Below are 72,089 nucleotides of genomic sequence, written 5' to 3' on the forward strand. Positions count from 1 at the left end.
TTAATCTAGGAGGATTGTATGTTTCTAGGAATTTATCCATTTCCTCTAGGTTTCCTAGTTTGTATGTATAAAGATGTTCACAGTCGCCTCAAATGATTGTTTATATTTCTGTGGTGTTTGTGGTACTGTCTCCAGTTTTATTTCTAACAGAGCTTATTTGGATCTTCTGTCTTTTCTTGGATAATCTAGCTAGTGGTCCATTAATTTTGTTTTATCTTTTCAAACAACCAACTTTATCTTTTGTATTTTTTTGTTGAATTTCATTTAGTTATATTCTTATCTTTATTATTTAGTTTCTTCTGCTAGCTTTGGGTTTAGTTTGTTTTTGTTTCTCTAGTTCCTGAGGTGTGACATTGGGTTGTCAATTTTTCCTCTTTCAGACTGTTTGATGTAGGCATTTAGCAATATAAATTTTCCTCTTAGCACTGCTTTTGGTATGTCCCAGAGGTTTTGATAACTCATATCATTATTATTATTCAATTCAAATAATTTTAAAATTTCCATTTTGATTTTATTGTTAAGCCAGAAATCATTCAGGAGCAGATAATTAATTTGTATGTATTTGTATAGTTTGGAGGGTTCCTTTGGAGTTGATTTCTTGTTTTATTCTGCTGTGGTCTGAGAAGATATTTGATATGATTTTGATTTTATAAAATTTATTAAGACATGTTTTGTGGCATATAATATGTTCTACCTTGGAGAATGTTCCATGTGCTGAAGAAGAATGTATATTCTGTAGTTCTTGGGTAGAATATTCTGTAAATATCAGTTATGTCCATTTTTCTCTAGCATGTCATTTAAGTCCATTGTTTTTTGTTGACTTTGTCTCCATGATCTATCAGACTTTTGGGTTAGAGCTGCAGACTGTCCTAGAGCCCAGCACTGCAACTGTGCCTCTGCTGAAAGAAACTTCCCACCAGTGGAAACATCTGGTGTTCAAGGCCCTTTGTCTGGATTATTTTGTCCCATGGGGTGTTCCCTTGATGTTGTGCACTCTTCTTTCTCCTAGGAGCCAGAATACTGTGAGTGTTGTTGCTCTTCTGGGTCTAGCCACTCAGTGAATTTGCCATACTCCAGGCTGGCACTGGGAAATGTCTGCAGGGAATCTAGTGATGTGACCTGTGTTCAAATCTCCCAGCAATGAGTAGTAGCACTAAATGGCTAAACATACAAATTTTTACAAGTACATGGAGACCCCCCTCCATAGAAAAAGCTCTAATGGGGGTGACTGGGGGATGACATAGACTCTGTGAAATTCCTTTGTTATAGATAGTCTTAGTGTGTTCGGGAATGCCAGTTATAGTACTAATGAACCGGTCACTTGGATAGACTCAGGACATCCTGGTTACCCAGAGTGATGCAGGCAGTGGTGATAGCTGAGGTTTTCCCTTTGTAGGTGCAGTGTTATTCTACCAGGAGATGCTATAATGGATTGTGTTGATTGCCCTCCAGCCGGACGTGGGTGCTTGCAAAAGAACACTATCTATGGTAGTAGCAGTGGGATTTTTACTTGCTTTACCTTGCCCTGGGTGGAGGTACTCTGGTTCCTTAGACAATGGGTGGGGCCATATATCTCCTCATAGTTTCTGTCCTTTGTGTTAACCCATTTATGCCTAGATTTCCATTATTGGAACACTAAGCTTGTGGGAATTATTTATATCCTACTGCTCAAGGTCATCGCCAAGGTCTGATTTTTCACAAAAAATATTTGCAACCTCCTGCATAAATAGGTTAAACTTCTAGGGCAGGTGATGGGGCAAAGCCAGGTGGGGGCTGTGTCAGGTGGGTTAGTGCCTCTGACTCTCTGCATGCAGGGCAAGCAGCAGCCTCTGTGAGTGCCAGGGGTGGTTCTCAGGCCACTGGATGGATGTTCCAGAGAAGAGTGTTTCTTCCTCTGCTGCACAAGAGAGGTTGCACAGGTAGTGGGGAGTAGCAGGCAGTGGTAAGACCCACACAGCTCCCACACACTTGGTGAGGCAGATCCACTCCCTCAGTGTTCCACTGGCAGCAGTGAGCTAAGTTCCAGGCAGCCTGCACTCAGAACTTACAATTGCCCTGGGTCATAAGCTTTTCTCTCAGAGATAGCAACTGTGGCTTTCAGGCCACACCCCTCCCCATTGACTGGCAAAGCCTATGGATGTGGCTGCAGCCTCCTTTTCATTCACCCTCCCACCATCCCTGGTGAAGAAAGTTTGTCTCCCCTGAAATTATATCATGAAACCCAGTTGGGGGCTTCTTTCAACCTGAAACCACTGCCTGAACTATTTGACCTCTGCAGGATTCCTTGTGAGGAGCAATAAGAAATTGCTTCCCTCAGTCCATGCTGGAGGTTGTGAGTGCACATAAGGGTCTTCCCGCCAGTGCCCCTACTTTTATATTCCTTGGCCCTCCCTAAGTCAGTTCCTGTGCTGGATAGGATTAAGGCCTCCCCCCATTGGCCTAGGCTTTCAGGGTCCCTAGTGGGTGTGTGTATTCTGGAGGCAATCTCTCCTCTTCTCACATTCTGAGGACTCACAGCCCCTTGCCTTACTCACAGTGTAGGCTGCAGCCTGCTGCTGCCTTCAAAGGGTCTATGGATTCCTTCAGTTTTTCTGTTCAGTTCCTGTATCACTTCTTTAAGAAAAAGTTCCCAGTGTGAATTGCTACACACTATTTGTTCTTCCAAGTAGGAGAGATATGCTAGCACTGCCTGTAATCTGCCATCTTGGAACGAAAAAGAAAAAAAACCTAAACTACATAAACCGTTTTTTATGATTAGTTATTGAGAAGTGTGTAGAGGAAGCAAAACTATCTCTATCCTCTTAGCAAAATCGGCATAAGACAGATCAATTGGAGAGAAACATACAGATTTTCACACGTACATGGGGACCACCCCTAGAAAAATAAAGACCCAAAGAAGAAGTAGGAGCTGAATGCTGGTATCCTAAGTTGGATAAAGAGTACACAATTTTGAAAACATGACAAGACAAAGGGTCTTGGGTTAGGGCAGTTAATTATTGAGAAACAGCTATGTAGATTAGGGTCAGTTTAACAAGGTTTGTTTGTACAGATTTCCCCCAGCCTTGATTCCTCATCTTTGATGATAGGAATATTTCTTCCCTCTTGGTACAGGAAGGGCACCTTTCCCCTAGGAGTTTCATCTCCTGTTTTAGGAAGAAAAAGGAAGATCAGGGTGCCTTTTGCAGCTGTTTTTTTTTTAAGTGCCTTTAACTCAAAATAATCTTGATGCCAAAGTGGCATATTTTTTTTGGGGGGGGGGGCATATTCTGCCATCCTTCAAGTCAAATAAATCACATTGACATCTACTAAACCTTAAAACAGCCCAAGTTTCATGGGTGTTTGCATAAGTCCAAACTCATCAAATTGTACACATTAAATATATGCAGTTCTTTGTATACCAATTTTACCTCAATAGAGTTGTTTTAAAAAATAGCCTAAGGTTTTTGCTGATAGAGTATCATGGACAAGGATAAAGTTTACTAACTCAAAGAGATTACTGTTGTTCTTTTCACCCCATTTGAAGAGGAAAATTCAGAATTATATTGTGGTGAATTCTTTAAATTATCTCAATTCTCATTCTTTTCTTCTTCCTTTGGGAGATGTTTAAAAGCCGATAGATGCCTCTTGTCTGGGCACAAATTAGGTTCCACTAACAAGATGCACTGTTGTGAGTTCTGGAGGGTGACAATAAGGCAGAATCCTTCTTCCTGAGATTCTTGGTTCTTTGAAACAAAGTTTGAAAGTATGCAGGTATCTAGTACCAGCATTTCTACATCCATTCTTCCACCTTCATGTTGCTAAGAAGCTATGGCTATAGCAGACATTAATCAGACTGATGAATCAATAAACTGCAGCTGCGGTTGCCTATTCTTCAGCCTCATGTTTTCGAGAAGCAGTTGTGGTGGCAACGTGGGCAGCGAAGCTTCTTGCTTCTGGAATATTTCTGGTGGTCACCTCAGAGGTGACAGCTTCCATAGTGATAAAATAGCCACAATGTATATGAAAAGCAAAATTACACATTAAATGCGTAGAGTTGGTGTGCTGCACCCATTAACTCGTCATTTAGCATTAGGTAAGCATTAGGAGATATACCTAATGCTAAATGACGAGTTAATGGGTGCAGCACACCAACATGGCACATGCATACATATGTAACAAACCTGCACGTTGTGCACATGTACCCTAAAACTTAAAGTATAATAATAATAAAATTAAATAAATAAATAAATAAATATGTAGAGTTATCTCATGTGGAGGGACAATCTATAAAATATGAAAATATGCAAGACTCCATTCCTCAGAATATAGAATTATATAATCAAACACTGATTTGTGAATTAATGTTTATATTTGGACATATAGTACACTATTTTACGTGTTTTTTCAACAGTGTCCAGAATATATAATAATGTGAAATATTATTAAATATTTATTATGTGATAGTTACATCACATTTTAGAGTATAATGTGTTTTATAATCTGTTAATTCTTTATTTACATATATTTTTATCTATTAGACTGGTTCAGCTAATATTTACACTGGGGATCTGTTTATTGTGTGTGTGTGTGTGTGTTTTTTTATCAGCCTATAGAAAATTAGTGTTGGAAGGACTGTCCAATCCAATTTTATGGGTGATTAAATTGAGGTTAAGAGTTTAAGAGATTTTGTCTGGTGAACACATTAATTTAGTGTCAAATTAGGAACTAGAACTCTGACCAGAACAATCCAGTTCAATATTTCTTATACTATCCTGCACTGCTAAAGACAGGGAGAAAATTACAGGGAATACAAAGGAAATTGAAAATGAGATTAGAGAAGTAGGTGTTAAACAGAAATGTATGCCAGGATCATGCAGGTAATTTTATATATGCTGACACACTACAGAGTGACTAAATTTGAATCTCTGGCAGTAGATAAGTCCAGGTGACACAGTTAGGCACAGCCACATAAGAATTAGTAGGCTGGAGAAGGATGCTGTTTGATAAAGGTCAGTATCTAAAAATCACTTCTGAAATGCTTGACTTGAACTCCATTCTCAGACCTAAACTTTATTACTGGGAATAGCATGTGGTATCACTAACCAGATCCCTTCTTAAAATTCTTCCCTCTCTTGGTTTCTCAGACTTTCTCCTGTTGGTCTTTCTATTTCTTTTTGAGTCTCCTGTGAAGGCTCTCATTCCTCTAGTTGCCTTTTTCATGCTGGTGTTCTCTTCTACAGTTAGAGTGGTGGTTCTCAAAAAGGAGCAATTTGGCAATGTCTGGACACATTTTTTATTGTCAGGCCTCAGGGTGTATGACTGGCATCTAGTCAGTAGACACCAGGGGCACTGCTAAATATCCTGCAATGCACAGAACAGGCTCCCACAACAAAGGATTCTCTGGTCCAAAATGTTGATAATATCAAAGTTGAGACACCTTGCATTGGAGTATAATGTCTGTGTGCTCAGGACTGTTTCACTTACACAGAGTAAGTCAGAAAGGCAAGCACTTATGTGTGAAGTAACATTCAAATCATTTTTTCTTTTAAATAGTAGAGCACTAGCTACAAATTCTTTAGCCACTGTGGAGCACATTTGAGGACAGGAACTGCTTCTCATTCATCTTTACATCCATAGTGTTTAGAATAGTAGGCTCTAGAAAAGTTTGACTTTTAAAATAGCCTGAAGACATGGAAAGTAGGGAATTTCATTTACTAAAATGACTATGGTTCCACGAAATGCATTAATCCAAAAGGCAAATAATGCAAGGAACTAATGTCAACTTCATATTTTCCAAACTTTGATTGAGGGCAGTAAATTCACTGAAAGAATCAGATTAACTATTTGTAGAATAACCTTATTGCAGAAATCAACATATCACATAATATCTCCCAGAAATATAAGCACTGATTTCTGGTTCCCTTTTTCTCACTCATAGGGAAGAGCAAGATAGAGAATGCTGTTAGTAACAAGCAGCTTTCAAACATCTACACTTCAGCTTTGGGTCTTTACTTCATCTAGGAATGAAAAGGATATATTCTTGTGAATCTGTGTTAGGTCTTTGATGCATGGTGATTAAATTATGACTGGCCTGAATTCAGCAATGCTGTTTATCAAGCTCTATACTAAAAGAACAGATCACTTTTAATTGAAATGGATTTTATTTTAATTTCATAATGCCTAACATAGAATGAGAGAAATGAGAAAAGTGAGAAGAAATTCTATTTCCCATTATCTCAGTGACTACCAGTTGCTAATTTTATATTTTACTAAATTAGGTACTTTATTAAATAGATAAGAAAAAACAACAAGAAAAAGGTAACATGATGCAAAATGTAGACTTATACACATGCTTATTATTTCTGTAAAACATGTTGAGTGCCCTCATATAAAAAAAAAAGATTTAATGCTTAGAAAGTTCTAAAACCTAAAAGGTCTTATCTCATGCTTAGCTAATTATTTTGACAGGAGTCTAACTGATGTGTGCTTTTCCGTGCAAATGAGTTTGTGGCAAACAAGATGACTGTCATCTACATAAACACTCCATAACTAATTCTAATCTCCACAGAGAGATTAAGTAGTGAAAGTTAGCAATTAGAATTCAGTGGCAATGTTTTCCTCTGCAATTGATTAGTAGACAGGCTATAAACAGTTCCACTAATTACTTTCTTTTTGGAACTCCAGACTACTCTGTCTTTTATGTACTTTGTTTTTCTCTAAAACATCTCTTTTTTAGACACATTCTCCCCTCTAGATCACCAGGTTAATTTTCCAGTTTTATCCTCTTTTTCTTATAATCTTTTTTTTTCTGTCTTATCTGGTTTTCATTTTTTCACAGACACTCTTAATTGAGAGTGAGGCCAAAAACTCAGTCGCTGGTTCTCGGTTTCTATAAACTACCTCTTAGAAGAATTAATCCATTTTCACTAAATGATGATGCTAAAGTCTCTAGCTCTTGCTCTCAATTTGTTCAACTACCATTTGAGTGTTTAACACACGTACATGTCACTACTTCCTTGACTCATTCCAAGCTCTTTGTTTTCCTTCCGTCATTTTTTAAGCTATCTGGTCTTAAAAGCTTGATGTATTGTTGAATCTTCCAACTTTCCTTTTTTACATTTTCAAACAATCATTTATTCTTAGTGTTTTTTAGTAATACCTTTGTTTGCTTTCCTTTTTATACTTCTGCGACTACCCTGTTACATGCATTCAAAACTTTGTGCCAGGAAATCTGATTCTCATTTGACATACTTTTTCCTTCTATGCTTTTATTTTTAATCCATTTCACTCATTACCTCTTCAGAAACCCGACTACTTTCATTACATCACCTTTAGCTCCAAATCATCAGTTGATTTCATTATTATCTGGATCAAATCCTGCCTATTTCAGGACTTTGATAATATCTAAAATCCTACTAATCATCTCTTTTATTTGATTATTTGATTGTCCTCAACAAGTTTGTCAAATTTGCTTACCAAATTTGTGTCTTTTCGGTTAATTCAGATAATTTTTAGGCTTGCAATAGACTTCTTAATCCATTTTAACTGATCACCACCCATTTTTCAGAGTTCAGCTCAGGTCGCACTTTATCTCCACATTCAAGTCCTATGGTGAATCCTTCATAGAGTGCAGAGGATCAGTTATTTGTCTGGCACTTTTCAGATACTGTACAGTGTCTGCTGTAAACTTTTATGTTTTTTGCTTCACTATATTGGTGACTTTTTAACTCATAGATAATTTCTGTTGATGTAGGGATTTATTCTACTGACAAAATGATTTATGGAACTTTATTTTAACAAAGTATGTAGGTATTAAGGAAGTGGATAGGAAAGAATATAATGATAGCACAAATCTAGTTTGTTTTTGTGATGGTTCATTTTATGTCTCAACTTCATTGGGCCACAGAGTGCCCAGATATTTTGTGAAACATTATTCTTGGCGTTCCTATGAGGGTGCATTCGGATGGGGTTAACATTTAAATAGATTGGATGAGTAAAGCAGATGTCCTTCCTAATGTAGATGAGCCTCATGCAGTCAGTTGAAGGCCTGAATAGAGCAAAAAGGCTGCCCTTTCTCAAGTAAGAGGGAATTTCTCCTGACTGACTGCCTTCAAACTTGAACTGAAACACTGGCTTTTCATAGGTTTCAAGCTCGCCTACGTTTGGACACAAACTAAACCATTGGCTTGCCTAGGTCTCCAGCTTGCCGACCCACCTTGAAGATCTTGGGACTCGTCAGTCTTCATAACAGTGTGAGCCAATTCCTTGAAACACAGTTTTTCATATGTAGTGGATCTCCTAATGGTTCTGTTTCTCTGGAAAACTCTAATGCAGATTTATCTTTCCATTCAGCCATGTATGACTTGTTACTATACTACAAATGCAGTAAGGGAAACATAAAAAGACAGGACACTGGACCTACCTGCTGGGGCAAGATAGGCTCCAGAGAAACCAAAGCAACAGCAAGTCTTAACCTCATTTGGTCACTTATTGGCCATGTGATCTTAAGTAAGTCAATGAAGATTTCTGAGTTTGAGTTTTTTCATGTGCAAAATGATGATAAAATCTGGCTTCCGGTTTTTGAAATTGATTTTGTGTAAAGAAGATATTTCATTTGCAAACATTTTGGTGAGTGCTAAATATTAACAGATAAAAATTGTCATTACTATTACTATTTTTAATAAGGACATTTCACCTGTCACACTACATAAAAAGGCTCCTCAAAGCTCTAGATTGGCAAACATGACAATGCCATATCAGAATTCTGACAAAAACACAGAAATACCTCATTCCTACTTGTCATGACTACCACAAGGGAAAAGTGGAAAGGTATTTTAAAGCCAGGTGTTTTAGCTTTGAGATGGATTAGCAAAGTATCTCAAATAGCATTAGGCAATATGGAAGCATACTCCAGTAGATTGTACACCAGGAGGCAGATCAGCAATACAATGTATTTCAGGTTGAAATTCTCACTGGGACCATAATTGAAACTAAAGCTTGGTACTTAGAGGAAAAGTACAGACACACACACGCACACAGACACACACAGGCGCGCGCACACACACACACAGCAGTAGTATAACTATCCTTTTCTTACAACAAAATTGAAAACTACCAATGCATGGTAGTTTCAGTGTAACAATTACATGCACCAGATATTTTCAAGTATTCACAATGCAACATATGGCTTAACTATTCAGCTGCGGTAAAAATCTGGATTTTTAAGAATAAAAATTAGTTTGAAAAGCAGCAGGCAACAGTAATGTTGAATCCCCTGTACACCCGTAAAATGGTGAAACCATCTGTACTTTGTGCACGCTGATGACCTTGAATTAATTCTAGCAGTGTCATTACCCAATTAGTTGAGAGAGGAAAGATACTTGGGAATTACAATTACAGATCCATTAAAATTGTTCAGTGCTTTTATTCTCAAATATTTATTAAATCATATCTGTCTGATTATCATTATATGATGATTTTTTAAAAGAGACTAAGTTTGCTAGGTAAAACAGTGTCAGCCTTAAATGATATAATTATGTTACTTGAGCATACTTCAAGTATGTCTGTCTTTAAAAAATAAAATAATTATCTCTCCTTTTCAATATTATGTCTTCTTAGATGGCAATGCCCCTAAAATACTTTTGTTAGAATAATCTCCTCTGTTATAATAAAGCTATTATTTAACCAATGAAAAAATATAAATATGCATTCCAAATTATATACTATTTTGTTTTTTTCTACTCTATTTATTATTTGATAGAGACTCTGCTGTGTCTCCAGGGATTATATTAAATAAACTAATAATTCTTGGACAATGAGCAGTTTTATTTTTATTTGCTGTTTTACAAATAGAAATCTAAAGGTTTTTTTAGTGGTCCTTCCATGGGAATTTTCTATGTAGCTATTTGTCCTCATTATTTAATTGGAGAAGTCTTTTTAGACAAAAATGTGATTTGTACATAAATCCTTACATGTGGAGGGAGAAGAATATTTGTGAAATTTATGAACCACAATATAGATGAATATGTTAATATTAACACTATGTACAAGCAGTCTAAATTATACCCTGATTGAAAAGTCAATACTAATTTTTTTTAATTGTTATACTTTAAGTTCTGGGGTACTTGTGCAGAATGTGCAATTCTGTTACATAGGTATACGTGTGCCATGGTGGTTTGCTGCACCCATCAACCTGTCACCTACATTAGGTATTTATCCTAATGCTATGCCTCTCCTAGTCCTCCACCCCCAGACAGGCCCTGGTGTGTGATATTTCCCTCCCTGTGTCTGTGTTCTCATTTTTCAACTCCCACTTATGAGTGAGAACATGTGGTATTTGGTTTTCTGTTCTTGTGTGAGTTTACTGAGAATGATGGTTTCCAGCTTCAACCACGTCCCTGCAAAGGATATGAACTCATCCTTTTTTATGGCTGCATGGTATTCCATGGTGTATATTCCATGGTGTATAAATGTAGCATAGTATTCCAGGCCACATTTTCTTTATCCAGCCTATCATTGACGGATATTTGGGTTGGTTCCAAGTCTTTGCTATTGTGAATAGTGCCGCAGTAAAAATACGTGTGCATGTGTCTTTATAGTAGAATGATTTATAATCCTTTAGGTATATACTTTAGGTATATATTATATATTACATATTATATATTATATATTACATATATATTAGGTATATAATATATATTAAGTATATATTAGGTATATAATATATATTAAGTATATATTATATCCAGTAATGGGATTGCTGGGTCAAATGGTATTTCTAGTTCTAGATCCTTGAGGAATCACCACACTGTCTTCCACAATGGTTGAACTAATTTACACTCCCATCAGCAGTGGAAAAGCATTCCTGTTTCTCCATATCCTCTCCAGCATCTGTTGTTTCCTGACTTTTTAATGGTCACCATTCTAACTGGTGTGAGATGGTATCTCATTGTGGTCGTGACTGGCATTTCTCTCATGACCAGTGATGATGAGCTTTTTTCATGTTTGTTGGCCTCATAAATGTCTTCTTTTGAGAAGTGTCTGTTCATATCCTTTGCCCACTTTTTGATGGGGATTGTTTGTTCTTTTCTGGTAAATTTGTTTAAGTTCTTTGTAGATTCTGGATATTAGCTGTTTGTCAGATGAGTAGATTGCAAAAATTTTCTCTCATTCTGTAGGTTACCTGGTCACTCTGATGAGAGTTTCTTTTGCTGTGCAGAAGCTTTTTACTTTAATTAGATCCCATTTGTCAATTTTGGCTTTTGTTGCCATTGCTTTTGGTGTTTTAGACATGAAGTCTTTGCCCATGCCTATGTCCAGAATGGTATTGCCTGGGTTTTCTTCTAGGATTTTTATGGTTTTAGGTCTTACATTTAAGTCTTTAATCCATCTTGAGTTAATTTTTGTATAAGGTGTAAGGAAGGGGTCCAGTTTCAGTTTTCTGCATATGGTTAGCCAGTTTTCCCAACACTATTTATTAAATAGGGAATCCTTTCCTCATTGCTTGTTTTTCTCAGGGTTGTCAAAGATCAGATGGTTGTAGATGTGTGATGTTATTTCTGAGGCTTCTTGTTCTGTTCCATTGGTTTATATATCTGTTTTGGTTCTAGTACCATGTTGTTTTGGTTACTGTAGCCTTGTAGTATAGCTTGAAGTCAGGTAGCGTGATGCTTCCAGCTTTGTTCTTTTTGCTTAGGATTGTCTTGGCTATGCGGGCTCCTTTTGGGGCTCTTTTTGGTTTCATATGAAGTTTAAAGTAGTTTTGTACAATTCTGTGGAGAAAGTCGATAGCTTGATGGGGATAGTATTGAAACTATCAATTACTTTGGGCAGTATGGCCATTTTCATGATATTGATTCTTTCTATCCATGAGCATGGAGTGTTTTTCCATTTGTTTGTGTCCTCTCATATTTCCTTGAGCAGTGGTTTGTAGCTCTCTTTGAAGAGGTCCTTCACATCCCTTGTAAGTTGTATTCCTAGGTATCTTATTCCCTTAGTAGAAATTGTGAATGGGAGTTCACTCATGATTTGGCTCTCTGTTTGTCTGTTACTGGTGTATAGGAATGCTTGTGATTTTTGCACATTGATTTTGTATCCTGAGACTTTGCTAAAGTTGCTTATCAGCTTAAGGAGATTTTGGGCTAAGACGGTGAGGTTTTCTACATATACAGTCATGTCATCTGCAGAGACAATTTGACTTCCTCTTTCCCTAGTTGAATACCATTTATTTATTTCTCTTGCCTGATTGCCTTGGCCAGAACTTCCAATACTATGTGGCATAGGAGTGGTGAGAGAGGGCATCCTTGTCTTATGCCAGTTTTCAAAGGGAATGCTTCCAGTTTTTGCCCATTCAGTATGATATTGGCTGTGGGTTTGTCATAAATAGCTGTTATTATTTTGAGGTACGTTTCATCGATACCTAGTTTATTGACAGTTTTTAGCATGAAGTGGTGTTGAGTTTTGACGAAGGCCTTTTCTACATCTATTCAAATAATTATGTAGTTTTTGTCATTGGTTCTGTTCATGTGATGGATTATGTTTATTTATTTGTATATATTTAACCAGCCTTACATCCCAGGGATGAAGCCAACTTGTTCGTGGTGGGTAAGTTTTTTGATATGCTGCTGGATTCAGTTTGCCAGTATTTTATTGAGGATTTTTGCATCAATGTTCATCAGGGATATTGGCCTGAAATTTTCTTTTTTTGTTGTGTCTCTGCCAGGTTTTGGTATCAGGATGATGCTGGCCTCATAAAATGAGTTAGGGAGGAGTCCCTCTTTTTCTATTGTTTGGAATAATTTCAGAAGGAATGGTACCAGCTCCTCTATGTACCTCTGGTGGAATTCGGCTGTGAATCTGTCTGGTCCTGGACTTTTTTTGGCTGGTAGGCTATTAATTACTGCCTCAATTTCAGGACTTGTTATTGGTCTATTCAGTGATTTGACCTCTTCCTGGTTTAGACTTGGGCGGGTGTATGTGTCCAGGAATTAATTCATTTCTTCTAGATTTTATAGTTTATTTGCATAGAGGTGTTTATAGTATTCTCTGATGGTAGTTTGTATTTCAGTGGGATCAGTGGTGATATGCCCTTCTTCATTTTTTCTTGCATCTATTTGATTCTTCTCTCTTTTCTTCTTTATTAGTTTGGCTAGTGGTCTATATATTTGGTTGGTCTTTTCAGAAAAACAGCTCCTGTATTCTTTGATTTTTTCAAGAGTTTTTTGTGTCTCTGTCTCTTCAGTTCTGCTCTGATCTTAGTTATTTCTTGTCTTCTGCTAGCTTTTGAATTCATTTGCTCTTGCTTCTCTAGTTTTTTTAATTTTGATGTTAGGGTGTCAATTTTAGATCTTTCCTGCTTTCTCTTGTGGGCATTTAGTGCTATAAATTTATCTCTACACACTGCTTTAAATGTGTCCCAGAGATTCTGATAGGTTGTGTCTTTTTTATCATTGGTTTCAAATAACATCTTTATTTCTGCCCTCATTTCGTTATTTACCCAGTAGTCATTCAGGAGCAGGTTGTTCAGTTTCCATGTAGCTGTGCCGTTTTGAGTGAGTTTCTTAATCCTGAGTTCTAATTTGACTGAACAGTGGCCCGAGAGACTGTTTGTTAAGATTTCCATTCTTTTGCATTTGCTGAAGAGTGTTTTACTTCCAATTATGTCGTTAAATTTAGAATAAGTGTGATGAGGTGCTGAGAAGTATGTATATTCTGTTGATTTGGGGTGGAGAGTTCTGTAGATGTCTATTAGGGCCGCTTGGTGCAGAGCTGAGTTCAAATCCTGAATACCCTTGTTAATTTTCTGTCTGGTTGATCTGTCTAATGTTGACAGTGGGGTGTTAAAGTCTCCCACTATTATTGTTTGGGAGTCTAAGTCTCTTTGTAGGTTTCTGAGAACTTGCTTAATGAATCTGGGTGCTCCTGTATTGGGTGCATATATATTTAGGATAGTTAGCTCTTCTTGTTGCATTGATCCCTTTACCATTATATAATGCCCTTTTTTGTCTCTTTTGATGTTTGTTGGCTTTAAGTCTGTTTTATCAGAGATTAGGATTGCAACTCCTGCTTTTTTTTTGCTTTCCATTTGCTTGGTAAATATTTCTTCATCCCTTTACTTTGAGCCTATGTGTGTCTTTGCATGTGAGATGGGTCTCCTGAATACACCACACCGACGGTTCTTGACTCTTTATCCAATTTGCCAGTCTGTGTCTTTCAATTGGGGCATTTAGCCCATTTACATTTAAGGTTAATATTGTTATGTGTGACTTTGATCCTGTCATTATGATGCTAGCTGGTTATTTTACCTCTTAGTTGATGCAGTTTCTTCATAGTGTCGATGGCCTTTACAATTCGGTATGTTTTTGCAGTGTCTAGTACCACTTGTTCCTTTCCATGTTTAGTGCTTCCTTCAGGAGCTCTTTTAAGGCAAGCCTGGTGGTGACAAAACCTCTCTGTATTTGCTTGTCTGTAAAGAACTTTATTTCTCCTTTGCTTATGAAACTTAGTTTGGCAGGATATGAAGTTCTGGGTTGAAAATTCTTTTCTTTAAGAAATGTTGAATATAGGTCCCCACTCTCTTCTGGCTTGTAGGGTTTCTGCAGAGAGATCACTGTTAGTCTGATGGGCTTCCCTTTGTGGGTAACCCAACCTTTCTCTCTGGCTGCCCTTAACATTTTTTCCTTCATTTCAACCTTGGTGAATCTGACAATTTTGTGTCTTGCGGTTTCTCTTCTCGAGGAGTATCTTTGTGGTGTTCTCTGTATTTCCTGAATTTGAATGTTGACCTGTCTTGCTAGGTTGGGGAATTTCTCCTGGATAATATCCTGAAGAGTGTTTTCCAACTTGCTTCCATGCTCCCTGTCACTTTCACGTACACCAATCAAACATAGATTTGGTCTTTTCACATAGTCCCATGTTTCTTGCAGACTTTGTTCATTCCTTTTTATTCTTTTTTCTCTAATCTTGTCTTCTTGCTTTATTACATTAAGTTGATCTTCTATCTCTGATATCCTTTCTTCTGCTTGATTGATTTGGCTATTGATACTTGTGTATGCTTTACGAAGTTCTCATGCTGTGTTTTTCATCTCCATCAGGTCATTTATTTTCTTCTCTAAACTGGTTATTCTTGTTAGTAATTCCTCTAACCTTTTTTCAAGGTCCTTAGCTTCCTTGCATTATGTCAGAACATGCTCCTTTAGCTTGGAGGAGTTTGTTATTACCCACCTTCTGAAGTCTACTTCTGTCAGTTTGTCAAACTTTTTCTCTGTCCAGTTTTGTTCCCTTGCTGGCGAGGAGTTGTGATCCTTTGGAGGAGAAGGGGCAATCTGGTTTTTGGAATTTTCAGCATTTTTGTACTTGTTTCTCCCCATCCTCATGCATTTATTTACCTTTGGTCTTTGATGTTGGTGACCTTCAGACAGGGTCTCCAAGTGTACATGCTATTCCTTTCTGTTTGTTAATTTTCCTTCAAACAATCAGGCCCCTCTCCTGCAGGTCTGCTAGAGTTTGCTGGAGATCCATTCCAGACCCTGTTTGCCTGGGTATCACCAGTGGAGGCTGCAGAACAGCAAATTTTGCTGCCTGTTCTTTCCTCTGGAAGCTTCGTCCCAGAGGGACACATGCCAGATGCCAGCTAGAGCTCTCCTGTATGATCTGTCTGTTGGCCCCTACTGGGAGGTGTCTCCCAGTAAGGATACATGGGGGTCAGGGACCCACTTGAGGAGGCAGTCTGACCCTTAGCAGAGCTTGAATGCTCTGCTGGGAGGGCCACTGCTCTCTTCAGAGCCATCAAGCAGGGACGTTTAAGTCTGCTAAAGCTGTGCCCACAGCTGCTCCTTCCCCCAGGTGCTCTGTCCCAGGGACATGGGGATTTTATTCATAAGTCCCTGACTGGGGCTGCTGCCTTTTTTTCAGAGATGCCCTTCCCAGACAGGAGCAATGTAGAGAGGCAATCTGGCCACAGTGGCCTTGTTGAGCTGTGGTGGGCTCCGCCCAGTTCAAACTTCAACTGTGAGAGTAAAACTGCCTACTCAAGCCTAAGTGATGGTGCACTCCCCTCCCCCCAACAAGCTCGAGCATCCCAGGTTGGTATCAGAATGCTGCTGTGCTGGCAGCTAGAATTTCAAGCCAGTGGATTTTAGTTTGCTGAGCTCTGTTGGGGTGGCACCTGACGAGACAGACCACTTGGCTCCCTGGCTTCAGCCCCCTTTCCAGGGGAGTGAACAGTTCTGTCTCACTGGCATTCCAGGCACCACTGGGGTATGGGAAAAAAAACCTCCTGCAGCTAGTTCGGTGTCTGCCCAAACGGCTGCCCACTTTTTTGCTTGAAACCCAGGGCCCTGGTGGCATAGGCACCAGAAGGAATCTCCTGGTCTGCGGGTTGCGAAGACCATGGGAAAAGTGCAGTATCTGGGCTGGAGTGCAGGGTTCCTTAGGCTCAGTCCCTCACGGCTTCCCTTGCGTAGGGGAGAGAATTCCCCAACCCCTTGTGCTCCCCAGGTGAGGTGATGGCCCACCCTGCTTCAGCTTACCCTCTGTGGGCTGCACCCACTGTCCAACCAGTCCCAGTGAGATGAACCAGGCACCTCAGTTGGAAATGCCGAAATCACCCGCCTTCTGTGTTGATCTCGCTAGGAGCTGCAGCCCGGAGCTGTTCCTATTTGGCCATCTTGCCAGCAATCTCCACTAAAATTAAACTATAAAAAAAGTCTGTGTTTTAACATGATACAAAAGGCCGGGCGTGGTGGCTCACGCTTGTAATCCCAGCACTTTGGGAGGCTAAGGCGGGCGGATCACGAGGTCAGGAGATCGAGACCATCCTGGCAACACGGTGAAACCCCGTCTCTACTAAAAATACAAAAAAAATTAGCCGGGCGTGATGGCGGGCGCCTGTAGTCCCAGCTACTCGGGAGGCTGAGGCAGGAGAATGGCGTGAACCCGGGAGGTGGAGCTTGCAGTGAGCCGAGATTGCGCCACTGCACTCCCGCCTGGGCCACAGAGCGAGACTCCGTCTCAAAAAAAAAAAAAAAACATGATACAAAAATGCATGACAACTATCATTAGGCTGCGTTTTTTATATTTACACTAACATTTTATCTTCATGTTATACTGTTGTTAGAAGGGACAAATTATTGGCATTAATTTTTTAATGCTCAGATTTGAATCTGCTCTGATTGCCTATAGTTGAAGAGCAACAGTGGTTTTTAAAACACAAGTATTCATTTATTCCAAAAATATTTATTGAATGTATACATTATTACAGTAACTGTTTTGTGCATTACAGATGTAGCTCAGAACAACATGGAGAAGCAAAGGAGGAGAACCAAGAAAAACTGGCATCTTAGCAGAATGTATTTCAAGAAATAGAGGGTGATAAACTAACAAAATGATGGTAATAGATCTGGTAAAATAAACACCGAGGATTAACCGTGGAATTTAATACAGTGGTGATTATCAGTGACCTTGACAATGTTATTAGGGGAGTGGTGGTGGCAAGTGATGATTGGAGAGAGTTCAAGAGAGAACAGAAGGACAGGAAGTAGAAACAAGTATTGACAATTCTTTTGAAGATTTATTGTGAGGGAAGATGGGGAAAAAATCTTATTATCTGCAGAAGGGTGTAAGATCAGAGAAGAGTTTATGGTTTAAGATGGGAGATGTTAATGCATGATTTATCCTTAAGCCATGATTCATATGTGGAAGCAAAGACTGTAATGATGTAGAAAGCTCAAAATTGTAGGAGCATTGCCATTGAGTTTGCTCTTAGGATCCAAATCACACTTTGGAGTGATTGCCTACTGCATCTAGAGTGCAGGTGGAATATATAAACATTAATACAGGTTCATTGGCTGCTCTGGTGTTTGGCATAAGAGGGAAGATGGGAAGATCTCTGATTGATTGCTTTGTTTTTGCAGTGAAATAAAAATAATGTCCTCATCTGAGAGTGAATAAAGTGAATGAATAAGTAACTGAATGAACAAATACTAAATCAAGGATGGGTGTTAAATAATGCAATAAATTTTGAAAACAGAGTATTACAATATGAGCCATATATAAAGTGCTGATAAATGCAAAGCAAGAATATTATCAATTTGATCATTAAAAATTAAAAAAAGAATATTATCAATTGAATTAAAATATAAGTCTCTCCTAAACATAATAAACCTTTAAAATATAGAATTTCAACAAAATGAAAGCTCAAATAATTAACTAGTCTATGATAGACAATGATAATCCCAATGTTTACAATGCTGATTGACCCTGACATACATAAGATTCTCAAGAGCTTTATGATTCAATGAGTTTAGTCTGTACAATTAAACTATTGTATATTCTATTCTATTAAAAATTGTGTTAAGTCCATGACTAGCAATTCTCTGCTATTTAAGGCTATAAAAATGTTCCCATGAGAGAGAGAGTATTTGGAAATAAGGCTCAGTTACTGAGGTGAATCTTTCCGTGTCTCTCAGAAGTGAGTCTCAAACAAGGCAAAGATTTCAGTTTTGAACCTGCAAGTCACTGAATTTACATTATCATTATGAATCACGTTTAAAAATATATGGTATTTTGGAAAAAAAAATCTTTGTTAGTTAAGAAGAAGAAATAGAGGAAAGAAGGAAGAAAAAATACCCTGAGACCTCACAAAAGGAAATTTTTATTAACATGTTGGTAAAATAGTAATGTGGAAGTGTGTTTTCTGTGTATGGCTTATCTTGTTCCTATGCCTCATTTCTGCTCAATTAAGTGCAGTGTTTGGTAGGACTTGTAATTCTTGAAATGCTCCACATATTAATGATCACTGAAAAGCTTATTCCTGCTATCTTTGCTTTTCCACTTCTAACAAATATCTTTTGAAAATGGCCACGCTGAAGACCTAAACCTTTGAGCGTACAACTGCATTACTCACTGATGGCTAATGAAGGAGACAAAAATAGAAAAAGCAAAACAAAAAATTAATGGCATATGATTTTATAAGATATAGTATTATATTCCATAGGATATTGTAATTTGTGTATGGTATAGTAGAAAAATACCAAACTAAGTTTGAATATTGATTCTGTCACTAACTAATCCTGTGTCCTTGAAAGAATCTTTTTACCTCTCTTAAAATATGTATCTTCATATTAAAGTGTAATGATATCTAGCTCAAAATATACATGCAGGTAATAAGTGAAATCTTGTCATGTGTGTAACTGTTTCTGATACACTTTGGTACCTTTGATTTTGTTTTTCATTGTGGCAAAATTTACATGCAGTGAAATGGATAAATCTTAAGTATACAAATCAAGAAGCTTCAATAAATTCATAAAAACTATAACCAACTCCTAAATGAAATATAGAATATTTTCATGACTCCAGAAATTTTTCTCATGCACTTTTCCAGTCAATACTCACCATTATATGAAAATATTGTTTTAATTTCTGTCCCTACAGTTTATATTGGTCTATTTTGGCATTTCACAGTAACACAATAAGTGGAATGAAACAGTATGTACTCTTTTACGTTTGAATTCTTTTGACACACACACATGCACATATGTGTGTATGTTTACATATATCAAGAGAAGCCAAATATGTGTGTGCATTTATATTTATGTATTATATATAAATGCACATATGAGTAGCTCATCCCCTTTGATTTTTGATTAGCATACTCATAATTATATTTTTATTTTTGATATATTCTCCTGTTTTTGAGAAATTGAGTTTTCTTTTTTGAGATATAATAAACACAGTTGCTATGATTCATTCAGTGGCCAGCGTTTTCCATTTTCTTGGGTAAATACCTAGTAATGGAATTGATCAGGAAAAGTCTACATGTATGTTGTCTTTTATAAGATATTGCTAATATATTTTCTATATCCTTGCCCAACATTTGTTATTGTCGATCTTTAAAATTTTAGTCATTTTCATGGTTGTTAAATATTATTATATTATGGTTTTAATTTTATTTTTCCTGATGTCCAATGATGCTGAGAATGTTTCCTACACTTATTGATAATTTGTATATCATTTTTTGTGAAGTGTCTATTGAAATATCTGGATGTTATTTGTTAAATTTTACTTTTTATTATTGATTCATAGGAATTATTTATATATTCTGGATAAAAGTTATTTTTCAGAGGCATGGATTATAACTGGTTATTTCTAGTTTGTGACTTGCCTTTTCATATTCTTAATGATATTTTCTTCCTTTCATTCCTCCTTCTTTTCCTTCCTTCTTCCTTCCTTCCTCCTTCCTTCTTTCCTTCTTTATTCCTTCTTTCTCTCTCTTTTTCTCCTTCCTTTCATTCTTTCCTCTTTCCTCTTTCTCTCTTCCTCTTTTTTCTTTCTTGTATTTTTTTATGAGCAAGCGTAGCAATAATTTTAAATTGTAATTTTGGTCTTGAGAAATCTTTGCTCATACTAAGATCACAAAAAAATTCTACATTTACTCCTGGAGTCTTTACAGTTTTACATGTAGGACTATGATCTATCTCAAATTAATTTTTGCTCATGGGATGGAGACTGGACTCGAGTTAATTCTTTTACATGTTTATCTTATTGTTCCACAATGACTTTTTGTAAACACTATACTTTCCATAATTGAATTATCTTAGTATCTTGTTGAAAATAATTAATGTGTTGATCTATATGTGGACTCTATTATATTCAACTGATTTGTCTGTCTGTAATTGCATGTGACATGCTGTCTTTAAAAATGTGTCTTTTTACTAAATTTTGAAATTAGGTAATGTGGGTACTCAAACTTTGTCCCTGCTTTTAAAGATTATTTTAACTACTACAGGTCCTTTGCATGTTAGTATACTTTTGAGAATGTACTTTTTATAGTGTTATTTTCTACAAAAACTCTCAGGATTGCATTGAATCTATAGACCAGTTTGAGGAGAAATGATATTGTAGCAGTATTAAGATTTCCAATTTATTAAGTGGTAGATATTTTATTTGTCTTTAATTTCTATCAGCAGTGTTCCATAATTTTCAGTTCCAATGTAGAGTTTTTGTAAGCTTTTAACTAAGTTAGTTCTAAGTATGTTTTTAAATATTATTTTAAAATTTCCATTTGCGATGGACAATTGTTTTTGTATATTGGTCTTTGCAAACTTCATAAACTTATTTATCTTTGTCATTACTTTTATAGATTCCTTAGGATTTTCTGTGTAATCAGATATGTTGTCTGTGAGTAGAGACAATTTTATTCTTCTCAATATGTAGAACTTTTATTTTTTTCTTCATTTATTTCAGGAATTAGAAACTCTAGAACAATTCTGAGTAGAACAGCTAGGAGTAGACAGCCATTATTATCTTGTTCTGAATATCAGAAGGAACGTGTTCCCTCGTTCACCACTGAACATAATGTTACCCTTATTTTTTTGTGTCAGTGCCCTTTATCAAATTGAGGAAATTCCCTTTTATGCCTGCATTGCTGAGAATTTTTATGTCTTAAATTTTGCAAAATAATTTTTATGCTAAAAATAGAAAATAATGTAATCTTTCTCCTTGATTCTGTTCATGTGATGGTTATATTTATTGATTTTTTGAATGCTAAACCAGCCTTCTGTCCTAATGCTAAACCAGCCTTCTGTCTCAATGCTAAACCAGCCTTCTATAATATCTTCACTATCTTGAGATAAATTCCACTTAGTCATGATAAATTATCATTTATATAGTGATGGATCGATTATTTCAATTCTTCGTTAAAAAATTGTATTTCTGGCCAGACGCAGTGGCTCACGCCTGTAATCCCAGCACTTTGGGAGGCCAAGGCGCATGGATCACGAGGTCAGGAGATTGAGACCATCCTGGCTAACACAGTGAAACCCCCTTCTCTACTAAAAATACAAAAAATTAGCCGAGCGTGGTGAGTATACTGAACTTGTAAAACAAATAAGTCTTAAAGGGTTTCCTGCTTCTCTACTTGTGGAAGAAATTGTTTAGTACTTCCTTTATTTTCTTTTTAAATGCTGAATAGAATTTCCCTAAAAGATAATCTGGGCCTGTGATTCTCTTTGGGGGATGTTTTCTTTTATAAAATAAATTAAATTTGGTAAATAGATGTAAGGCAATACCAATTTTTAATTTATTATTGTACTTGTTTTGTTGTAAAATTTATTACTATAAATGTTTTCACAATTTAATTGTTATTCAGGGTTGTTATGTTGTATACATTAGCCATAAACCCTGTGTTAGCAAATACTGAGCCATTGTTTCTAGGGTACATGCAGGGTTAGGTTCTTACAAGCCTCTAGTCACATTTTCATCAACTAATGAATACATAAATATATTTTTAAGTGTTTTTGTCAAAAGACAGATTATTTAATATATAGTTGGTTCATTAATGTTGAACTCATCACCTATATCATTATAACTCATACCTGAATGAAGCTTATCTAACATAAATATTTTCTCTATAAGGCACATCACATCTTTGTTCTTAAGAATGCTAGACAACCAGAACTAAGCGTGAAAGCCATTTAAAAAGTGAAATTGCTAACAAAAAGTACAAAAAAGCAAAAATATATGGCACCAAATTGACCCACCAAAAGAACACTTGTTTGCAGTATGAGAGCTAAAATAAGAAGACAGAATATTGTCTTGTTTAACCTCAGCTGGAATGTGCAGGTTGGTTGACTCCAATTTTCACTGCTCTGTCCATGTCTGAATTATCATGGGGGGCTGTAAGTATAGGTTTGGGGTTACAAATAAATTTTAACACAGAAGTGAATTCACAAATATACATCCACAAATAATGAAGATGAAATGTATTCTCATTAGCCCTCTCTTCGTTCCATTTACTACAGATGTGTTTTCTCTCTTTTTTTAAAAAAATATATTTTTAGGGGTTCAAATGACCGAAATATGGCTTTGTTAATATATTCCTTTATATGTCCAATTTCTGTGTTTGATTTTGAAAATCTTCATTATCTTTTACTTTCTTCTTATTTTGTGTTCAGTTGCTCTTATTTCAATAGAGTTTCGAGTTAGAAATTTAGTTTTCTAAAACACTTCTTGTGTTGTAACCTCAGCATATAAATATTTATTTTAGTAGTCTCCTAGATCAAATCCACACATTTTGATATGTTGCATTTTAGATAGAATTAATTTTAAAGTATTTTCCATCTTCCCTTGTGATTGATTTCACCCATGGATTATTTAGAAGTATATTATTTAAGTTTAAATGTTTGGGAAATTCTAAAACACCTTGTTATTGATTTCAAATTTAATTCACTGTGGTCATATAAGATACTTCTTACAATTTAATCATTTAAATTTAATAAGATATTTGTAGTTCAGCATTGTTCTATAAAAGTCATGCCACTTGGTATTATTATTTAAGTATTATATACATTTATTGACTTTGCATCATATTGTTTATCAATTGTCAAAATAAGGTCTTAAACTATCCCACTGTAATTGTGAATTTGTCTGCATCTTTCATGTAACTCAAGATTCTGTTATTAGTTGATGCTTATTTAGGATGATTATGCCCCTTTGGCGAATTGCTCTTTTATTCACATTAATGTCCCTCTCACCCCTTGTAATATTTCTCATTTTCAATTTAAGTTTTCCTTATAGAAATGTATGCGTTCTGGGTTTCTTTTTATTAATATTTGCATAGAATATATTTTTCTATCTTATATTTAACCAACTCTGTCCTATTTAAAGCAAATATCTTATAGAAACAGTTTCTTCCTTGTTCAATTCAGTGTGATAATCTCTGCCTTTTGTTAGATATGTTGAAATTTATTATAATTATTTTTGTAGCTGCATTTAGTTCTACTAGTCTGTTTTTTTATATTTGTCATGATTCTGCTTTTCTCTTCTTCGTTTGCTGCCTTTTATCTGGTAACTATTATTTTGAGTCCATTTTAATCTATTTTCTTTTAATTCTAGTTTTTGTATTTTTAGTGGTGGTCTAGGTATCACAATACATATTCATAATTTATCAGTCTACTCAGAGCTCATATTGTAACAGGAATGTAAAAATGCAAGACTCATGCAGTAGATCCAATATTAGTGATACTGTTATTTACATCTATTATAATATAATATAATATAATAAGTATGGGTTTATATATAACTCCACATTACAATGTTGTAATGTTAAACTGTTACTTGTTTTAATAATAAAGAGGATAAGGATGGTATTTGTATATTTTTTATATTTATTCATACATTTTCTATTTCTTCTTTCTTGTAAATCTGAGATTATACTTTGTGCCATTTTATTTCAGCTTCAAGAACTTCATTTAGATTTTTTTTTTGATACTTTAGGCCTTATAAGGTTAGAGTCTCTCTGGTCATGTTTACCTAAACATATCTTAATCTTTGTTTTGGAAAGTATTTAATATATATGTATATTATATATATGTTAATAAAATGTGTGTGTGTGTATATATATATGTTTTCTTTCAGTATATTATATATATCATATCACTGACTTATTTCCTTTCTGTTTTTAATGATAATTTAGCCAGCATTATTATGAATATTCTCCATTTTGTAAAGTGTCTTTTTTTCTTTAGCACATTTCACAATTTTTATCATGTTTGGCTTTCTGCAGTTTGGCTATGATGTTGCCAGATATGGGTTTATTTGTATTATAAAGACTGGAGTTATCTGAGCTTCTTAGATATGTAAGTTATATATTCTATTATCTCTTCAAATATTATGATTATTATTTTACATTTCTATTGTCTTCTTCTGAATATATATTACACATATCTTCATTTGATTGTTTTCTCAATTTTATTTCTCTCTGTTTTCTATATTGCAGATGTTTTTTTAACTTCTTTATATTTCTTCTGTCTCTCTCTTTTTCCTTCTCTTTCAACTTTAATATTCTCTTAAGATTGTGAATTTTTAAATTTAAATATTATACTTCCTATCCTAGAATTTCCACTTTCTTTTTATAATTTCCATTTATCTGTAGAAATTATTTATCTGTTTGATTATTATGACCAGATTTTCTTGTAATTCCTTGAACATTTTATAATAGCTGCTTTAAAGTTCATGCTTTCAGTCTAACATCTATGTTATCTAAGGGTTTATTTCTTTGTGCTACTTCCTTTCTTTGCTACAGGTTAAATTTTCCAATAGTTTCTTCTTATGTTTATTCATTCTTTCTCCACAAGTTTATTCTTTTTTATGCTATCTGGACGATTTATTTTAGGCACTGGTTTCTGTCACCTTCCTGTGAAAAATTTGTGCTCAAAATAGTAGTTAAATAACTGGATGACTACCTTAATTCCTGAAGTTTTGGTTTGATGGTTTCTTAAAGCAGGTCTGTATTTATTTTGCCCTTAATCCCACAGTAAATTTCTTAGACTTGCGCAACAGGAATGGCCATTCTTGGATATCAGTGGAAAATCCAACATGTTTACCAAATAGCTAATGTGTACCAATTTCTGTCTCTCTAGTGCTGAGTGGCAACATATTGCTTTTTGTTGCAGTCCTTGAAGTCTCCAACATGCATGTACAGTTTCTTGAACTTTTATATACAGGTTTTAGGGTTGCCAACTGTGTGTTTTCCTTTTTTCAGTTTTATCAAAAGTCTGGCAGCCCCAAACTTTGTCTTGTGCTACCTCAACTTAATAAATCTGTGACCATTTTTCTTTAATTTTAGCTTCCCTATACCATTCAGATTTGGGAATGCCCTCAGGGGAAAATATGTATAAACATAGATCTAATTCAATGCAGTTTCTTTCTTTCAAGAGTCAAATTCCCCTTAGTTACTGTCTGATTTTGGTAAGTCTATGATGCCTTTTATACTTTATTCAGAGGTAATGCTTATCCACACAAAAGCCAGTCCAATAAAAGTTATACCTCCATTTCTAGTCTTTCGTTCCTTTTTGTGGAAATGATTAGTAATATCTATATTGTCACTAGTATTTACTAGTACATACTAAAGTATAAAGATTGGATCTGTAAACTACTGTGTGTTATATAAGAAAGATATTTTTAAAATGAGGTGCTATCTGATATACATTAAGAGATATTTTAGAGTATATTAAATATACTAGGCAATTCAAGACAAATAAAATTTTACTTAAATAAAATTTAACCTACTAATCAAATTTTTAGTTAAGCAGAATTTAGTCTACTACTACATGTACTTTCCTCAGGAAAATACACCATTAGGTAATTTCTCTTTTAAGTATTTGTTTGTAAAAAAATAAAATGAATTTCAACTATAATTATTTATAAGGCTGTTAGTAGCAACACAAAATAAACTTTGACTGAGAACTCATAAAATTTGAAATAAATGTTGTCTCTGATTACATAGATTAAACAAAATAAAGCCAGATGAGGGAAATAAAATCTGTTCCCACTAGTACTCACTGATAAACAAAAAGAAAGTCTTAGAAGCTACAGAAACCTTTGAGAAAAGAGAATTTCAAGATTAGAATTGTGACATTTTAAAGTGGACTAGACTTGTTAGCATGAAGTAGTGCTCTCTATTGTCATCAATGGGAGTAATTAAAATTAAGTAGTTTTTTCAAAATAATTTTATATTTTAAAATTTATTTTTCATCTAAATAAATTAGGCCTTGAGTTTTAGATAGAGTAAGTTATTTTGATCTTCAGAATATTCTCGATTTTGCACTTCAGTATTTCTTGATCTTTATTCCTAGGGTCCAAGAAGAACTCCTTCCAGATCCCCCTCTGCTGGGTATTCGTCCAATCTCAAATTATCTGTGCAGGTCATCTAAAGTAGATCTTTTTTCATTGTGATCTGATTTAATTGATATAAATTCCCAACCACACTGGCAAGATCAACTATATCATATTATCTTTATTTTGTAAAAGGAAATTGCAAGACATAGAACTGCACTTTCACAGTTAAGTGAATGGGAATATTGAATGAGTTGTTCTAATCTTGCACATCGTGTCTATAACACTGCGCTGTTATACCCATAGTCACCTCCAGCTGAGCTTGGAAATGTGAGAACCTCACAGCAAGCAATATTTACCCTATACTGTTGTGAAGTTCACTCTTCACCAAAGCTTCTACAGCACCCCTAGTTGCAGGTATAAAATACAACTCTCTCATCATTTTTTCCCCTTACATTGTGTCTCGTTTGCCATTTTGACAGCCAAACATCCCACAAAGGATTTAAAGGACAGACTTTCAAAGAGTTCAGAGGAAATATATCCCCCACTCTCTTCCTCTAGGCAGCTTTTATTTTACATCTGGAGCTTTGGATATTTTATTCTGTAAACTTCTGGCACACATTTTCTTCTGAGTTGTACCCTACCACATGCTGTAATTCTATACTAGAAAGGAAGAAAGGAGCCCTCGTCCTTCTGGTACACTGTTAGCATTTTATTACTTAACTTCTCCCATGTCTGGGTAGAGCAGCCAAAATTTGTTGTTGTTATATTTCCAGTTCACACAAGCATTTAATTTTTTACTCAAATAACTGCAATTGGAAAAGAAAAAAATATTGGGGATGTTTTTGGGGTTAGAGTTAGTAGAGTTGGACTGGCAATGCTTTCTTGAAAAAAAAAAGTAAGGAGTCTGGTTGTTGGAAGAATTATTTTTGCGTAGTAAGTGATATTAACATGAAACTAAAACCAAATTATTATTCGACAAACTTATTTCAGGTCTACTATGTTCAAGGAAGTCTGGTAGATACTGAGTAAAAATTAGGAAAGATCATTACATTGAATATCTTTATAGATATTAATTTGCAATATAATTTAGAGGCTTGAGGCATAAGGTGAGAAAAAAAATCCATTACTATTATTACTTTCACGAGGCTTACCCAGTCCTTTTATTCCTCAAAGATCTCTTGCCTTGACCATCAGAGCTAAAGGTTCCAATGTAAGGAGTGCTTCCCAGCCACTTTTAAACTTTCAGATGCTCAAAGAATATGCTTGTTGATCTATGAAAGAGTTTGTTCTTGGATTTCATATATGACTATCATATTTTTAAACTAATTAATGTCTTTGTTAGTTTTTCTAATGTTTTTACAGGCATTTTTGTCTTTTATATTTAGAATACAGTAAGTCATAATGTGAAGGGTACAGCGAATAGGATATGCCTAAAATTAGGGAAGTAAAGTTATTTAATTTCTTACAAAAACTGACTTTGCAGTAAGTCATTAGGGCACAGTAAATTCCTCAATAAAATCTGTAAACTTTAAATCAGAACACAAAGAAACTGAGAGTTATTTTAAAACTCACTGTTCACATAAATATATACAATGATTTTTTGCCAATTAAAAATAAATAAAAAAATTAATTTAAAAATCACTGAGTCCCCAAACTCCAAAATAAAAACGAGACCAAAACAAAAAAGCAAAACTCAAATAGGTAAAAGTCATTATCAGTAAATAGGGAAGACAAAAAAAATGAGTTTAATTTTAAGGAAACCTCAGAACTATTTCTCTTCATGTATGTCAAAAACAATTCCCTTTTTTTCAGAGCAAATACATTAGCTATGCAACCCATTACTTTAGTAATTTGAAAGCAGCTCACAATAGATAAGGAGATGGAAATGGGTGGATAATCTCATCCAGAGAAGAAATTCACAGTGTAACTCTTCTAATTTAACATAATACTTCAAAGAAAAGACAGAACAGAAAAATCATAATCATATCACTACCCCTTTACTTTGTCCTGTACTTTACATAAACCTCAACAAATTGATTTTTCTACTGCCAATCAGGGTCTCAAAAGATAGCTTTATGGTGTGGGTTTCATAAATGTTCATCTTAAAATAAGAATTAAATAGGAACTGGATAAAATTGGGATTATGCACAGCAGTGTTTTTAGGAAATAAATGATGATTTTTATCTTTGTATCTTCATCAACTAAAAAGAAGAAGAAGAAAAAAAAAGGAATCCAGAAGAGGCAGTAAGCTTTTGACTAGAGCAATTATGTTAAAAACTTTTACTTTTAGTACTCTTTTATAGTCTTAACACATTACTGAGTACCCCAAAAGCTTTTATTCAAATGAGTTATGTCCATTAATATCTTTCGTGTTGGAAATTAAAACAAAATTTTAACTATATATTTGTTTAAAATTAATAATGTTGATTATGATAACATAAATACATATTTTAAATAAAATTACTATTTTTTTTTTGAGAAGGAGTCTCCCTCTGTTGCTCAGGCTGTAGTGCAGTGGCACAATCTCGGCTCACTGCAAGCTCTGCCTCCTGGGTTCACGCCATTCTCCTGCCTCAGCCTCCTGAGTAGCTGGGACTACAGGCACCTGCCACCACGCCCGGCTAACTTTTTGTAGTTTTTAGTAGAGACAGGGTTTCACCATGTTAGCCAGGATGGTCTTGATCTCCTGACCTCATGATCCACCCACCTCAGCCTCCAAACTGCTGGGATTACAGGCGTGTACCACCGCGCCTTGCCCAAAATTACTATTTTTGAAGTAAGTGAAACATAATTAGTGAAAAATAATGTTAAGATATTTTTGCAGTCTGGGTGTGGTGGCTCATGCCTATAATCTCAGCGCTTTGAGAGGCTGAGGTAGGTGGATGCTTTGATCCCAGGAGTTCCAAACCAGCTGGATAACATGGTTAAGTCTCATCTCTACAAAAAATACAAAATGTGCTGGGCATGGACATATGTGTCTGTAGTCCAGCTGTTTGGGAAGCTGAGTGGGGAGGATCACTTGAGCCTGGGAGGTCAAGGCTGCAATGAGCAGTGATTGTACCACTGCACTGCAGCCTGGGTGACACAGTAAGACCCTGTCTCCAAAAAAAAAAAAAAAGATATTATCGCAAATCTCTTTCATATCTGGCATAATAGCCTATGGTGCTATGATCTGAATGTTTCTGCTTTCCACAAAATTCATTTATTGAAAACTAATGCCCAATGTAATAGTAGTATGAGAGGGGACATTTGGGAGGGTGATAAAGTCATCACCTAATCACCTTAACCACAGCTGTTATGAAGGAAATTGATGCTTGTATAAAAGAAGCCCTAGATAGATCCCTTGCCCCTTCTGCAACATGAGGGCATAGCTAGAAGGTGCTGTCTATGAGGAACAAGCTTTCAACAGACAACAAATCTGCCAGTGCTTTGATCTTGGACTTCCCAGACTCCAGAACCGTGAAAAATCAATGTTTTTTTTTTTTTGTTTGTTTGTTTATAAGACACTCAGTTTACGGTATTTTATTATAGCAACTCAAATGAACTAATAAGACACATAGCTTTTCTTATTTGTTTTTGGATTCAACCTGCTGTAACGTTATTTTGGTTGAAAAACATGAAGAAAATCTGGCCCTACACAGATATGTATTTGGAAATGGGAAAATTATTTCAATAACCTTTTCAGATATTTTAGAATATTCTTCTTTGATTCTACATCAAAATGCAAAAGTAGTAATTTTTGTGTCAATTACTATATGGAGTATTAAATAATATCAATGTACTTCCTGTACACTGTTACCTGAAAGTCTTCTATTTATTTTTTGTACTCTGATTTTATCATTTACCAGTGCAGTATTTTCTTATATCATGCATTAGTCATTTGGAAAATACTTGTTCACTGAGTAAAGAAAGTTTTACAAATGTTGGTACATTTCATAATATATATCAAATATCAAAATGTCACTTTCGTTATATCACCTCTGATCTCATCAGAATATTTTATATCTATTGAGAAACTGTTAAGCTCACAGTAATAAATACACACTCTCCTAGATTCAATTTTTTGCTTGAAATCATGGCAACTACCCTGTCACTTGACTTCCTTCACATGCCAAGCTCACCCTGTTCATTTCTGAGAAAATGTCTACTAGAAGCTCAAGTCTGAATAACCATAGTTTGTCCATCATTCTATCAAGTAATAACAGTCTTTTATGAAAAAAATTTCTTGCTGTGGCTTAAACAATCACACAAGTACTCAAATTTTTATACAAGATTTCTGTGAGAGACAACCCTTATAGTTTCCTTTATAGCTGTGATGGTTAATACTGAGTGTCAACTTGATTGGATTGAAGGATGCAGTATTGATCCTGGGTATGTCTGTGAGTGTGTTGCCAAAGGAGATTAACATTTGAGTCAGTGGACTGGGGAAGGCAGACCCACCTTTAATCGGGTGGGCACAATCTAATCGGCTGCCAGCAAATATAAAGCAGGCAGAAAAACGTGAAGAGTCAAGACAGGCCTAGCCTGCCAGCCTACATCTTTCTCCCATGCTGGATGCTTCCTGCCCTTGATCATCGGACTCCAAGTTTTTCAGTTTTGGGAAGGCTGGCTTTCCTTGCTCAGACTGGCTTTCTTTGCTCCTCCACTTGCAGACAGCCTTTTGTGGGACCTTGTGATAGTGCAAGATAATACTTTATAAACTATCCTATATATATGTGTGTGTGTGTGTGTGTGTGTGTGTGTGTGTGTGTGTGTATCCTGTTGATATTTTCAATGTCCTGGACTAGATAGAATTGGTTTCTTTGGTGACTAGAGGATAGCAAATCTGAAACACATAACCCTAGTTATTCTCAAAGCCTTCAACATGGATTTTCAGAATTAAAAGATGATTTGAGATGTTGATTTTTTGTTTTCATGCTCTAGTCCACAAATTTTCACTGTGTAGTTTGGGATTCCTAGGGATTCTTTAGCATTTTTTTTTTGGACATAGAAAAAAAAATAAAGATAAAGCTATTTTAATAATAGAACTATTAAGAAAAGATAAAACTACTTTAATAATAATGCTAAGACATCATTTGTTTTTTCAATGTGTTCACAATACATTGAGGATGGAAAAGCACAGGTCGGTAAAACTGCTGGAAACTTAACAAAAATCAAAGCAGTGACTCAAAACTGTGTAAGTAGTCATTGCTTTCTTCAAAATCATGCCCTGGCAATGGAAAAAAAAATGAAAATTTCAACTGAGGATGTCTTTGATGAAGCAGTAAATATATTGATTTTAATAAATCTTAATCCTTGAGTACAAACATTTTGAATTTTCTGTGCAATTAAATGGAAATGTTTTTGCTGTAATTTAAGCATTTTAGCTGTTGTATTAGTCAGGGTTCTTTTAGAAGGACAGAACTAATAATTATATATATATATATCCTATATATCTATATCTATATCATATATATATATTTATATATATGAGAGTTTATTCCAGGAGAGAGAGCGAGCTGTGGGGAAGTGCCACACTTTAAAACCATTAGATCCCATGAGAATTCACTATCATGAGAACATCATGGGGAAAAAGGCCCCCATGATCCAATCACCTCTAACCATGTCCCTCCCCTGATATGGTGAAATAACAATTCAAGATAAGATTTGGGTGGGGACACAGGGCCAAACAATATCATTCTTCCCCAGCTCCTCCCAGATCTCATGTCTTTCTCCCAGTTCAAAATAAACCATGCGTTCCCAACAGTCCCTCAAAGTCTTAACTCATTCCAGTATTAACTCAAAAGTCTAAGTTCAAAGTCTCATCTGAGGCAAGGGAAGTCCTTTCTGCTATGAGCCTGTAAAATCAAAATCAAGTTAGTTACTTCCAAAATACAATGGGGGTACATGAAAATACTCCTATTCCAAATGGGAGAAATTGGCCAAAAGAAAGGGGCCACAAGCCCCATGCAAATCTGAAGTCTGGCAGAACAGTCATCAAATCTTAAAACTCCAAAATAATTTCCTTTGACTCCAGGTCTCACATCCAGGGTTACTGATGCACGGTGTGGGCTCCCAAGGCCTTGCACAGCTCCACCCCTGTGGCTTTTCAGGATACAGTACCTGTAGCTGCTTTCACAGGCTAGCGTTGAGTACCTGTGGCTTTTCCAAATGCACAGTGCAAGCTGTTGGTGGAACTACCACTCTGGGGCCTGGAGGATGGTGGCCCTCTTCTCATGGCTCCACTAGGAATGCCCCAGTGGGGAATCTGGGGCTCCAATCCTACATTTTCCCTTTGCACTACCCTAGTAGACATTTTCACAAGAGCTCTGCCCTTGCAGCAGAGTTCTGCCTGGATATCCAGGCATTTTTATACATCTTCTGAAATCTAGGCAGAATCTCCCAAACCTCAACTCTTGCCTTCTATGCACCTGCAGGCCCAACACCATGTGGAAGTCACCAAGTCTTGATGCTTACACCCTCAGCCATGGCCTGAGTTGTATCTTGGCACCTTTAAGCCACAGCTGGAACTGAAGCGACTGGGATGCAGGGCACCCAGAGGCTGCACAGAGCAGTGGGGACCTGGGTCAGGCCCACAAAACCATTTTTCCCTCCTAGGCCTCTGGGCCTGTGATAGGAGGGGCTGCCATGAAGATCTCTGAAATTCACTGGAGACATTTTTCCCATTGTCTTGGCAATTAACATTCTGCTCCTCACTGCTTATGAAAATTTTTGCCTCCATGATCCAATCACCTCCAACCAGTTCCCTTGCCTGATATGTAGGGATTACAATTTGAGATGAGATTTGGATGGCGATACAGAACCAAACAACCATGTCATGACTCATTTCCTTTTACAGTGTGTTCACATCTTCTATGCTCCCTGCCTGATAGGCACTTAGTACTTCTCTCGCTATCAGATCAACTGTGGCAGTATTAGAGTGCTTATGTTCAAAAACCCATTATTTTATTTAATAATAGCCTCAAAGTGTAACAGTAGTGATGCTGGCATATTTTTATACTTAAACTATTATTAGTTGTTGTTGTTAATCTCTTACTGTGCTTATTATAAATTAAACTTTATCATTGGTATGTAATGTGAACCCAAAAGTATCTGAGACAGATCTCAATCAATGTAGAAAGATTATTTTGCTAAGGTTAAGAATGCACCTATGACATAGTCTCAAGAATTCCTGATGACGTGTGCCCAAGGGGGTCAGGGCACAGCTTGGTTTAATACATTTTAGGGAGACATGAGACGTTAATCAATATGTGTAAGATGTATATTGGTTCAATCTGGAAAGGCAGGACAATTTGAAGCTGGACAGGGGGCTTCCAGGTCATAGGTAAGTAGAGACAAAATGTTGCATTTTTTTCAGTGTCTGATCAGACTTTCACTGAATGCACAATTTACATGTGAGAGGAGGGTAGAGGAATAGTCACTTATGCCTTAGTCTGGCTCAGTGAGACAATAGGGCAGAAGAAGCGATCAGATATGTATTTGTCTCACATGAGCAGAGGGATGACTTTGAGTTCTGTCTATCCTTTGTTCACAAGAAATTTCCTTGTGGGCAAATTGTGAGAGATTTGTAGCTATCTTATTTAGGAATAAAATGGAAGGCAGGTGTGCTGCTGCAGTTCCCAGTTTGACTTCTCTTTGGCATAGTGATTTTGGGGTCCTGAGACTAATTTTCCTTTCACAGTAAATATTAGGAAAAACTGTAGTATCTATAAGATTCAGTACTATCTGTAGTTTCCTGCTTCCACTGGAAGTGTTGGAATGTACCCCCATGGATAAAGGGAGGCATTAAGTAGCTAAATTGAACAATGACCAAAAAACAAAACTTACTTATGTGCTTTAATGTTATTTTACTGAAAGAACAATGATCACATAGCCATTGTTTTCAGGACTTGTGATTTATGCCTGATCCTGGCATAATTAAGAAATCCCCTTCAAGAAATCCTTCAAGAAATCCTTCAAGAAACCCTTTCAAGGAATCCCTTTTCAAGAAATCCCCTTTCAAAATTCCCTTTCTTCAAGGTTTCCCTGAGTGCATGATTGTATATGGTCAACTTACTTATAAGAGATCTGTAAAATTATTTCTCACATGTCCATGGCTTTAGAATCTTGTATTTGGCATCATGTGGGAAGTTAATTTCAATAGAATTTATAAAAATCCAGGCATAATAATATCAAATGAGTTAAGAAGTGTGGTTTCTGAAATAAATGACACAGAAAACAGATACATTTCTTTAATATTGACTAGTTTTCTTAATAAATTAAACCTTACATAAGTTTCAATATTAAAAAATATGCAAAAATAATCAGGGCAATTGCAGGGAAGAGGAAATGATGCAGTGGGCATAGATCTTGAGTCAGCACAGCATGTTGGTCACCTATTGCCATAATAGTGCTATGGAATGAACCATCTCAATATTCAATGGCTTGCAAAAACAAGGACTTATTTCTCTTGCTCAGATTTTTTTGGGTCAGCAGGATTAATTCAGCTCCAATCTATAGATTCACTGGGCTTGTTTACAGGTTGAAGACTGAATGAAGACATATTTCTATTTATTTATTTTTTTTGCCATTGTTACCCAGGACATGCTATCCTCATGGGTTATGGAAGAAGTCCAAGAGCCAAGCCAAATGAAGCAAGTACAGTTTGGTCTAATACTTATAGTGCACCCACTAAACTTAATTGTCCCAAGCAAATCACATGGCCAAACCTTAGCTCATTGGTGCAGAAAAGTATATGTCACCAACAGAGGGATAATACTGCAAAATTACATAGCAAAGGCTGTGGATATGTACTCTTAGTGCATGGAGATAAAGAATCTGTACTTCTCCCTTCTATCCCAAAATAAATAAAGAGAATTGCGGAGTATACTTATTTGGCTGTCTTACGAGAACTGAGGTTTTCAAGGTCCAAAAACAAAACAAAAAAAAAAAAGAAGAAGAAAAAGAAAAAAGAAAAACAAAACGTGGCACCAAGGGCTGAGGAAAACGTTCTTAGCTCCTTGCTATGGGATGAATTGTGCCCCCCAACAAGATGTGTTCAAGTCCTAATCCCAAGTACCTGTGACTATGACTTTATTTAGAAATAGGACATTTGCAGCTGTAATAAGATGGCATCACTAGAGTGGGGTCTAATCCAATATGTCTAGTGTCTCTGTAAGTAATGGAAAATGCCATGTGAGGACAGAGGGAGAGATTAAAATGGAGCAGGGGCAAGCCTAAGAGCCCCAAGGATTATTGAAAACCACCAGATGCTAACAAGAGGCAAGAAAGGATTCTCTCCTCTAGGGAGAGAGAGCCATGGCACTGATAACACTTTGATTTTGGACTTTTAGTTTCCAGAACTATAAGACAATAAATTTCTGCTGTTTTAAGCCACTCAGTTTGTGGTACTTTGTTACAGCCACCCTAGGAAACTAATATACCCTTTAATAACCACTTCCCTTGACATAGCCTGATGAGGAGGTAAATATATTGCATCAGCTTGGCAATAGTATCTCTCTGTTGCTGCTCAGATAATATAAACCAACAATTCTGGACTACAAAGAACTTGGAGTGAGTGCAAGATAGACAGCAATGATGCTGGCTTGGGAAAAGGCTCTTTGAAATTATAAGGATGCCATATATCAAAAGGGTCTTCTTGACCCTGAATGCTGCTGGATATTGGTAACTGAAGTGACTGAAATTCTTGGCAAAGTAGCAAAAGTGATGAATATAGTTGATGTTTGTGATGTAGCCGCTAAATGGGTTTTAGTGACGTTTGATGACAATAATTATTAGAGTGCTACAAGATGCATGGATGAAAACTTTCCAAGCCCTATCTTCCTCTTCCACCTCATAATAGTTAACCAAGTTGCCAAAGGGACTGTGGATAGTTGGCATTTTTTCATGTAGATCATTGGGGTTTTTTTTTTTTGGATAATTTTTATGTTTTCTACACTGTCTTGTTTGAATTTATCCGGATAATGGGTGCCATAAATAACTTTTACATTTATAGTATTCCTACTGATTTTCATGAAGATCTATTAGGAATCTAACCTTTAGTTTTTAGTTCTAGTTTTATTGTAAACATTCATACTATTTTCTGAAGCTAATTTGTAAAGGAAGTTCAATGATAGTACTACTTACTAAATTTCTTCCTCAGATAATATGATTTAGAGGATTATTTTCCAAGTAGGTCTATTTTAGAAATAATATTCTAGAAAAATGGATTCATAAGGATAACATAATGTTATGCTGCCACTTTACTTTCACATTGGAAGGCTCGTTTAGATCTCCAATCAAAAGCCAGTGGTATTTCATAACGTTCATATTTAAATTAATATAATACTGAATGAGAATAACTTAAATTGCATTAATTTTTTTTCATTTCTTGCTATACCTACCCTCAACATAGTCTGTTAGAACTGATAATTGAAGTGTTAAACTTTGAGGGAAAGAAGAGAGTCAAATACATGGTGCTTAGAAATGGCATATATATTTTTTTCTCAAAACCAGTTGTCAGTAAGAAATAACTCAAATAGAGTTTGGTTCTGTAGAGACCTTTTTTCCCTTAAATTCAATGCAAATATCTTCTAAATTTGGGGGAAATGACCTATGAATGACAAAAGATTTCCATTGCACTATTTCATTTTATTTTTATAAACATCTTAAGGAAAGGAAATGGAAAATGATATCATCTCTATTTTTGGAAGATAAACTAAGTTGTGAAAATTCTAGGATACTTTTCCAGGATCACATAGCTAGCTAGGATCATTGCAGGATGAGGATTAGAATTCATGTTTTATTCACTCACTTTTCATTTATTTATTCAATTGAGATATTTAATGCGGAGGACTGCTATTTTCTACTCTCATCGTAATGATATCTACTTTAGATGAAGATGAATATTTTGCTTGGGAGTGTGGGTTTTTATACATGGAACTTTAAAAATAGAAAGATGTTGATTTTCATTTAAAAATATCCAGTAGAAAGCTAGGGAGAGGATAAGAGAGCAATGAAAGGGAGAGAGAGAGAAAGGGAGAATAGAATAGCCCATATCCCAAAGAAAATAGGTGTGATGTTTTCTTAAGTTCTACTCACAAAAACAAAGGCAATTCTAAAGTAAGAATGAATAGTCATTACCACTTCATTACTATGCAATCGAAAAGAATATAAATCATGGGTAATCCTCTTCCGAATGGAACAGATTTGCAGAACTTTTTATCATCTTGAATTCTGTGCAGTGTATCTTTTTTTCAGCTCCTTAGCCTTGGAGCTACTAAAGTAACTAGGCCAAAAATCATACAAAAATATAGTGTCTTGTTCTTTATTTCTCTATCTAATCTCTCTTCCTCTCCCTCTCTCTCTCTCTCTCTCTCTGTGTGTGTGTGTGTGTGTGTGTGTGTGTGTGTGTGTGTGTGTGCATCTCTCTCTCTCTCTCTCTCTCAATTTGTGTCGATGTCTGTTTTGGAAAGAAGAAAAAAACAAATTTGTAAGCCTAGACTCTGTATTTAATTTTTGATGCCTAAGTATTTGAGTTAATAATGAACATTTCATAAGAAATTACTAAGAACCTTAATTAGGGTGCAACTTAGATACAAACAAAATGAATGAAAAATAGAAGAGAAAAAAAGTAAAATGTCACAAAGTTAATAGATTTTGACATAATAAACATCATAAAAATGTTCTTTGTGGTGTATTTTAAATAATTCATAAATTAATATAGAGAACTATAGCCCTGGTGGCTCAGAGGAAAGCATAAAATAAAATAGGGCATCCAATGAGTCTGTTTACTGAATATCTTTGTGCTAAATATGATATGAGTATGAGTTAAACAAAGGAAGGAGGTGGGGGAACTTTTAAATTTTTCAAATTTTAATTTTCAGGTAGAGAACATTGGTGGCATGAGAGGGATATAGGTAAGTATTTGTAGTTATAGCATAATCCAAATGGGCTTAAACTTCAACCAACCTTCTCTGCTAATAAAATAGTATATGACAGCTACTTAAGAGAGGGTTTCTACTAAGGATATAAAAGCTCACCCTACTCCGGGGATGTCTTAGTTCATTTTGTGCTGCAATAAATGAATACCACAGATGGAGTAACTTATAAAGAAAAAATGTTTATTTGGCTCATGGTTCTGGAGACTTAGAAGTCCAAAGAGCATAGTGCTGGCATCTGGTGAGGGTCATTCCACGGTGGAAGGGTAAAAGTGAGTGCATGAAACAGACAGGAAAAAGGGGTGAAACTCCTGCAAAAACCAACCCACTTGAGTGACAATGGCATTAATCCATTCACGAGAGCAGAGCTGAAGTAATTATAGAGCAGTGAACTAGTAATATTGGAATGATGAGAAACGCTGGGTTTTCCTCTCTGCATTTTATTCTTCTGGATTGTGACCCTGTAATTTTTCACTTCAATTTTAAGCTTCCTAAAACTTTCAGAAACATAGGTTTCCTTTTGTTCATGTTTTTAGTTGTTCTCAGCAGGAGAGTTGTTACAAATTTCCTATCCTGCCTTACTATAGAAAAAGTTTTTCTTAGTGTTTTCAATCTTTCTTTATAAATGATTCATTAAAACCCTATATACAAGGATTTATGAGTGCAACTGATACTAAATAACAGTTTTACAGTGATATTAATATTCTTTTGAAATACCCACTTTTGGAAAATAATACATCGTAGCTTTAGGTTGTAAAAACAATGCAATTTGGTGACAGATTGACTGTAGTTTTAGGGCTTAGGATAGAGATGATGAAAATGCATTCTGCATCAGTGGACAATTTATATTTACTGTTAATTGAGCACATTTTCCCCATTTCAAAAATAACATCCACTGTGGGCGGCAAGCCACCCAGGTGCCGAGACAAGAGACTGAGGACACGAGCTGTTCCAGTATAATAAAATATAAAATAAGAATAGTTATACCAGATATAGATCTTAGATATGATTATATATGAATATAATTAATCGTTAGTTGGTAGCAATTACTCTTTATTTCAATATTATAATAATCTTCGCTCTATAATCATAACCTAGGAAAAACCAGGCCATACAGAGATAGGAGCTGAGGGGACATAGTGAGGAGTGACCAGAGGACAAGAGTGCGAGCCTTCTGTTATGCCCAGATAGGGCCACCAGAGGGCTCCTTGGTCTAGCGGTAACGCCAGCATCTGGGAAGACACCTGTTGCCAGGCGGACCGTGGTCTAGCGGTAGCGTAAGTGTCAAGGGAAAACACCTGCTACTTAGCAGACTGGGAAAGGGCATCTCCCTTTCCCCCGGGGGAGTTTAGAGAAGACTCTGCTCCTCCACCTCTTGTGGAGGGCCTGACATTAGTCAGGCTCGCCCGCAGCTATCTGGAGGCCTAACCGTCTCCCTGTGATGCTGTGCTTCAGTGGTCACGCTCCTAGTCGGCTTTCATGTTCCATCCTGTACACCTGGCTCTGATTCTAGATAGTAGTAGCAAATTAGTGAAAGTACTAAAAGTCTCTAATAAGCAGAAATAATGGTGTAAGTTGTCTCTCTCTCTGTCTCCTCTCTCTCTCTGCCTCCGCTGCCAGGCAGGGAAGGGCCCCCTGTCCAGTGGACACGTGACCCACGTGGCCTTACCTATGATTGGAGGTGGCTCACTCTCCTTGTCCTGCCCCTTTGTCTTGCATCCAATAAATATCAGTGCAGCCTGGCATTTGGGACCACTACCGGTCTCCGCGACTTGGTGGTAGTGGTCCCCCAGGCCCAGCTGTCTTTTCTTTTATCTCTTTGTCTTGTGTCTTTATTTCTACACTCTCTCGTCTCCGCACACGGGGAGAGACGCACCGACCCTGTGGGACTGGACCCTACAATCCACTCTCTGCACCTTGTAAACTTTAAAGTTTTATCACTTAATACTTATGTAAGAGTCCTCAAAATTTATTATATAGGAATAGTCACACATATTTATTCAGTAGCACCTTATTTTTAACTGTCTTTTATTATTAAGCATTTATCTCACTCTATTATAATTAGATAAAAGAGTATTGACTAGAAAATATGTCTTATGTATCTTTATGACCACATCCTTAACAGAGCCCTACTCTAAGTTTATTAAATAAAGGAGTGATGAATGTATTCATACAAAAATAGTGAGATGTTGTGCTAATTTTTCTAATTTCAAAATCAGACTTTTTTTCTTTCCAACTTTTATTTCAGGTTCAGGGAGTACATGTGCAGGTTTGTTACATGGGAAAATTGTGTGTTGCAGGGGTTTGGTGAACAGACTATTTCATCATGCAGATAATAAGCATGGTACCCTACAGGTAGTTTTTCAGTTTTCACCTTCCTCCCACCCTCCACCCTTAAGTACGCCCCAGTCTCTATTGTTTCCTTTTTTGTGTCCATGTGTTCTAAATATTTAGCTCCCACTTATAAATGAGAACATTTTGTATTAGGTTTTTCGTATCCGCATTAATTTGCTAAGGATAATGGCCTCAGTTCCATCCATGTTGCTACAAAGGATATGATCTTCTTAGTTTTTAAGGCTGTGTAATATTGTATGGTATATACATATATACCACATTTTCTTCATCCAATTCCCCACTGATGGGCATTTAGGTTGATTTCATATTATTTTAAAATTTACATATGTAGCCCTTAATATATGTAAAATTTACATATACATCCTTTAAATATAGAGGTCTTAAAGTTATAAATGTATACATATATATAGAGAAAATATATATATAAATACTTATATAGAAAAAATATATAAGTATATATAGAAACAAATATATAATTTGAATGAATGTCAAGTGACAATTTAAAACTACAACATTTCTGTTAATTTATATATTATGCTCATACATACAAAAATATATGTTTGTGTTATGCACATATATGCATATATTCTTGGCGGGTTCTGATCACAAACAATATATAAAGCATTCTTCATGTACATTTTTGCATCTTTTATATAAATAGAAGCAATGGATATGCCTCTATTTTAGCAAATATTAGCGGCAATAAAAGGATTATATATATATGGCATTGGTTTCTCAGAGTTTGCTTCAAAATCTCCTGTCAAGTGTGGGAGATACCAAAATTCTTCCAAAAATTGTGCTCAAGTTTTACAAGATATTTTTTATTGCAACCAAGAACACCTTAACTGATCCAGCTAACGGGTAAGCACCAGTGGCTCAAGGCTGTGTATTTATATGGACTTCAGGTTTAATTCACCATAGGAATTCTAGCACTGTATAGAGGAGTTCCTCAAGGTTTTGGCACTACTGACCTATTAGGAAAATACAGAAACTGTATTGCTTTAAAAAATGGTATGCTTTAAACATTAATTTAATTCAAAATATTTTAGACTTTCATAAATATTCCGAGAATGATATTATACTATTATGACTACTTGTATAACCATTACATAATGTATGCAAATTTGAACTGTTGGGAACCAAACCTCTATGGGTCTCTCAATCTTCTGCACATCTTGTGAGCACAGGCACTGACTGCCTTTGTGCTAGACTATCTTTTAAGTTTATTTTTATATCAAAAATTTCTTGGAAGACAGAGATATTGTCTCTTTCCAAAGCATAAGGCAGCATGCTTACTGCTTCTTACAAAAAGATTCAAGTACCCTCAGCTCAGACACAATATGTTAAGAAAACACCCATAGTCAATGTGGTATTTTTTCACTTGCTTTCATAATAGAGGCTAAGAAAAAAAGTTTATTTTTTCTAGCATTATGGCTAAGCAAGATAATGCAAAATGGCTATAACCAGTAAGATGTGAGAGGAAGTCCATAGGAGCTTCTTCAATATATTTTTTGGATTGGTAATGAGAAGAATAGAAGTTACTGGTGAGTCCTGACTCTGCAGAGCCATCTTTGTGTTATTAGATACCAAACATAAGAACAAAATGCCAATATGCTACATGTGATATAATAGGAAGAGGGGAAAGGACTAGCTCTTGGAGGTACCATTGAACAGTTGAACTAATCTCATTAGTAGCTACCTGATGGACTTCTTACAGTATAAGAAAGAATAAATCTTTCCCCCAGAAGTTATTAATTAAAAAATTTAAATCTATAGCAAAGCTAAAAGTATTATAAATGTAAACATGTATAAATTGAATATATTATAGCTAAAACTGATATGCGTATTTTTTCAATTTTGCAAAATTTGTTTGCTATCTAGCTCATACATGCTTACTCTGAAAATTTGCTTTTGCATGTACACACATACATGCATATAATTGTCCTTATTATAAATTATTTAAAAGTAAACTTCAGGTATCATGACACATTACACCTAGCATGTCAGCATTTACATTTGAAGAATATGGACTTTTTTTTATAAAACCACAACACTGTTGCTATACCCAAGCAATTTATTGATGGTGAGTAGCATTATCTAATACATTGACCATGTTTACATTTCCCTAATTTGTCTCCAAATGTCTTTTTCCTAGTATTTTATCAGAGATCATGTTTCTTTAGTCTCTAAATCTAGAACAGTCCTAATACTTTTAAAAAATATTTTTTATGACATTGATCATTTAGAAGATAGTCAAGTTATCTTTAAAAATGTCACAAAGCTGCATTTATCTCACTACTTATTTTTGTTAGATTCATATTAAATATATTTGGCAAGAATACTATATGAGCTTTTTGTACACTATTTGGATTTCTATTTTGTACACTATTTGTTTACAAATACACTCTTTGTATTTCCCATTGTATTACATCAGAAACAAGTGTTTGCCTCACTGAAAGAAATGCTGTATTTGTTCAATTGGGTAAAATATCAGAAACAATTTTTTACTTTGTAATAAATTATCTGCAATGTTTTATTTTATTACCATGTAGATATCTTCTTTTTTAATAGTTTAAAAATTTATTGAGATATAATTAACATATTATACAATTTATCCTTTAGTGTACAATTAAATGATTTTTAGTATATTCACAGATATGTAGTCAATTAGACAATATCTTCATCACCTCAAAAAGAAATCCCATACCCTTTAGCTATCAACCCCTCTTCCCTTTCCCACTTGAAGCAACCACTAATCTACTGTCCCTAGAGATTTGTCTATTCCGGACATTTCATATGAATGAAATTATATAACCTATGGTCTTTTGTGAATGGCTTCCTTCATTTGCAGGATATTTTCAAGATCCACCTATGTTGCAGCATATTACAGTAATTCATTTATTTTTATTGCTGAACACCATTTCATTATATGGATATGCCACATTTTGTTCATCCACTTGTCAGTTGATGGACACTTGGGTTGTTTCTAACTTTTTATTTTTATGAGTAATGGTGCTATAAACATTGACATACAAGTTTCTGTGGGGACATATGTTTTCATTTCTCTTGGGTATATACATAGGATTAGATTTGCTGGGTCATAAATTAATTCTTTGTTTATCTTTTTTGAGAAACTGCCAGTGTATGTTTTCCATAGCAGCTGCATCTGGACTGTCAATCTTATTCTACTGATTTTTAAATCTGTCCTTATGCCAGTACTATACCATCTTGAACACTGTTGTTTTGTAGTGTTTTCAAATTGGTAAGCCTGAATCCAACTAATTACTTCTTTTTCAAAATGGCTTTGGCTATTCTGGGTTTCTTACAATTCCATATGAATTTAGAGTCAACTTATTAATTTCTACAAATGAGTCATTTGAAATTATTATAGGAATTTTAGATCAATTTTGTGAGTATTGCCATCTTAAGACTATTAAGTCATTTAATTTGTGAATGAGGATGTCATGTTCATTAGGCGTCTTTGGCCTTTCACAATGGTGTTTTGTAATTTTCAGAGCATAAGTTTTGTATTTTAACAAATATTTTTAAGTATTTTATTGGTTTTGATGTTGTTGTAAATGGAATTGTTTTCTTAATTCCACTTTTGGGATATTCCTCGCAACTGTAAAGAAATATAATTGATTCTCATATCCTGTAACCTTGCTTATCTCATTTATTCTAATAATTGTTTTGTGAATTCCTTAGGATATATCTATATACAAGACAGTGCCATCTGCCAATAGAGTTGTATTTTTTTATACCGATCTGGATGCCTTTAAAAATTTTTTCTTGCCTAGTTGCAATCAGCCACTCTTTCACAATTAAGTATGGCCTTAACTGTGGCTTTTTTTTTAATAAATGTACTTTATCAGGTTAAGAAATTTCCTTTCAATTTCTAGTTTGTTGAGTGTTTTTATCACAAAAGAATAATAGATGTATTTCAATTTCTTTTCCACCTCCATTGAGATGAACGTGTAATTTTTGTTTCTGCTCTATTTACATAATGTGTTACAATAATTGATTTTTTTTTTTTTTTTTTTTTGAGATGGAGTCTCGCACTGTCACCCAGGCTGGAGTGCAGTGGCGCGATCTCGGCTCACTGCAAACTCCGCCTTCTGGATTCACGCCATTCTCCTGCCTCAGTCTCCCAAGTAGCTGGGACTACAGTTGCCTGCCACCACGCCTGGCTAATTTATTTATTTATTTATTTATTTATTTATTTATTTATTTATTTTGTATTTTTAGTAGAAACAGGGTTTCACTGTGTTAGCCAGGATGGTCTTGATCTCCTGACCTTGTGATCTGCCTGCCTCGGCCTCCCAAAGTGCTGGGATTACAGGCGTTAAGCCACCGCACCTGGTCACGAATTGATTTTTGAATGTTAAGGTTTTGCAGGTTGTATCCTCATTTTCATTCATCTTCAAAGTGTTTTCTGATTTCCCTTTTGCATTCTTTTTCACCCATTGGTTATTTAGCAGTGTTATTTAATGAAAAACACATTTGTGAGTTTCCCAAATATTTCTTATCTGTTATTGATTTCTAATTTTACTTCAATGTTTTTAAAGACTACACTTCATATTATTTTCATCCTTTTAAATTTAATAAAGTTTGTTTCATAGCCTAGCATGTGGTTGATATGGAAGGATGCTCCATGTGCACTTGAGAAAATATATCTTTTTATATTTTGTAGTGACTGGGTGCAGCATGTTATAGATATCTATTAGGGCTAGTTGGCTTATATTGCTGTTTTAGCCTTCCGTTTTCTTGCTAGTCGTCTTTCTTTTGCCTAGTTGTTGTGTTCATTATCAAATGTGAGGCATTAACCATCATCTTAATACGTATAAGTTTTGCTTCATATATTTTGTTTCTCTCTTACTAGGCATGTATATGATTGTTTTTATCTTCCTGGCTAATGCACCTTTTATCATTATAATATGTCTAACATATACCTCTAATAGAATTTTAAATTTTAAAGTGCATTTGTCTGCTATTAGTATAGGCAATATTTTCTTGTGGCTGCTGTTTGAATGGCATGCCTTTTCCACATCTTTTCAGCTTATTTGGATTTTTGAATTTAAAGTGTGTCTTTTGTAGAAAACGTGGTTAAATTATTTGTTTTAATCCAGTCTGATAATCTCTGCCTTCTGTTTGGATTGTCTAAGCATCTATATTTAATGCTATAATTGATATAGTTCGATTTATGTCTTACATTTTACTTTTGTTTTTGTGTGTTTAATGTCTTTTTTTGTTCTTCTAATTCTCTTTACTGTTTTCTTTTGCATTAAGTGAATCTTTGTTTCTTCAGACAAGGTCTCACTCTGTTGTTCAGGCTGGAGTGCAGTGGTGAAATCATGACTCACTGCAGCCTCAACTGAGAAGTTGAAACAATAATACAAGCAGTCTCATGTATCTTTTTCCTTCACTTTTCAAAATCAAATTTGTTGGATATGAGACTTTCTTTTCCTTCCTTCCTTCCATCCTTCCTTCCTTTCTCTCTCTTTCTTTCCTTCTTTCTTTCTTCCTTCCTTTCTTTGTCTTTTTCTTTTCTTTTCTTTCTTTCTTTCTTTCTTCTTCTCTCTTTTCTCTCTCTCTTTTTTTCTCTCTCTCTTTCTTTTTTTCTTCCCTTTGAATGTGTCACTCCAAGGCTTTCTGGCCTTCATTGTTTCTGTTAAGAAATAAGATGTTGTGGGGAGGGGCCAAGATGGCCGAATAGAAACAGCTCCGGTCTATAGCTCCCAGCGTGAGCGACGCAGAAGACGGGTGATTTCTGCATTTCCATCTGAGGTACCGGTTTCATCTCACTAGGGAGTGCCAGACAGTGGGCGCAGGTCAGTGGGTGCGCGCACCGTGCACGAGCCGAAGCAGGGCGAGGCATTGCCTCACTTGGGAAGCACAAGGGGTCAGGGAGTTCCCTTTCTGAGTCAAAGAAAGGGGTGACGGACGGCACCTGGAAAATCAGGTCACTCCCACCCGAATACTGCGCTTTTCCGACGGGCTTAAAAAACGGCGCACCACGAGATTATATCCCACACCTGGCTCGGAGGGTCCTACGCCCATGGAGTCTTGCTGATTGCTAGCACAGCAGTCTGAGATCAAACTGCAAGGCAGCAGTGAGGCTGGGGGAGGGGCGCCCGCCATTGCCCAGGCTTGATTAGGTAAACAAAGCAGCCTGGAAGCTCGAACTGGGTGGAGCCCACCACAGCTCAAGGAGGCCTGCCTGCCTCTGTAGGCTCCACCTCTGGGGGCAGGGCACAGACAAACAAAAAGACAGCAGTAACCTCTGCAGACTTAAATGTCCCTGTCTGACAGCTTTGAAGAGAGCAGTGGTTCTCCCAGCACCCAGCTAGAGATCTGAGAATGGGCAGACTGCCTCCTCAAGTGGGTCCCTGACCCCTGACCCCCGAGCAGCCTAACTGGGAGGCACCCCCCAGCAGGGGCACACTGACAACTCATACAGCAGGGTACTCCAACAGACCTGCAGCTGAGGGTCCTCTCTGTTAGAAGGAAAACTAGCAAACAGAAAGGACATCCACACCAAAAACCCATCTGTACACCACCATCATCAAAGACCAAAAGTAGATAAAACCACAAAGATGGGGAAAAAACAGAACAGAAAAACTGGAAACTCTAAAAAGCAGAGCGCCTCTCCTCCTCCAAAGGAATGCAGTTCCTCACCAGCAATGGAACAAAGCTGGATGGAGAATGACTTTGAGGAGCTGAGAGAAGAAGGCTTCAGACGATCAAATTACTCTGAGCTATGAGAGGACATTCAAACCAAAGGCAAAGAAGTTGAAAACTTTGAAAAAAATTTAGAAGAATGTATAACTAGAAAAACCAATACAGAGAAGTGCTTAAAGGAGCTGATGGAGCTGAAAACCAAGGCTCGAGAACTACGTGAAGAATGCAGAAGTCTCAGGAGCTGATGCGATCAACTGGAAGAAAGGGTATCAGCAATGGAAGAAGAAATGAATGAAATGAAGCGAGAAGGGAAGTTTAGAGAAAAAAGAATAAAAAGAAATGAGCAAAGCCTCCAAGAAATATGGGACTATGTGAAAAGACCAAATCTACGTCTGATTGGTGTACCTGAAAGTGATGGGGAGAATGGAACCAAGTTGGAAAACACTCTGCAGGATATTATCCAGGAGAACTTCCCCAATCTAGCAAGGCAGGCCAACGTTCAGATTCAGGAAATACAGAGAATGCCACAAAGATACTCCTCGAGACGAGCAACTCCAAGACACATAATTGTCAGATTCACCAAAGTTGAAATGAAGGAAAAAATGTTAAGGGTAGCCAGAGAGAAAGGTCGGGTTACCCTCAAAGGGAAGCCCATCAGACTAACAGCAGATCTCTCAGCAGAAACCCTATAAGCCAGAAGACAGTGGGGGCCAATATTCAACATTCTTAAAGAAAAGAATATTCAACCCAGAATTTCATATCCAGCCAAACTAAGCTTCATAAGTGAAGGAGAAATAAAATACTTTACGGACAAGCAAATGCTGAGAGACTTTGTCACCACCAGGCCTGCCTTACAAGAGCTCCTGAAGGAAGCACTAAACATGGAAAGAAACAACCGGTACCAGCCGCTGCAAAATCATGCCAAAATGTAAAGACCATCGAGACTAGGAAGAAACTGCATCAACTAACGAGCAAAATAACCAGCTAACATCATAATGACAGGATCAAATTCACACATAACAATATTAACTTTAAATGTAAATGGACTAAATGCTCCAATTAAAAGACACAGACTGGCAAATTGGATAAAGAGTCAAGACCCATCAGCGTGCTGTATTCAGGAAACCCATCTCACGTGCAGAGACACACATAGGCTCAAAATAAAAGGATGGAGGAAGATCTACCAAGCCAATGGAAAACAAAAAAAGGCAGGGGTTGCAATCCTAGTCTCTGATAAAACACACTTTAAACCAACAAAGATCAAAAGAGACAAAGAAGGCCATTACATAATGGTAAAGAGATCAATTCAGCAGGAAGAGCTAACTATCCTAAATATATATGCACCCAATACAGGAGCACCCAGATTCATAAAGCAAGTCCTGAGCGACCTACAAAGAGACTTAGACTCCCACACATTAATAATGGGAGACTTTAACACCCCACTGTCAACATTAGACAGATCAACGAGACAGAAAGTCAACAAGGATACCCAGGAATTGAACTCAGCTCTGCACCAAGCGGACCTAATAGACATCTACAGAACTCTCCACCCCAAATCAACAGAATATACATTTTTTTCAGCACCACACCACACCTATTCCAAAATTGACCACATAGTTGGAAGTAAAGCTCTCCTCAGCAAATGTAAAAGAACAGAAATTATAACAAACTATCTCTCAGACCACAGTGCAATCAAACTAGAACTCAGGATTAAGAATCTCACTCAAAACCGCTCAACTACATGGAAACTGAACAACCTGCTCCTGAATGACTACTGGGTACATAATGAAATGAAGCAGAAATAAAGATGTTCTTTGAAACCAACGAGAACAAAGACACAACATACCAGAATCTCTGGGATGCATTGAAAGCAGTGTGTAGAGGGAAATTTATAGCACTAAATGCCCACAAGAGAAAGCAGGAAAGATCCAAAATTGACACCCTAACATCACAATTAAAAGAACTAGAGAAGCAAGAGCAAACACATTCAAAAGCTAGCAGAAGGCAAGAAATAACTAAAATCAGAGCAGAACTGAAGGAAATAGAGACACAAAAAACCCTTCAAAAAATTAATGAATCCAGGAGCTGGTTTTTTGAAAGGATCAACAAAATTGATAGACAGCTAGCAAGACTAATAAAGAAAAAAAGAGAGAAGAATAAAATAGACGCAATAAAAAATGATGAAGGGGATATCACCACCGAACCCACAGAGATACAAACTACCATCAGAGAATACTACAAACACCTCTATGCAAATAAACTAGAAAATCTAGAAGAAATGGATAAATTCCTGGACACATACACTCTCCCAAGACTAAACCAGGAAGAAGTTGAATCTCTGAATAGACCAATAACAGGAGCTGAAATTGTGGCAATAATCAATAGCTTACCAACCAAAAAGAGTCCAGGACCAGATGGATCCACAGCCGAATTCTACCAGAGGTACAAGGAGGAACTGGTACCATTCCTTCTGAAACTATTCCAATCAATAGAAAAAGAGGGAATCCTCCCTAACTCATTTTATGAGGCCAGCATCATTCTGATACCAAAGCTGGGCAGAGACACAACCAAAAAAGAGAATTTTAGACCAATATCCTTGATGAACATTGATGCAAAAATCCTCAATAAAATACTGGCAAACCGAATCCAGCAGCACATCAAAAAGCTTATCCACCATGATCAAGTGGGCTTCGTCCCTGGGATGCAAGGCTGGTTCAATATACGCAAATCAATAAATGTAATCCAGCATATAAACAGAGCCAAAGACAAAAACCACATGATTATCTCAATAGATGCAGAAAAGGCCTTTGACAAAATTCAACAACCCTTCATGCTAAAAACTCTCAATAAATTAGGTATTGATGGGACGTATCTCAAAATACTAAGAGCTATCTATGACAAACCCACAGCCAATATCATACTGAATGGGCAAAAACTGGAAGCATTCCCTTTGAAAACTGGCACAAGACAGGGATGCCCTCTCTCACCGCTCCTATTCAACATAGTGTTGGAAGTTCTGGCCAGGGCAATTAGGCAGGAGAAGGAAATAAAGGGTATTCAATTAGGAAAATAGGAAGTCAAATTGTCCCTGTTTGCAGATGACATGATTGTATATCTAGAAAAGCCCATTGTCTCAGCCCAAAATCTTCTTAAGCTGATAAGCAACTTCAGCAAAGTCTCAGGATTCAAAATCAATGTACAAAAATCACAAGCATTCTTATACACCAACAACAGACAAACAGCCAAATCATGAGTGAACTCCCATTCACAATTGCTTCAAAGAGAATAAAATACCTAGGAATCCAACTTACAAGGGATGTGAAGGACCTCTTCAAGGAGAACTACAAACCACTGCTCAAGGAAATAAAAGAGGATACAAACAAATGGAAGAACATTCCATGCTCATGGGTAGGAAGAATCAATATCGTGAAAATGGCCATACTGCCCAAGGTAATTTACAGATTCAATGCCATCCCCATCAAGCTACCAATGACTTTCTTCACAGAATTGGAAAAAACTAAAGTTCATATGGAACCAAAAAAGAGCCCGCATCTCCAAGTCAATCCTAAGCCAAAAGAACAAAGCTGGAGGCATCACACTACCTGACTTCAAACTATACTACAAGGCTACAGTAACCAAAACAGCATGGTACTGGTACCAAAACAGAGATATAGATCAATGGAACAGAACAGAGCCCTCAGAAATAATGCCGCATATCTACAACTATACAACTATCTGATCTTTGACAAACCTTAGAAAAACAAGCAATGGGGAAAGGATTCCCTATTTAATAAATGGTGCTGGGAAAACTGGCTAGCCATATGTAGAAAGCTGAAACTGGATCCCTTCCTTACACCTTATACAAAAATCAATTCAAGATGGATTAAAGACTTAAACGTTAGACCTAAAACCATAAAAACCCTAGAAGAAAACCTAGGCATTACCATTCAGGACATAGGCATGGGCAAGGAATTCATGTCTAAAACACCAAAAGCAATGGCAACAAAAGCCAAAATTGACAAATGGGATCTAATTAAACTAAAGAGCTTCTGTACAGCAAAAGAAACTACCATCAGAGTGAACAGGCAACCTACAAAATGGGAGAAAATTTTCCCAACCTACTCATCTGACAAAGGGCTAATATCCAGAATCTTCAATGAACTCAAACAAATTTACAAGAAAAAAACAAACAACCCCATCAAAAAGTGGGCAAAGGACATGAACAGACACTTCTCAAAAGAAGACATTTATGCAGCCAAAAAACACATGAAAAAATGCTCATCATCACTGGCCATCAGAGAAATGCAAATCAAAACCACAATGAGATACCATCTCACACCAGTTAGAATGGCAATCATTAAAAAGTCAGGAAACAACAGGTGCTGGAGAGGATGTGGAGAAATAGGAACACTTTTACACTGTTGGTGGGACTGTAAACTAGTTCAACCATTGTGGAAGTCAGTGTGGCGATTCCTCAGGGATCTAGAACTGGAAATACCATTTGACCCAGCCATCCCATTACTGGGTATATACCCAAAGGACTATAAATCATGCTGCTATAAAGGCACATGCACACGTATGTTTATTGTGGCACTATTCACAATAGCAAAGACTTGGAACCAACCCAAATGTCCAACAATGATAGACTGGATTAAGAAAATGTGGCACATATACACCATGGAATACTATGTAGCCATAAAAAATGATGAGTTCATGTCCTTTGTAGGGACATGGATGAAATTGGAAATCATCATTCTCAGTAAACTATCGCAAGAACAAAAAACCAAACACCGCATATTCTCACTCATAGGTGGGAATTGAACAATGAGATCACATGGACACAGAAAAGGGAACATCACACTCTGCGGACTGTTGTGGGGTGGGGGGAGGGGGGAGGGATAGCATTGGGAGATATACCTAATGCTAGATGACGAGTTAGTGGGTGCAGCGCACCAGCATGGCACATGTATACATATGTAACTAACCTGCACAATTTGCACATGTACCCTAAAACTTAAAGTATAATTTAAAAAAATGCACTAAAAAAAAAGAAAAAAAAGAAATAAGATGTTAATCTTACTGAAATTGCATTGCAAATGATGAATTTTTTTTAATAGCTATTTTCGAGATTTTCTCCTTACCTTTGACTTTTAGTATTTTTACTATTATGTTTCTGTTTGTGTTTTCTTTTTATTTATCATACTTGGAATTTGTTGAGATTCCCAGATGTCTAGGTTAGTTTGTTTCAATAAATTTAGCAAATTTTCAGTCACTATTTCTTTAATATATTTTTTGTTACTTTTGCTGTCTCTTTTCCTTCTTGTATTCTATTACATATATATTTTGCACTTAATGATATTTCACATTTCTCTGAGTGAGTCTCTGTTTATTTTTCTTTATTCTTTTTTCTCTTTGTTCTCAGATTGCATAATCTCAATTAATCTATCTTCAACTTGGCCAATTTCTTCTTCTACCAGTTCAAATCTACTGTTGAGCCCCTCAAGTGAAATTTTTATTTCATTTATTATACTTTTCAAGTATAGAATTTTCATTTGATTCTCTTTTTAATTGTTTTCTCTTTATTATCTGTTTGATATGACACTGTCATCATTCTTTTGCCTCTTTATTCATGATTCTCTTTACTTCTTTGAACATATTTATAATGACTAATTGGAAGTTTGTGATAAATCCAATATCTAGTCCCCACTACAGACATTTTTGTTACTTTTTTAAAAAAGAAATTCTAGAGCTTGGGACATTCATTCCTGTGTCTTTACCTTTCACACTTTTTTTTTGTATATTATAGAACTATGAGTATTGCTCTCAATCTCCAGAACCTGTTATTGTTATTTTCATGTTTATTCATTAAATAAAAGTCTATTTATTTTCCCCCCACTCTCTGAAGTGTTAACCCTCTTATGTTACCCCTTAGTCAGGCACATCTTTGAGTATACCCAGTCACCGTGGAATAATAGGGGGTTTTGGCCACGTTCTCTTTATATATTTCCCTGTTAGCCTCTAGTAATTGCTGGATACTTTTCTGCTTTCAGTCATATCCTGGGGCATAAATTGCTTGACACATTTATTTAATCAAATTTAGGCTTCTTGAGAGAATAGTTCCTAAGGTCAAAGTTTATTATTTGTTCTGACCCCAGACGTGCTCCTCCCAGTTGTCTCCTTCCTTGACTCTCCCCAAAATTATTTAGCATACAGTTTATTCTCTATCTTCATAGAATCCATGAATTTCCTTACAATTCCCCACTTTGACAGCCTATAATATTTTTAACAGCACAAAGCTTAAACTTCTGGTGCAAATAATATCAATTCCTTTGGGAAAATATTAGGAGCTACATGTTTTACAGTTCGATTTTTCTTTCAGGCAAAATCTCTGAGCCAGAGCTCTGGACCCGGGGGTGGGGACAATGGTGCATTTCTCTCAGTGGTATTCATGCTTTAGAAGCTGATCGCTCAGTATAGAGTGGGAGATAGTAGTCTGGGGTCTTCTTGATTTATTTCCATTGGGATGGAAACACTGCTTTGTGAGTCTGGGCAAAGAAAATGGGGATTCTCATATTCTCAACAGCTTTGTACCCAAAATAGAGCCCCTAATTTATGAGTGGGGGTTGGGCAGAGAAGGGAATCCTCACCATTCAACTGCATTTGCCGAGAACTTAGCTTCATCAGTAGGTAGTTGGGAGAAGAATGAGAAATGTTGAGGTCATGCTCCTTCTGGGAGATAATCCTCTCACTGGAATCTTGAGGAAGAGGAAACCCTGTGTTCTTGCTTGTACCAGTCTAGAATGGAGTTTCCATGTCAGTGACATGGGATGGGGAAAGAAGGGAACAGTCCTCCTTCAAATACCACACACTCTCACTTTTATTACTACATATTTTTGTGTATTTTCTTGAGTAGATGTTTGTTTGCTGTGTGCCTTTATGACCATTCCCATAGGCTTTAAATCATTGGGTTTTTAAAAATGAATTTCTACTGGTTTTACTGGGGTGTGGCCTGTAGAGCTCTTTGTGCTGTTAATCAAGAAGTTGATTTCCTGCTCAATTATTTTTCACCAAATATTTTTAGCATCCGTTAAGAAGACTAGCCTGTATTATTCTTTTATTCTATTTATGGCTAAAAATAGTCATTTTCTAATGCGATCAATTTTGCTTCATTTACTAATTGACATTCTTTAGTAAAAACAGAACTTTTAACCTCAGTTTTATGTTTGTTTGTGTGTTTGATTATCACTATGGGCTCATAAGCTACTATTTTATTAGTCAATGTATTACAATCTATTATTGCCATTTTTTTTTGTAATCAACTTGTCTCAGATCGTAGATTGGTAAATGAAAGCCTCTCCAAGTTCATAACTCCTTCTTTTTGAAATGTTCTCTTTAGTGTTTGATATATATTCTTGCTTCCTGGCAAGATGCTTCATTTTGTTTTGTATTTTTTTTTTTTTTTTTTTTTTGTATTTTCAATGCTGCTTACCTGAAATCAGCCATTTTTTTTTTTCCATTGAGCTTTTGGTTCTTTTAATGAAATATGGCATTTAGAAACCACAGTCTGGATGCTAGATATGCCTGTTGCCACTGAATGATTATTGCGATAAGGCTGCATTATTGAGTCCAATGAGAAGGATGCCCCAGGGTGGGATTTGCCAAAACATAAAAGATAAATTTTAGAGTAAGCATCTGTGAGGGAAAATGGGGAGAGAGCAGGGAGAGATAGCAGATCGCAATGCAGGTCTAGTATTTTAGGATGGAGAAAAAAAATTAAAAAGTAGGGTGAAAGGGAGTTGTAGAGTCCAATGCAGTTCTAAAAGTGTTTTGTGAAGGGCTGATGTAAAATTTTTGAGCAAATTAATTCATCAGAGGAGTCTCATCTCATATAATCCAGGAATAATCTGTCTTTCATTTATTTTCCTGGGCAGCATATCTATAGAACAAACTTGGCAAATACAGCAGTTGAGGAAATTACGTTCTCTGTAGCTGGAGATCCATGTGACATATTTTACTGTTTACCATATAGGTCTTAAATAAACCCATAAATTATAAATTCCTCTTTAGTAGAATCTTGTTACTTGAAGCCAAATATACTCATAATGGCTATATTACTCTAAAGTGATTAATGTCATTTTAAAGATTCACTTACAACAAATAAGTGTTCTTGTTTTTCCAATCCCTGTCAATTGGGAATGATCAGAATTGTTAAGTCAAGTGAAACTCAGGAGTATATGATTACCCCATTTTTAAGTTTATTTTTTAATTTTTTTTTTCAGAAAAATTTTAGATTTAAAGAAAACTTAAAAGATACTACAGGGAATTCTTGTATACCTTTTACCCAGTATATTCAGCAGGCTTCTGTAGAGGAATAGAAGCAGTAAGGGGTATGTGGGTGTGTGTTTGTGTGTGTGTGTGTGTGTGTATAACGACATATATACATATATCTATGTACATACACACAAAATTCAATATATTTCTTTGTATTTATTTATATAATAAAGTAATTCATGCCCTTTTATTTCTTCAAATCCACCTTATAATTTCTAAATTATTTTGGTACTTCCTTTTTAATAAAAATGCCACAGTGTGATCTGATGTATGAGTGTAGTTTGAAATTATATATTAACTATAGTGATGATTATTATTAGTCATATGACCTCATTATACAGCTGTAGTGCCTAAATATATCTTGTTATAGATGTGTTGTAATGATAATTATACTGTTTTTAATATAGCACTGTAAAAGTCACCTTTATCTTTTTAGCACTGATTGAAAGTTAGGCAGCAGCTTTCAGAGTTAAAAGATCTACTACATTTCTATGAAATTAAGTTTTTACCTTAGGAAAAAAGACATTAAATGTCATCCAAACAGAAGAAGATGGGCTTTTTTGGCATACTTTAAATGTGAAAACATAGTTTATCTAAATCTCATGCATCTGATAAAGATTCTTATCAAAACATTGATAGCTTATTGTATTATTTCTATCAAGTCTTGAAGAAAAAGAGAAAAATAATTGGTAATATTGTAACAATACTTGTTGAGAAATATTTGTCAGCAGCATGGAATATGAACTGAAGTATTACATTGTCTTTTTCCCGGGATTGATACAGTCAGAACCATGATAATGCTGAGAAGCTACTAGGACCAGAGGACACACTTGTATCGAAATTGAAAGCATAGTGGTGTTATTTCCCTCTGAAGGATATAATATATCCTTTGATATACATACACATATACATATACCTCTTTTTCTACCTAGTCTCCACTATGTCTTTAAATTATATATATGTATATGCAATATACATACATATATGTATATGCAATATACATACATATATGTATATGCAATATACATACATATATGTATATGCAATATACATACATATATGTATATGCAATATACATACATATATGTATATGCAATATACATACATATATGTATATGCAATATACATACATATATGTATATGCAATATACATACATATATGTATATGCAACATACATACATATATGTATATGCAACATACATATATGTATGCATTATATACATACATGTATAAATAACATATATGTATATAGCATACATGTATAAATAACATATATGTATATATAACATATGTGTATAAATAACATATGTATATATAACATATATGTATAAATAACATATATGTATATATAACATGTATAAATAACATATGTATATATAACATATATGTATATATTGCATATTATATAGCTATTAATATGTGTATATATCTGTGTTTGTATAGATTATATATTACCTATATAGATATATGTATATGTATACATGTATATACATGTATATATAACTATATATTATATATAAACACATGTATACACATCTATTAACTAGAAATATAACTATGGAATATATAACAATATATTATATGTAAGTATATATTATATGTGACTATGTGTTATATATATCTATATATTATATAACTGTATATATAAGACAATATAGCTGTAAATAATATAATCGATATCTTCTTTCCTTTTTATTGTTGTCTTTCATTCATAAGTGTCTCTCTTTTGTGATTTGTGCACTCTGATTGCAACCTTCTTTTCATACCACATTTGTTATTTACTCTTAAAAAATTTTTTTTATTCATATTCTGTCCTCTGCCACCATTTAATATGTCATCTTTCCACCCCATAATTCTAAGACAATAGTGTTTACTATTAGCAATAGATGTGAAAATTAGAGTAGCTTTATGGGACCCAATGTTTTATTAATAAATTAGAGAATTGAAATGTGTATTATTTCATGTACGATTCCTTTCCTCAAATATAGCAATGGCTTCTTATTTGTGTTATTATCATAGTGACATAGCTATTGAAGATGCTGCTATTATAATGAGAAAGTCTCCTTTTCATTGTCTGACTTTGAAACAGTGAACAATGTCTCCTAGAATGGCACCTTTCAAAACTTTATTGATCAATCTCTACAATATTACCCTGCAATGTAAGGCCTGTTACTTCCGTTTGGGTTAATTTCCTAAGGTTAAATTTGTTAAGAGGCAAAAAAATTTGCCTCTAAGCAACTGTATTAGCTCGTTTTCATGCTGTGGGTAAAGACGTGCCTGAGACTGGGAAGAAAAAGAGGTTTAATTTAGACTTACAGTTCCACGTGGCTGGGGAGGCCTCAGAATCATGGCAGGAGGCAAAAGTGACTTCTTACATCACGGCTGCAAGAGAAAATGAGAAAGAAGCAAGAGCAGAAATCCCTGACGAACCCATCAGATCTCCTGAGACTTACTATCACGAGAATAACATGGGAAAGACCAGCCCCGGTGACTCAATTACCTCCGCCTGGGACCCTCCCAGAACAGGTGGGAATTCTGGGAGATACAGTTCATGTTAAGATTTGAATGGGGACACAGCCAAACCATATCATTCCACCCCGGCCCCTCCAAATCTGTGTCCTCACATTTCAAAACCAATCATGCCTTCCCAACAGTCCCCCAAAGCCTTAACTCATTTCACCATTAACCCAAATGTCTACAGTCCAAAATTTCATCTGAGACAAAGCAAGCCCCTTCCTCCTGGGAGCCTGCAAAATCAAAAGCAAGCTAGTTACTTGGTAGATACAATGGGAGTACAGGTATTGGATAAATAGAGCTGTTCCAAATGGGAGAAGTTGGACAAAACAAAGAGGTTACAGGGCCCATGCAAGTCCGAAATCCAGCTGGGCAGACAAATTTTAAAGCTCCAAAATGATCTCCTTTGACTATGTGTCTCACATCCAGGTCACGCTGATGCCAGAGGTGGGATCCCATGGTTTGAGCGGCTCTGCCCCTGTGGCTTTGGAGGGTACAGCCTCCCTCCTGGGTGCTTTCATGGGCTGGTGTTGAGTGTCTGCTGCTTTTCCAGGTGCATGGTGCAAGCTGTTGGTGGATCTACTATTCTGCGGTCTGGAGGTTGGTGACCCTCTTCTCACAGCTCCACTAGGCAGTGCCCCAGTAGGGACTCTGGGTGGGGGCTGTGACCCCACATTTCCCTTCCTAACTGCCCTAGCAGAGGTTCCCCATGAAGGCCCGGCCCCTAAAGCAAACATTTGCCTGAGCATCCAGGTGTTTCTATACATCTTCTGAAATCTAGATGGAGGTTCCCAAACCTCAATTCTTGACTTCTGTGCACCCACAGGCTCAACACCACGTGGAAGCTGCCAAGGCTTGGGGCTTCCACCCTTGGAAACCATGGCCCGAGCTCTATGTTGGCCCCTTTCAGCCAGAGCTAGAGCGGCTGGGACACAGGGCACCAAGTCCCTAGGCTGCACACAGCATGGAAACCCTGGGCCTTGCCCATGAAACCACTTTTTCCGCTTGGGCCTCCAGGCCTGTGATGGGAGGGGCTAATGTGGAGTTCTCTGCCATGGTCTGGAGACATTTTCCCCATGGTCTTGGGGATTAACATTAGGCTTCTTGCTACTTATGAAAATTTCTGCAGCCAGCTTGAATCTATCCTCAAAAAAATGGGTTTTTCAGTTGGGCGCAGTGGCTCATGCCTGTAATCCCAGCACTTTGGGAGGCGGAGGCAGATAGATCATGAAGTCAAGAGATCGAGACCATCCTGGCCAACATGGTGAAACCCCGTCTCTACTAAAAATACAAAAATTAGCTGGACATGGTGGCGCGCACCTGTATTCCCAGCTACTCGGGAGGCCGAGGCAGAAGAAGCACTTGAACCCAGGAGGTGGAGGTTGCAGTGAGCCGAGATTGCACCACTGCACTCCAGTCTAGGCAACAGAACAAGACTCCATCTGAAAAACCAAAAGAAAAAAACCAACAACAAAAAAAGAGTTTTTCTTTTCTACTGCATCCTCAGGCTGCAAATTTTCAGGACTTTTATGCTCTGTGTCTCTTTTAAAATGGAATGGTTTTAACAGCACCCAAGTCACCTTTTGAATGCCTTGCTACTGAGAATTTTCTTCCACCAGATACCCTAAGTCATATCTCTCAAGTTCAAAGTTTCACAGTTCTGTAGGGCAGGTGCAAAATGTTGCCAGTCTCTTTGCTAAAACATAACGAGAGTCACCCTTGCTCCAGTTCCCAACAAATGCTTCATCTCCATTTAAGACTACCTCAGCTTGGATTTTATTGTCCATATAGCTATTGGCATTTTGGGCAAAGCCATTCAACAAGTCTCTAGGAGGTTCCAAATGTTCCCACATTTTTCTGTCTTCGTCTGACCCCTCCAAACTGTTCCAGTCTCTTCCTGTTACCCAGTTCCAAAGTTGCTTCCATATTTTCGGGTATCTTTTCAGCAATACCCCATTCTATTGGTACCAATTTACTGTATTAGTTTATTTTCATGATACTGATACATAGTGGAGACTGGGTAGAAAAAGAGTTTTAACTTGACTTACAGTTCCACATGGCTGGGGAGGCCTCAGAATCATGGTGGGAGGTGAAAGGCACTCCTTACATCACAGCAACAAGAGAAAATGAGAAGAAACAAAAGCGGAAACCCCTGATAAACCCATCAGATCTTGTGAGACTTATTCACTATCACAAGAATAGCATGGAAAAGACCAGCCCCCATGATTCAATTACCTCCCTCTGGGTCCCTCCCACAACATGTGGGAATTCTGGGAGACACAATTCAAGTTGAGATTTGAATGAGGACACAGTCAGACCATATCAGAATCATATATATATATATCCAGATATATTCTAACTATTGAGGCAGTCAAGAGAAGTCAAGAGAAACTCTACCTTAAAATACGTTTTTATTGATTTCCATTTTTTCAATAAGAGATACACTACACAACATATCACTTTCATTTGAGACATACTCCAGGGATAAAGAGCCCCATACTCTTAACCTTAAGAATGATATGGTTTGGCTGTGTCCCCACTCAAATCTCGACATGGACTGTATCTCCCAGAATTCCCACCTGTTCTGGGAGGGTCCCAGGGGGAGGTAATTGAATCATGGGGGCTGGTCTTTCCCATGTTATTCTCGTGATAGTAAGTCTCAGGAGATCTGATGGGTTCATCAGGACTTTCTGGTCTTGCTTCTTTCTCATTTTCTCTTGCAGCCATGAGGTAAGAAGTGACTTTTGCCTCCCACCATGATTCTGAGGCCTCCCCAGCCACGTGGAACTGTAAGTCTAAATTAAACCTCTTTTTCTTCCCAGTCTCAGGCACATCTTTATCTGCAGCATGAAAATGAGCTAATACAGTTTCTTAGAGGCAAATTTTTTTTGGCTTGATAATGTCCTAACCCATAGTGTAACTTTACTATCAGAATGAGCTGGTTCAAAGCTTTTCAAATTCTTTACACCTAAGACTCCTCTTTAATATCAGAAAGTAACTTTTATGACTTAATATGTAAGAGCAATTGTTCTTTCATATCCATGAAATGAGACATTATAAAATGACAAAATGTTATGGCTATAGAAATACTATATTGCTGGCATATATAGTATTTCTATATGGCCCCCTGTCCTAAGGTGAACAAGTCTAAACCCATCCCCAAAAGTCCAAGGAAGCTGACAGGATGAAGAAAGAGGCTGACAAATCCAGTTTCTTAGAAAGAAACATTTAGTAGAAACTTATAAGGAGAAGCCATGTTTGTGTCTCACACAATGGCAAGAAGAGATGGTGGATCCCTATACCATTACCCCCCAGACCAAGGACTTTTATACCACAGGGAAGTGTGATGCAGAAAGGATATGAAGGACAACAAAAGTAATATAATATCAAGGTCGTTTGATATAAAGGCAGGATTTACCGTAAGTAACTTGCTCTTACATTAGAAACAACAGATAGACTGGAAATCTTAGAGGCCTTTCCAGACTGGTGTTCATCAGAAGTCAACATAGTGTATTAACATCCAAGATTGAGTTGCTTTGGCCTCCACAGCACGTAAACATCGTTTAAAATTATACTTCATATATGTGTAAGAAATACTTCTATTCTACAGGCAATGGTACACTATACTAATCTGTAAAACTCCCTTCAATAATGCCACAACCTTCCAGGAATCTGAAATACAGAGATTGCTGATGGAAAAATGGCTACAGCTAGGAGTTATTATCAAACAATGAATAATTCTGTGCCATGTTTTCCTCCTCTGTACAGTGGAGAAGCTTGGATCTATCCTATGAATTTCACAGACTAATGTAAAGATTACACAAAGTAATACCTATGAAATATCTTAGAAAATGAAAAAGTTCCATGAAAAAGTAAGTGAACTTATTTATATTCTATGAATTCACCTTATAAAAATGTTACACATAGTGTTGTTTGAACTGTTTAACGTTCATGATAAGAAATAAATTGTTCAGTAGCCAATATGTAGGTGCAGGATTGTTCTCTTAGTACTCAGTATCAGTAAAGGCCTACTCAATATCTTGTTTTCTACTATTAAGGCTGAGCCAGATGTAAATATCCTTCCAGAAGTCAATGGGAGTTCTGAATGCAAGCCAGAGGAAGAAAAGAAAAGTGAAACAAAATGAGAAATTGGCTTGAAGTCAGCTGTTTAAAAAATGGAAGTAAAACTCTTACATGTTACACTAATGGTAGATAATTATATATTATACTTTAGATGGTTTTCAAAGTGCTTTATTTATTCATTTCTTACTGTACTTTATAACCTTTGAATGAGATTATCGAAGGACTTATCTTTTGAATTCAACTTACCTTAGTGTGAATGACACAGGTACCACTGAAATAATTAATCTACTGCTTTGTGGAACTTACATGGGAGGGAGAAAGAGTACTAATAAAAGGCATACATGATCTACATTTTGATTTATTAAATTGTTTCAAAATATTTTTTCTGATATATATTAGGGTAAAAATTATCTTTATTACCATCAAAAATTCCCTTTCCCAATTTTTGCTTCTGAATTCTTGAACTCCTCACATAAGGTTAAAAAGAGGAGACCTAAATTATGTAGTATCAAGTTTAATTTCAACAACATATTTAGTGTTTGACATTATAAGGTGGAACTAATATGGGAAGGAAGACTGATTCAATTTTCACCTTACTAGTATCACAGAACTATTTAAAACAACTTCACACTTGTTATGCCTACTTTTCAAGAGGGCCTCATATTCAAAACTGTGTTTTCAATGTATATTTTCCTTTCCAATTTATCATTGTCCATGAGCTGCAAGGAGTAAAACACTGTGAGTCTGTCTGATCTCTGGATTGCAGGAGCATGTAAGACATCACTAGTCTTCCTGGCTAGCACTCAGAAAAAATGGTACAGAAAAAGCTAAAGAAACATGACGCCCTCTGTGAGAAAAATTCAGATCAAGAAAGGCTAATCACATGGAAAATCAAATAGAAGATATAATGGAAATGTTTGTGTATTATAGGAAAGGGAAGGAAAAGAAACAATCTTAAAAGCTATTTTTTAAAAACAATGCAAGATATAAAATATTACCCTCTTCATTTCTTAGTGGATGGAAGATGCAGATAAGATACTTAAAAGAGAGATCCAGGGCAAGAACCGTGAAAGCTTTAGTATGAATGATTCAATCTTGATTTTTCAGTTAGTTACCAGTAATGTAAGATAAAGTTTAAATTCGATATTCACTGTTATTCAAATAAGTGAAATATAACTGAAAAAAGATAATTCTCAGGTTTTACGTTTATATTTCTCTTATAAAGCTAACATATGTTCTAAACTGAAAATTTGAAAAAAATGAATAAAATTTATAAAGAAAATATTTATCCATAGTAACCATACCCAGAGAGAATTATAGTTAACATTTTACTTTTTCCTTCTGTAATTTTTAAGCATATTTTTATACAGTTGAATGTGCACTATATGTATACATTTCTATCCTGTTCCTAGCACTTAATACATTTTTATGGGTTTTAATACAATTGTATAATCTTTGATACATTTTTATTGGTACCAGGTGTCTATAACACAAAAGAACCCATGTTTATGGAATGTTTCTAATTTGTAAAAGTTTATTTAGCCTTTGATTTTATTTTATGTCAACAACTACCCCTTGAAATATATACTTCAGGAATTGTTATTCTCTTTACTTTTCAGAACTGATACCTAGGGAATCTGAATACTGTGATGGTTGGATCGAGGCCTCCTAAATCTTTGCTGCATGTTTTTTTTTTTTTTCAGTATTATTGATGCTTCACTGGTACTTTAATTATTAAAGGTCTCTGAATGGGATTCAGATAGAACATGCCTCATATCAAATGCCAGGGCTCAAATATGGATTCATAGTTTTGAATAGAAACAACACAATGAGAAATGAAACGATTTTGGCTTACCATAGAATTTCCCAAGTCTATGAATTCTGAGTATATTTTGGTCTGTTTTAAAACACCGATCAAATACTAATAAAATGTTTTGAACAACAGCAGCCAAAAAAGTTATTGACAGTTTTCCAGTGTTGACATACTTCCAAGTAATTTACTCTCCTTGGCAGAACATAGAAGGCAGTTCTACTCTTTGGTGTCTAGCTAATGTTTTAAACATACATCTCAACCTTTTTCTTAACCCAAATAAAAATGGAAATAACTGCAATTTTGAAAAAGGGACAAAGTGCGGAACAGCTAATTAAACTTTCGACAGAAAGCTTATAAAACTGTTATTTCAAGGAGAATAAGCAGGTTATCCACATTTAGCACACATTTTTATATCAAAAGAAAACTCCTTAAAGGAAAATACCATCTGTCATGATGCCACAAATGCAGCCAATATGATCTTCAAGAGTTGAAAATAACTAGGTCTTATGCGATACAGTTTTTGTGTTATTTTTAAGTAATTAGTTTAAAAAATAATTGCAATGTGCTAAAATTATCTGTAATCATGACTTAAAAAATAACTTGGTGATTTGATAGCTAAGACAATTAAGAAGTTAAATTTATTGCTACATCGTTCTTCTCTATGATTGTATATCCTGCTTGCACTAGATCATAAAAACATGAGTCTTAGGAAAGACTTGCACTAAAAACTGAGAACGATTGTTGGACAACAAAGGGAGCTAACTAGCTAACAAACTAACAAAGTGGGCTCTGGGGGTGGAAACACACAATTTTCAACATTTTGTAAATTACACAGAATTATATCTTTTTCTGAGAGAAATTTCAGTATCTAATACATGTCTGACATATAGTAGACTCTCAATAAATATTGATTGGTTGAGTGAATGAATGCATGAGTTGATGCATCAATTCTACATTCCAAAAATATCTGGAACTCTGAACTGTTAGTGTTTGCTCCACTTTTTGATATTTGTCAGGCATTTCTTTCGTTTGATATTCAGAGAAGCGGCATTAATATTAGATAATAACCTAAATCAAGAAAATCAATCTAAATAAACCAGGAGAAACTCTTTTGGTAAGGAAACGGAAGTGGTAGTTGGAGTATGGAAGGGGATGAAGTAATAAATATAGTCGCAGTAGGTGAATGATTACTGTGAAAACATGTAGAGACAAATTGCTAACTGACTCTATTGCCAAAGTTTATATTGCTCTATTTTTCAAAGTAGTGTGGTTTACCCAAACTTATCCATTTGCTAAGACTCTAGACAATTTACAGTACATGTTTTCCTTAAAAAGTCTAAAAACTATGCTATCATTTTTATAGTAGGCATCTGTAGGTTCAAACCAAATTTATGAGATATTAAATGCCAGTGATTTCTTTCAAGATTCTGCTAAAAAATATGGATACAGGGAGTAGTGTGTAGAAAAAAAAATATTGCTCATTCCTCACATCCCCATTGATTCTGTGGTTCTTGTTGGTGATGACACCATTACTGTTCCAAAGAAGCAAGAAACAAATACTGGGAATAAAAGTAAGAATTCAACCCTCCTCTCCATAATACACTTTAAAGCAGCATTCTTTGAAGAAAACTTTTATACATAAATGCCAACACCTTTTTTTAAACCCTGCCAAGCTTGCTAGCTTTTCTAGTAATAGATGTTTACAAGAACGGTTATATATTTAGCAGTTTATGGAGTCATAACAAGTCAAGGGAGCTTATCACAATGAGGACTGAAGATAAATGACAATAATGTGGTACTCATTATATTTAGTGAAAGTGTGATCTGCTTTATTGAACTATAGCACCTAGTAGATAGTTCTGTTTCTCTGTCTGATACAGATGTAGATGTCCTTTATATTCTTCAAAGTTTCTGTATTTATTGTGTGCCATGTATCATAATTAGTTTCGTAAAATTTCAGGTAATTCTTAGCTATGATTTTTAGATAATCCATGAGTAACCAATTGCTACAGTTAATGCTGTAAAGAGCTAAAACTTAATTTAATTATCATATATTCAAAATAAAATGAGAGATCTGAGTTTATGGAGATGAGTGGACAGCTGGGTAGAAGAAAATGAAATAATTTTGCTTTAATGATGAAGTCCTGAACTATCCCAAATGCTAAAAGTCACTGCTTTCATTTTCTATTCTGGGCACTTTGCTGTATCCATGACATTGGGAATTAATTCAAGGGAGACATAGGGCTTTCAAGAGAACCACAGAGTGTGTGTTCAAACTCTTGCTCCACCCCACTAACTAATTGTGAAATCTTGGGCAAGTAACTTCTCTAATCTGTGCCCCAGTTGCACATGTATAAAATGAGAGAAATTGTGCTACCTCTTTAAGGTTTTATGAATATTAAATCAGGCAATTTATATAATGGAGTTGATACAATATCTGGTCCAGAGTATAAAATGAATTAATATATAATAATAGCCATTATTGTTGAAAGGGAAGAAAATAACAATTAGAAAATTTTCTGAAGTACATTTCTTAAAGAATATTTGATGCAGAACAACAAGGATGTCCTATATGAATACCAGGGCTCTAATGGTTATATATCTGCAAGCCCAATAATATATAGTGCAAAGTAAAAGCCATAACCAATGTCAAAAAATGAATCATTGATTATTTTATCTTTCTACTCAAGAAACTTGAATCAAAGCCCGCATCTCTGTATTTTATATGAGTATGTCTGGATGCTAGCTCCATTAATGGTTCCAGAGTATTCACAAGTAGCCTAATATGATTCTAAAAGACACATTATTTTGGCTCATAGCAGAATTTGGGAGAGTATTACAGCCAGGGAAATCAATAATATTTTAGCTTTTGCATTATTGTCCTTTGCCTACAAAGAAATTGTTAACTATAATAATCATTATTTCATTGTAATTTTATAGGTAAACAAAAGTTTCCACCCTTTCTAAAGCTCTGGAATTTTTCTAGACATTTGGACAATATCCTTCCTCAAGGAAATTGGAATAAAATGAGGGAATTTGACCGATAAACACATTATTAATAAACATCATGAAATGTGAATTCATCTTATCTTTAGGCAATCTAAGAAGCAGGTTTATTGTAAAACTCTTAGTATTTTATTGAAAAACATGTGGGGTGCCTTGGAGAAAAGGATGTTATTTTCTTTTTCTTTTCTATTCTTTCTTCTTCTTCTTCTTCTTTTTTTTTTTTTTTTTTTTTAGAGGGACTCTTGCTCTGTTGCCCAGGCTGGAGTATAGTGATAAAATCTTGGCTCACTGTAGTCTCTGCCTACTGGGTTCAAGCGATTCTCCTGCCTCAGCCCTCTGAGTAGTTGAGACTACAGGAAGGTGCCACCACACCAGGCTAATCTTTGTATCTACTAATAGTAGAGATGGGGTTTCACCATGTTAGCCGGACTGGTCTCAAACTCCTGACCTCAAGTGATCCACCAGCCTTGGCCTCCCAAAGGGCTAGGATTACAGGCATGGGCCACCATGCGTGGCCGGGTTGTTAGTTTATCTATCAAAATGAATGCCTGGTCAAATGTAAATTTGGCAAAGAGTGAGTATCTTCTATGTTGAAAACACTACGTTATACAATCATCATTTTTATTAAGAATTTCAGAGTCTGTTAAAGAATAGATAAAATACTTGCTTTTGTCATAAAGCACATTTCATGTGCAGTGATAAAAATTAATGTTCTATAGGAGTAGGTAGAAGATGGAGATTTCTTTTCTTAGTGATAGATTGTGTCTTAGAATATTAAAATTATTGGCCGGGCGTGGTGGCTCACGCCTGTAATCCCAGCACTTTGGGAGGCCGAGGCAGGTGGATCACGAGGTCAGGAGATCGAGACCATCCTGGCTAATGTGGTGAAACCCCGTCTCTACTAAAAATACAAAAAAAAAATTAGCCAGGCCTGGTGGTTGGCACCTATTGTCCAGCTACTACGGAGGAAGGAGAATGGCATGAACCCGGGAGGCAGAGCTTGCAGTGAGCCGAGATTGTGCCAATGCACTCCAGCCTGGGCGACAGAGCAAGACTCCGTCTCAAAAAAAAAAAAAAAAAAAAGAATAGTAAAATTATTAACTACAGTAGACCCTTGAACAATGCAGGGATTAGGGGCACCAAACCCCCAACACAGTCAAAAATCTGCATCCAACTCTTGACTCCTTAAAAACTTAACTACTAATAGCTTACTGTTCACGGGAAGGCTTACCTATAACTTCGACTGTCAATTAACACATGTTGTATGTTATATGCATTATATGCTATATATTTACAATACAGTAAGCTAGAGAAAAGAAAATGTTATTCAAAAAACAAAAAGAAGGGAAAATGTATTTGCTATTCATTAAGTGGAAGTGGATTATTATAAAGGTTTTCATCTTTATCTCCATGTCAAGTTGGATGAGGAGGAGATCGAAGAGCAAGGGTTGCTCTTGTCATCTCAGGGGTGGCAGAGGTGGAAGAAAATTCACATAAAATTGGACCAATGTAATTCAAACCCATGTTTTTCAGGGGCCAACTGTAAACCTTCAAGGAAGAATGGGAGTTTTGCCACAAATCAGGTAGGAGAAAGGGGACGGGAACTTTACAACAGAGAAGAGTAGGAGTTAATGGCCAGAGGTTTTACAGTACAGAGTGAGTTAAAAAATATAATAAAATACCACTTTGTACCCACTGGGATGGTTAAAACAAAAAAGACAGATAATAACAAGCGCTGGTGAGGGTGTGGAGGAACTTGAAGCTTCATACCTTGCTAGCAGGATTGTAAAATGATGTAGCTACTTTTGAAAACAGTGGGAATTTTTTCAAAGTCTCAAACATGGAATTACCACATGACCCAGAAATTCTGGTCCTAGGCATATACTCAAAAAAATATGTGCATACAAATACCTATGCAAAAACTCGTGCATGAGAATTTATAGCAATATTATTCATAGTAGTTAAACATGGAAACAATGCAAATGTTCACTAGGTGAATGTATAAAATATTAGTTGACCATAAAAAATCATGTACTACCCAAACATGCTACAACATGAATGAACCTTAAAAACACTATGCCAAGGGAAAGATGTCAGGCAAAGAAGGCAACATCTTACATGATGTCATTTACATGAAATGTCCAGAACAGGCAAATCTGGAAGGTATATTAGTGAGTGCCACGGGCTGTGTATGCATGTGTGTGTGTGTGTGTGTGTGTATGTGTGTGTGGCAGCTGGGGCTGGGGAAGTAGAGAATTTGGAATCGAGTGAGTGCTAACAGATGTGAAGATTCTTTACAGAATGATAAAACATGTTCTAAAAGAACCTTTTTAGATGGTGGTGATTGTTACACAAATTTGTGACTATACTACAAACAGCAAAATTGTGTACTTTAAAAGAATTGATTTTATGTTATTCAAAATATATCTCAATATAGGCATATGGAATTATATCTCAATATACTAAAATATATCTCAATATGGTCTGGTATTGTAGTAGAAAGGGTATAGTCTATACGTTGAGATATATTTTAAAAGTAGGTTAAGGCCAATTTGTGCCACTTCCACCCAGGGATTCCTGATTTACTTCTGTATACAGTGGGAAACAATTGCATATTTTAAAAACAGGGTATTAACACTGATAACTAACATTTTTGGGGGATCCTTAAAAATTGCCAGCCCCTGATATAAGTGTCTTATATGAATTAACTCTTAATCCCCTTAACAGTCCTATGGGGTAGTCTATATTATTATTATTTGCAATTCACAAAGGGGGAAATTTAGTCATAGATGTTTTAAACACTTTGGTAATATGAGGAAACATCAAGGTCTGAACTCCCAATCTTAAAATCTATACTACAATATATTTTAAGATGATCAGAGTTGTATTTTATAAAAAATGCTTCATTTAGAATATTTAGAGTGAATTTAAGGAAGGAGACCCGGTGGGTATTACAATAGTCCAAATGAGAAGATATGGCAATACTAGTAAAAATATTCTACTAGAATAGTTGAATTTGGACCCAATCTTTTAGTAAGGCAAAAACCATTTATTTGAAACAGAAATACTGTTTTAAACCAGATTTTGCTTGAAAAGTAAAAATAAGTACAAATTGACAAAATAGTTAAATTTGCATGCCTCATAAAGTTTTCAGAGTCAAAAATTCTCGGGCATGATGAACTTAGAAAAACTGACAATTAGTGGCTACCTATTAAAGAAAACATATTTTATCGTTAAATATTCATAGGTTAATGATCTTATTTTATAGGCTGAAGCATTAGAATACTCCTAGTAATTACAGATCCACCTATTTTTGTGCTACCCTTTCCTCTGTATGTTCTTTAAAGCTTTTCTTAGTAGGGAAAAATGCTCATAAGCTTTAAGCTGTGGCTTTGTAATGACACAAATTTTTTCTCAGGCTTTAAAATGCTTTGGGGAACTCTTAAAATCGCATCATTGGCTGTGTGAAAAACCAACCCAGTGCTAATTGTTAATGTGCTATTTCACACTGCAGCTTATTATGTTACTGTCCTTAAATAAACACCATCATAGAAAATAACAAATCAACTTGTATTGTGGAGAAGCTGAAACTTCTCTAAAGCATACGATAAAAAATACCAGATGGTTTCCTAATAGTTTAATTATGTATCCCCATTTTCCTGCTGAGAAGATGGTATCTTTACCAAAGAAACTTCCAAGTATGGACTCAGCAGCAACAAATAAAATAACAGCAACAACTATAGAGAAAAACAACAAAACAAAACAAGGAAAACTTGGGTTTTTATTAATGTAAGAAAAATAGGCAGGCTCAGTAAAAAACTAAACAGGTTTGGAAAGTCTTTTTAATAAGGTGAAAAAAATTAAACTAGATATTCAGTCTTAATTGTAATCTTCACTTATGTCCAAAGACCGAGACAGAAATTCATGGAAAATTTTTCTTCTGCATGGCCCTTTAACGTTATCACTACATGCAGGACTTGGAATAAATTGCTTAGTTCTGTTGTCTGTAACACTTAATGTAACTGAATAAGATCAGTCTTACAATATGATTGAGATACTTTTCCTACTATCAAGAGTATTCTGTCAGGTTACGTTGTAACATTTTATCTACTCAGTAGCACTAAGTGGAGATTTTGTCAAAGGCACTGTATTGAGCATTGGTCATACAGAATTAAAATGTGCAGCCTATGTTTTCTTATTGTTCCACACTTAATGGGAGAGATGGGCCAGTAAATATTTTCATCATTGCATAATAACAATGACGAAAGTATGTAATTACTTGAGTGAACACATTGAAAAAGCACTTAATTACGAGAAACGGGGTGAGGCATTGAGCCTTGTGTTCAAAGTCATCCAGTTACTTCATCCAGTTACTTCATAACCTTCACCAACATTATGTGTGAGAGAATAGAATAAGAGGAAGTATCTATTTCTAAGAAACTTGGTTTATTTGTACACAAATAAAAAGAGCAAGGAAGTTTGAGAATTATTGATAATTTCTAAAATACAATGACATAACTTTATAAGTCACTTGTGTGTTGGTTCCAAATAAGATATACACAATATAGAGGTATGTAACATTTTAAAAATAAGGATATTTTTAAATTATTTAATAATTGCCATATTTTTATATTTTCCTGTTTTCAAAATCGATTCTTAGAATCATTACAGTTGAATCTTCATGAAGTTCTTGCCTATTAGTCTGAATTTTAGAAGACAATTATATGAATACTCACATTCAATACGTTAAGTCACTTTTTTTGGAGATAAATATATACATAATTTGGCTTCATTT

General features: G+C 35.8%; 1 annotated feature.

Annotated features, from left to right (window-relative positions):
• Nucleotides 15,780-16,281: an enhancer, noted in NCBI's record as "H3K4me1 hESC enhancer chr4:63437219-63437720 (GRCh37/hg19 assembly coordinates)". NCBI's record gives its function as "activates a minimal SCP1, AML or CMV promoter by ChIP-STARR-seq in primed H9 embryonic stem cells {active_cell/tissue: H9 hESC(primed)}" and the evidence as "EXISTENCE:reporter gene assay evidence [ECO:0000049][PMID:30033119]".

Source organism: Homo sapiens, chromosome 4 (assembly GCF_000001405.40).
Source record: "Homo sapiens chromosome 4, GRCh38.p14 Primary Assembly".
Classification (NCBI taxonomy): Eukaryota; Metazoa; Chordata; class Mammalia; order Primates; family Hominidae; genus Homo; species Homo sapiens.